The sequence below is a fragment of the Adiantum capillus-veneris genome, chromosome 1 (genome assembly GCF_014529385.1).
Source record: "Adiantum capillus-veneris isolate H3 chromosome 1, ASM1452938v2, whole genome shotgun sequence".
NCBI lineage: Eukaryota > Viridiplantae > Streptophyta > Polypodiopsida > Polypodiales > Pteridaceae > Adiantum > Adiantum capillus-veneris.
In genome coordinates this window covers 18341341-18413429 of record NC_140931.1, presented here as the reverse complement: position 1 = coordinate 18413429, position 72089 = coordinate 18341341, and the positions used below count along the sequence as shown (strand labels likewise).

Here is a 72089-nt window from a genome sequence, read left to right as displayed (position 1 = left end):
ATGCTAAGAGTTGTGTGGTATGTCAGCAATTTGGTTAGCCTCATTCTAAGGATAGAATGACTAATCATCCTATTTTACCATTGGAACCTTTTCAAAAGTGGGGTATGGATTTTGTGGGACCTGTGAAACCTACTACTAGTAGAGGGTGCAAGTATATCTTGGTTGCCACTAATTATTGTACTAAGTGGGTGGAAGATGTAGCTTTGAGAGACAATAAGGCTCAGAGTGTAGCTAAGTTCCTTTATCATAACATCACGACCAGGTTTGGATGTCCTATTGAGTTGGTGAGTGATAGGGGGACACACTTTTTGAATGAAGTTATTTCTTAGCTCACAAAACTCACATGATTATGCATAAAATTATACAGCCTATCATCCTCATGCAAATGGACAACCTGAGAGTACTAACAAGACACTCATTAAAATTTTGAAGAAGATTGTTCAGGAGAATAAGAAGGACTAGCATGAGAAGTTGGATTTAGCTTTGTGGTCTTTCAGAACATCTTTTAAGGTGACAACAGGTATGACTCCTTTCAGATTGGTATATGGTCTTGAAGTTGCGGTTCCTATGGAGTTTCTGGTCCCTAGTCTCAGGGTCAGTGATGAGAAGATGACTCCTAAATTATCAATTTAGCATAGGAGTAAGTAAATGATGGAATTGGAGGAAGAGAGGTTGGTGAAATCTTACATCACGGAGGTAATTCAGAGAAGAAGGAAAGCTTGGGTGGGTATGAATGTGAAGTTTAAAGTTTTTCACGTTAGATATTGGGTAATGCTTTACAATTCCAGGTTGGGTCCTCATCCTGGTAAGTTGAATTTGAGATACAAAGGACCTTATCAGATTGTTCAAGATTTGGGTCAAGGTACATTTATTGTGGCTGATGTATTTGGAAGTAAAGTGGACAAGCATGTGAATGGTTTCAGGTTAAAAACATTTAAGGGGAAGCCACCTCATCTAGATTGGCTTACATCTACTGTTGTAGATAGTGCTTTTTGTGAAGTTTTTGGGTTCTTGCATAATCCGATGGATCAGGTGATTGTTGAGACTTTTTTAGAAATTACTAGGTTTCCATTGGGGGTAATGTCTGGGTTACAGGAAGTCAAAATTCTCCATAGGTGTTTGGCATATGATCTCAAAGCTTTTGAATCTTATGTCAGTTTTTTGAAACTTATAGTTCACAGGTTGTGGGTTGGATTTTACTGGCTCGGACTTTGCTGGATCGAAAATTGTTGCATCGGATATCTTTTCATCAGATATTTTAAATGTGTGGATTTGAAATGTGGCCTTGAGATGCGTGCATATTATTATCCACTAAGCGCTATTATGAAAGTGAGAGAAGGGTCACTCACCTCACTTACTTGGAAGCACATGTATGTTTGTGTGAATAATTGTGTGTCAACCTGTCCTACATGTATATCCCATAGGCCTTCAAAATCTCTAATTCGCCCTCCGCACCTTCCACCATGCCAAAATCCAAGACAGTTCCAACCATGAAGCCTCCACCTGATGATGATCAAGAGGAATCCTCCAAGCTGCGACTGAGAAGAAGGGGAGTCACTATGCGGGTCGACATCTCAGACCCTGAGGATGAGGCCGAGCTGTTGCCTAGGGAAGATGCGGCTCCATTGTCTTCAAGAAAAATGCTTCAGATCTTGATGGAACCCTTTACAAATTTCAAGGTGGAGATAGATTGCCAGGCTAACAGGAATGTGGAATGGTTGAAGACTATCCGGTTGTATGATTTTGCTATCTTGCCTTGGGATAATGGAAGGCCAACATATATGCAACACAGATGGAATTATTGAGAAAAACAAGAGGAGTAATTTTAGAGAAGCTCATTTTATGCCCATTGTTTGTCCTGAGGTAATTGTTGCAGTATTTCAATTGCCTTTTACTTCTGTTACTGTAGTGCCTAAATGCTCAGATGATGCTTTGAAGAAAGAGTTTGGTCCGAGAGAAGGAGGGAGGCAGTATGACATGCTTAAGAATGTTGACTACATTAGAAGGGGGCAGCTTAAATTGTTTTTGGAAAGACTATGTTTTTTGGCAAAGTATGTTTACATGTCCAAGGATAATTTTGCACCTTTATGCTTTGCTGAAAATGGAGGAAAAGTGAGTTGGCCACTTGGGTCTATGACAAGATTCATGCTGAGATTTTCATTCTTGACAAGAGGAAGACTAAGTCTAACAGCAGATTGTCTGCATTATTTTCTTTTGCCTTGAAGGTGGATGCAGGTGAGGTTCTTGTTCCTAAAATTACTCCGATCATTGAGTCAAATCAGGTGCATGATTAGGGGAAAAAATCTGAGCAATCAAATGTGTTTACAGGCAATTCATAGAAATTGAAGACTTTCTAGGATTTGGTGTGAGCTGGTTACTCTGAACATGAAGCTAAGCAGGTATTGGTCAGTCGTGAGTATAGGCCAATCTTGGGAGATTTGCCAATGTTCACACAGAAGTTAGTTGTGGATGCATAGACCCCTGTTAAGCTGATTGGGAAAACTTTCACTATGCTGAAGAAAAGGAAGTTGGATGCTACTATTAATGATGTAGCTAAATCCTTAGATCTTTTTGGAGTTGGGCCAAGCACGTCAAGTAAACGTGAAGCTAGTATTTATGATGCATCTATAGCTGTGAAAATGCTACAAGTTTTGCAAGGCTTTGTTAGTCTCACCAGTAGCATCAAATGGAGGTGCAACTACAAAGTGTAGCTAATTCAAGAGTATCTAAAGTTTTGTTGTAGGAGCAGTCATACTTAGCAAATGCTTTGAAACTAGAATTGGAGGAGGTGAAAGTGAAGCATCAAAAATAATTGTAGAACCAATTATTGTTGCATCAGAATGAAGTAGCAAAGTTAAAGATGTTCGAGGAGTGGACCAGGGATTTAGAAGCGAGGGTAAATTCAGAATTGGATCAGATAGTTGCTAGAAATCCAAATTTGCAGGTTGAAAATGCAATGTTGCAGCAGAGATTGAAACCTTTGGAGGAGTTGGAAAAATAGTGTTAGCCCATGAGGAAATAAGTGTCAATGGAGTTCAAATTTGAATGTTGCAAGATAGAAACTGGTAGAAGGAATGCAAGATATATGGAAGGCTATGAGAGAGAGATTGACTTTTGTAGTCAAACATCCCTATGAAGTTGTAAAAACTGATTTTGTGAGTGCTTATGAAGTTGATTTGCCTACAGGAAGTAGAGCAATTGAAGAAAGAAAGAGAGCTTTAATTAAATCAGCTGCAAGAACACAGAGTAAAGGAATTCCAAAGGCATGAAGCACATTTACCTAAGTCAGTTCTGAGCAGGGAGAATTGGTTGATGCATCTATCCAGACTTTAGAGATAGATACTCAAGTTCAAAAAGTTAAATGTTGCTGAGGATTTAGTGGAGATTTCACCTGAGCAGGTGTTTGAAGTTGTTGAGGACGTTGAAGTACAGAATATGACTGATGTTTTGGATGCTAATGCTATGTTGGAGTCAGTATAAAAAATATGTTGAACCCAGATTCTATAGTCTAGGGTGGTACAATATCAATTTATTTTTGTCTATCTCTTTTTTATCAAGAAATATGTGGATCCGAGTCGGATTTCTCAAAAATCCACCACCAAGACGTGCCATGTGTTGACAGGCACACTAGTATGTCAGTTATTTGGTCAGTCGGATATAATATGCTGGTCAGTTGGATATCCTTCTGTCAGATTGTAGTGGGTCGGATTATGGTCACTCAAATTATGATAAATTGGATATTTATAGTTTGTTTGTATTCCAAGAATTTGGTTGTTGTAAGCACATTCTGGTGGAGCAGTTTATAAGCTCACCCTACACTTTGTATGGTTCTGACTGTGATTTATGCATCTGTAGTTATCTTCTTGATCGGAATACTAGTTTTGAGTTCTGTTTTAGTGACTTTCTTGCTCTGTCTGATCTCTTCTGTATGTTTCCTTGCTGAGTCTGATTGTAGTCTTGAACTTTGTGAGGCTATGGAGTAGTTGTGCAGCTTACTTTTCTCTGTGTTGAAGAACCACTACAGATTGTAAGAGGATAAGAGTTGAATATCTCTACTCCAAATGGGGTTATTGTGAAATTTGATAAGCCGGTTCTTGATGACCTTACGAAAGGAATCCACGAGTTGAATCTAAATCTAAAAGCTGTAAGATTTGAAGAAAGAATAGTGGCACCTAAAAGTGCTACACCAAGCTCACTGCAAAAACAACCTCAATAGATGACAATAGAATTTGTTTCTAAAAAGAAATGGCATTTGGTGTGATTGTCATCATCTATAAAAGAATTATAAAGACTATCAAAGTCCTACAAGAAGATTTTGATATTTGGAAAGGATAAGATGATTCACTCAAGTCAAACAAGGTTACCTCTTCCAAAAAAAAATTGTAAAGAAGGCATGAAAAGGATTATGGAGGAGAAGTTAGCCTTGACAACAATCACTTCAATGAGGAATATAGAATTAAAAAATATTTTTGGTCCTTCACCATGGAGAGAAAAAAACAAAAAAGGCTACACATAAGACTTTGTGAAAAGTGAAAAACTCTTTCAAAAAATAACAAGGTGGGAAGATCCAATTGATTATCACTCTAGATATGTTTATATTACAAAATCTCAGACACAAGAAGTAGTTGTGGAAGAAAAGAGAGAAAGGGAAGATGATACTCTTGGCACATCAAAGAGGGTAACAAGAGCTAGTAAAAGGAAAGATAAAAAAACAAAAGATCTCCAAAGATTGTTTTGGAAGAAGCTCTAAAGGATAAGAAATCGGGAAAACCTAAAGGTCCTACATACAAGTTAAAGTCGGATATTGTGATGACAACAAATTTGTAGATGATTTTTTAGGAGAGAATTCTCAATAGCAAGGTGGAGCTTACTCAAGGGGAACTCTTGGGTAAAGAAAAGCCTGAATTTCTCCACCACTCCATGTTTTCATGACTTAGCTTTTATACAATCTTTTGCATGCCTACACCCCCATGATCTTGATTTTTTGAGCTAGTAGTATGTATGGGTTGAGTGGATTTTCTTGAGTACATACCTACAAAATTACCTCCCTTCATCCCTGCATTTCCTCCAATGCCACACATTCTTTGAAAGGGCAGGGGAACTACTGCATGCTCATTACCACTATATAAACCCTTTGGTCCCTATTTTAGGAGTCCCCTTGACCATGCATGCATATATTAGGGACATGCCTCCCCAAACCTACCTTATGCCTAACATTACTCCCCGCCTTGGAGAAGAGTTTTCATCCTCAAAACCAAAAGTGGTGATATCTTCTCAAAAACACTAATTTTTTCCACAATGTACCTCCCTTGGGTCCAATTTTCCTCTTGATTGATACACGTTTTAGTAGGATATTCAATGAAACCAAGAAGAACATCTTGATCATCTACATTGTTATCCCTTTGTAAGTGTTTTTGTAACGGCTTATATCCAAAACCAAATGAATACAATAGTGTGTAGACTCAATTTATAACTTGCTTCAGTATTTTAAATGACTTACCACAACTAAGAGGTGACTAAATGAAAAACCAATTTTCAAACCTTTTGAAGGTGCTAAAACATGTAAGAACGCCTCTTCTCAACTTTCCATGAAAGTGACATGCCGATATATCTCATCATCACAGATTAAGTCCTTGATTTGTTGTCATTCCTCATCAGTAGCCAACCCAATCATAAATGGTGATTGAGGTTGAAAACCTGACATAAACATTAAACTTAGTCATTGGCAGCATTTTAAGCAAGCTTCAAAATAGAGAGAATAACATTGCCAATTTGATTTCTTCTTGCTAATGTACAAGCTTGGCATATTTTCTAGTACTAGATTAATACTTACAAGATGCCCATCCATCTCTCAATGATTGGTAGTATTGATATTGCGTTGTGTTCCCAACCATTTATAGATAGCCTTCCAGAAATGATTGATAAACATGGGTTCACTATTACTCAAAAGATTGTGGGGAATCCATATAATCTTTACAGATTGTAAGCAACCAACCGTGTTAGAGAGTGGACTTGATTGGAATAAACTTAAAAGGTTAGGTAATCTATCTACAAGCAGCCGTACCAAGCCATCACCTTGTATGGTGGTTGGTAGACTAATAATAAATCCCATAGATGTACTACCCTTGTGGTGCAAAAAACTTCATAAGCTATCAAATTCATGAATTTTCATGCTATTGCAAATATGCATTTGCTAAACACTAGGGCCCATAACATCTAGTGTGCATGCATTTAGCAAAAAAAAAATCCAAGCCTGCATTCTGATGACTAATGATTTGTATTTTCCAATGCTTATGGTGAATGTTATGTTCATAGCATACATGAAAAATGAGGGAATAAATTTTATGTGGATATCTCTACAAGAAGTAACTAAATACTTCATACTCCAATTATTTGATCGCCTTGCAAAAACATTTGGACCATAATAGAATGCCGCAAAGAAATCACATCTAGGAACAAACAATGCAACATTTTCATTAACATGTCATAGTCTTGCTATGCATAATATGTATGCAAAATTACAACCTAAAAAACATTGAAACAACTATCTTTTAATGTTGTTTAACAATACTTATAACATTAACAATTTTTATCCGACAATTTCTAGCCACTGAAATTATTCCTGATATTGTGTGCTCAAAATGGTCTAATAAACGGATTTGACCAACATCTAGGGACTCTATCGTGACACACAATTGAAAAAACACGCACCAATGTCAATCCCAAAGACTCATAGTCTCCACATGTGGAATATGTCTCATATACTGGATATCAAGAAATATGACATCCATCAAGTACAAGATGTACTTGTGGAGGTAACTAGAAACACTCAGCGACAAGAGTGATAAATCTTGCTCCACATTGGCTAAATTGAACTCCATGAGTTCTTAGACCACATTACACACCTTGTGAATAACAACGTGCCAAACAAAACCCTACCTTTTGTCATACAAGAATGGAAATTCCCTAGCCCTGTGTGCTTTGTCATTGATCCAAATTCAATGAACGTTACATTGACATGGGTAGGAGCCTTGCTTCCCATCATTTCCTACAAAGCGCATTGCTTGGCAAGGCATGAGATCTTTCCAAATGAAAAGTTAAGGACACCTACAAAGCAGTAAAAACTTTAAGTTTTTCAACCTTGCCATCCATCCTTGTAATGTAATAGCAATTGGCAACTTCAAATGGATAGACCATCCACGTCTTTCTCTTTGCATGGTGTTGAGTCTTAAATGCCCTTCGAAAGCCTATTTGGCTCAATATTTTGAGCTCTATATCTGGCTCATAGCTATGGCATCTGACATATCTTACATGGAAGCCAACTCATAGTCACGACTCCCAGCCGTGGATTTTAAGAGATCTTGTATGCCCCTTAGATTGGTTCATGCTATCACCCCTTGGAAGCCAACCCATAGTCCCGACTCCTGGCCGTGGATTCTAAGAGGCCTTGTATGCCCCTTGGATTGGTTCATGCCAGCACCCCCCTTGGACGACTGGTTGTACACACTGGAAAAGCCCTTCCAAGCTCATATGCTAATAGAATATCTCAAACATTGGAAGCTATTATGCCATAGTCCAAAAATAGGAATCATTGCTTCAGATAGTGACATTTCAAGAATAAAACAATGTTGAAAGTACGTGATCAAATATGTTTGACTCGCCATAAAAATTCACATGCTATGCATGACATTTTCCATTCACGAGAAAACAGTTATGGGCCAAGTTGTGATAGCCATACTATATGCAAGCTTGGGAGAGTTGAAATAATAATCAATCTTGTTAACTTTTACATCACAGTGGAAACATAAAAGTACTTTCAATTAATGTATGTCATAATTGCATGGACAAAGTGTACCTTAAATTGCCCCATGCTGAGAGCAAAGGCAAAATCTTGCTTCACATAAGCAACTTTTGCTTGCCTTGATGGTGCTATGGAGAGTTCGCTTTGGAAAATCCCCTTTGCTAGCTTTTGCTTGTTAACTTGCATGTGCAACGAGGAGTCCAAATTGTTTTGGGCATCTTCCTTGCAAAAGTCAAAGAGAAAGCTTGTTTGCCATACCCTCTGGCAATTTTAGTAGGGTGTGGAAATATGGCCACAAGAGTTGACTCCCTTGAAGGAGAGTTTTTGATACAGCGTCATCTTGATTTGCATTGGCGGCCATCCATCATCTTGTAGAAGTTGACTCCCGTGAAGGAGAGTTTTCGATTATGGATGGCCATGCATGATTTTGCAGGCCATGCACATGTCCATAACCGCATGGTGGGGCAAAGCCATTTTGTGTGTGTGTGTGTGTGTGTGTGTGTGTGTGTGTGTGTGTGGGGGGGGGGGGGGGGGGGGGGGGGGTATGTAGCTTCATCCCCAAAAAAAACAAAAAAATGTGAACATTGTTTTGGAGCTATGAGTAGAATTGGTCAATGCACGAAGATGAAAAAGAGGTTGCATAGAGTGCCATGGTTCTCGGTTGTGTCGGATCCTTACTACCAAAGCTTTGACCATGGAAGGGTGCATGCACCATGCAACTCTCCACAACCTCCCACCTCTCAAAATCTTGGGATCTTTGATACCAATGAAAGGGCAGGAAGATGAAGAAGAGCCTTTGCATAGAATTACATGGCTCTCGATTGTGTCGATCCCCACTAGCAAAGATTTGACCAGGGAAGGGTGCATGCACCATGAAAAACTCCATGCAACTCTCCACAACCTCCCAACTATCGGAACCTTGGGATCTCTAATACCAATGAAAGGCCAGGGAAACTACCGCATGCTCATCTCCATTCATCCTTACCCCTATATAGACCCTTGCTCCCTATTTTAAAAATCCCCTTGACCATGCATGCATAGATTAGGTCTTGTCCCCCAATCCTAACTTAGGCTTCACATTCTCTCTCTCTCTCTCTCTCTCTCTCTCTCTCTCTCTCTCTCTCTCTCTCTCTCTCTCTCTCTCTCTCTCTCTCTCTCTCTCTCTCTCTCTCTCTCTCCCCCCCCCAAAAGATGGGTGAAAGCATTATTCTTTCTTAGGTTGTATGGAGTGTTTTAGTTTACATAAGTGTCCTAGCTCTCAGTTTACCTAGGTGGTGAGGATTTTTTGCAGCCCCCTCAATTGCAAGCCTACCAATCCTTCACGCTCATGAATGTAAGGGTCCTATACGCAAGCCAGCTTGATAGCTCGAAGGTTTTGATGGAACTTGCCAAAATCCGATGACAAGTATGCTAAAGTCTACATACCTAGGATCTATAAATGATGCCTTTTTCCCATGTTTAAGAGGCACATCCTCCATTCATAAAATCTTAGATATGGTAGACGAAGTGATCTCTAATGCTAGTCTTCTAAAAGTTTTAATTGGATATTAGTCTCTCGCTTTCCACACTACACTCACCCATTCTTCTTGTTTTCTAATTGCTACCACACAGTTTTGATATACAATTAGGGTTCCTTTATTAATTTCTTCCAAAGTCTCATCCATGCAACTGTTCAAACATCACCCAAACACAATTCTTTCTCAAATAAGGTCTAATGAAGATATCCCTATCTTTTAACAAAATGAATGATATCTAGTGTTATAAGCTTGATACAACCCATAGACTTTCCATGTGTCCCTCCTCTTGATACTTCCCTCAAGCAAGATGTAACACCAGATGCGTCAACAAGGGTATTCGATGTGATCTCATGAGGTGGGGTCTAAGATGCGATTAAGAGGGGTCTACTCAAGTGGGGTCGAGTCGTCAGTTCCTCTAACTCTCCCTACAAGATGAACGAAGTGGCATGTAGGTAACATGCCAGTGTGTCAAAGATGTGACTCTTGTATCTTTGTAGCAACCACCACTTATGTCACTGAAGTGGTAAAACCTCATGTCCGCACAAAGTAATGCACATGGCACTTCCTAATATTCTTCTAGCTAAGGGTGGATTCATACAAGGCGACGAACAATAAAAACACAAAATCATGCAACTTGTTTGGCACCTAGTGATTGGAATGATCCTACGGATCCTTTCCTTCAAAAATACAAAGTTCCGTCCGCCGCCATAGGATAGGAGGAATTGAAACTAGACATGTCGCATCCAAAGTTAGCCAGTTGGCTGAAAGAAGATATTCCTTGCATAATGCAGTGTAATTTTAGTTCTGGCTTCGAAATTAAATTTCCAATGTAGCTCAAGGCTCAAAGATTGAACCTCAAAGTTTACTAGCCTATGTGAATCCTCGTGCATCCAAAGGTCTTCTGCCATGTGCTTTGCGTTTGTCTCTCTCCCTGCATACAGTCTGACTTTTCTTCTTGCTTTCTAATTAGCCTCATTCTATCTTTGCAAGCCTTTCTTGCTCCTTCTATCCTTGCGAGTCACTTACTAGTCTCAGCCATCCAGCAAACTTGTGTCCTTAATTTAGCTAAATAGGATGGATTCCTTCTATAAAACAATGAGGGTTTTCTTCAAACGATATCTAATTTTCTCAACCAGGTGGAGAAAGCGTGTGTAGATGTGTTTGATACAAAATCCATCAACTTGGTCGCAAGGGGAAAGTGAAACCAACAGCAAGAGTCAAGACCCAAGTGAAGAAAGTCCCTCTTTCAAGTTTTGGAGCAACCCAAAGCTCAGAACTTTAGCTATGTTCCATATTTGTTCCATATTAATGATGGAGTATACAACTACAAAAGGTCTTAACAAGAAGTTTGGCGTCACATTGATTATGGTGGCGTCTAGGTTAGGTCTCATAGCAGGCCACCCATCACACGGGCATGTTCAAATCAAACAATGGTGGAGGGGAAAAACAAAGGGCGTGTCAATTGTGGACCGTCGGATCTGGCGTTGCGAAGGGGACCTGAATTTACAAATTTGCCAAATCCGCCCATATTTACTATATCACATACTCAAATCCCCAATATTTCAACGAACGCATGCGAGCATAGTGGTTAGTTCACATGGCTCGCAACGAGGAGGTCGTGGGGTGCAGACTGCACTTTTCACCCCGAATTTACAAATGTGCGGACGGCCCCAATTCCCCTAGCCATAGATCCCATTTGAAGTTGCCCATGTGAGATGGTGTTTATGAAAATGATTTCTCAGGTCACGAAGGATCTTTGTGCTCCATTCATGGCTGCACAGGCAAGTTTATCCCTCCTTAAAATGCAAAAAGGCTCAACAACATGTGAGGCTCCTCACCTCAATCCTCTTGGACTCAAGAAATTATCGTGGTGTGCTTCTTTGCTTTTTCCTAATAGATATGTAGATGCAATGGATGCAAGAGAGGGATTTTTGTTGTCACATATTCTTACTGGGTACATATTTGGGTCCACTTTGCTTCCATTAATTAATTAGTTTGTGAGATTCCTTTTCGCAGCTACGTCAAAGTGAAGCCTGGCCTATTTGCCCGTGTTCCTGCGGTGCAGTCATCCTTAACCTGGCTGCTCCCCCCATTGACCTTCGCCCTTTGTCTTCCTCTGCGCAAGCCCGCTCCCACCATCCCCTCCCACCTAGCTCAACACACAGCGAATTTGTGCAAGAGAGAGACAGAAAGCACCACAAGATGATGTGTCTGTCACTCATCCTCACATAGCTTGCTCTCCATTTCTCTTTCTCGGCATGCTGTCATCGCACAGGTGTCGACACAAACATTCACAACCCCCCGCCCAACATCTCCTTGCCTTCCAATTTCATCCTCGCCTCTGCTTCCCCCTAAGTCCCTTGCATGCAGGTCTCATCGCTCGATTGCGACACACGCCGCGTCCACCTGTGGCACAATTGCACGAGACAATATTGCCCGCCTGTGCGATACCTGGAAAAAATAAATCGCTGCCTGTGAAGGAGCTGCTGACACGCGGCCTCTCTCCTTTCCTTTTACTTTAGTTTTTGGAGGGTATCTCATGAGATACCCTCTACTTTGACCTGCTTGCAAAATTAGACGGAGTAATGCGTAGATCGCAGCTTATTCCTAACCCATGTTACTCATTTTATGCTTAATGCTAAGTCTCAACTGCAAGATGGCAAGCAGACGTAAACACCTTGGAGCGATGTGTGGACAGCCTATATGGAGCTTAGAGTTCAGAAACACAAAACCAACAAGTGCTAAAAATTACAACTTTGTTAGCCAACCTTCTTGAATGGTTGAATTATAATTGTTAAAAGGTGGATGACCAAACCAGCTTAACACTGCTACCCTTTTCTTTCGTCCTCAAAACACATCAAAAACATGCCCTCAAGTATGTTGCTGTAATCTTGCGAGCAGGTCAATTTATGGGGAATCTAGGAAGATGCTGGCAGTTTTTTGAGGAGAAAAACGGTGGAGATGATACGCGTCAGAGAGAGAGAGAGAGAGAGAGCCGTCAGCCTGCCCATCCTCGGGCGTCCCAACTGGCAGCAGGTCCGTGCCTCGCTGCGACCGTTGCGAGCGCTAATGAGGAGATGAGTAGGAGAATAAGACAGTGGCGCAGCTCGGAGCACTCTGAGGGCTGCAAGTCTCTCTCTCTCTCTCTCTCTCTCTCTCTCTCTCTCTCTCTCTCTCTCTCTCTCTCTCTCTTTTGAGCATAACTTCTTCATCCGAACTCCGATTTGGGTGATCTATAGCCTCAATCGAAGAGCACGAAGTCCTCTACGCATTGATGTAAAGACAGAAATTTTCAGAGTTATGGAAGGCGTTTCTGTAGCAGCATTTCCGAAGTGAACAGGTTCAACAAAATTGATTCTCATCTCCTATTTTACATACAATGTCTTCCGGCACTCGCAAGGGTTCTTCTTCTTCAACAAGGTCCACAACCATTGTGGAAAATGATCCAAAATCTCCTAAGTGTGGAGATAGCAACACAACCACCCAACCAACGACATCGGAAACCATGATCATGGCGTACTTGGTATCATTGCAAGAGACCGTAAACAAACAAGGCGAAGACTTACGAGCACTTGCAATGGAGAATGGCATACTAAGGGTACTTGTGTTGAGAATGAGAATCTCAAGAGGACACTTGAGATGCAAACAACACGTTTGATGCAACTTGAAGAGGAAGTCAAGGAATGTAAACGCTCTCTTGTGGACTTGAATGCTTTGAAGGAGCGGATGAGCAAAGTAGAGCATGACCATGTATTGAAAGAGGAGAAATTTGACACTATGAGCCGGGATGTATGCGACATGAAAAATGTATATGCACAAACAAGTCTTGGGCTGATGTATGTGGTAGCAATGTGGTTTCTAATTCCTCACTCATGCAAGCTATGGTTCAAACAAAGAATGTTGAGAATGTGGATGTGGAGGAGTTGAAGGAACGGGAGCGACGTTCCAAGAACATTGTTACTCGTGGAATTCCCGAAGAGAAGTTAGAGACACCTCCTTCTCTTGCTATTGTTATTGAAGATTTCTTCAAAACCCACTTTGGCATGTCCGGAGTTATGGTCTATGGAGCACATAGAGTGGGAAAGCAAGGAGCTCCTCACTCGGGAGAACGGCCAATTGTATGCACCATGCAGGATGAGACCAAGCGAAAGATTATCCTTGATAATAGTTGGATCTATTTGAGGGATACAAAATGTTTTGTATGTGAAGATCGCACTATTAAGCAACAACATATGCGTCGCAAGGCATATGAGGAAAAGAATAATAAAAACAAGGAGATCTCTCATGAAGAAAATATGCCCAAGGAGGAGGCAAGTCTCTCAAGGAAATAGGGATGCGTGACCTATGAGACTGAGTTACAATTGAAAATATGCTTTTGGAATTGTAATGGATACCCATGGAATGCGGGGGTTGGCATTGATGAACTAACAAGCAAAGCCGATGTTGTACTTCTTGTTGAAACTTGGGAGCATGATACACAAAGGATTAACGGCTTGGAGGATTACAATGTACATTCATTGATGTGGTCAAAGAATCTCAAGCAATGAAGAGGACAAGGAGGGTTAGCATGTATGGTTAAGAAAGGATTGGAAGATTTTGTATCAATTGTGAAAGATGACAAGTACAAACGTTATGTATGGCTGAAAATTATGACACCAAAAAGAGCACCCATTTTTGTAGCCGGTTGCTACATTCCTCATCATGGTTCTCCCTTTTATGCTTGCATGGATAGAGATCAAACATTTTCTGATTTGGAAGAGGACATTGCTTATTTCAAAGGTGAAGGTGATGTTATTGTATTTGGGGAAATGAATGCTCGCACAAAAACATTGCAACATGATACTCAACAATTTGATATGCCATACATTTCAAGGGAGTTGGAGGAAGTTCACTTGTATGATCGTACTTCAATGGATGAGAAAGAGCCGGAGATGATCAAGCCGGAGATGATCAAATGGACGGGAGATTTTACCCATGAGTGGATGTGTGATATGTTCAACCTTGCACTTCAACATGGTATGCCTTATGATTGGAGTACTAATTGGGTTAAGCCTTTGCATAAAGGAGGGGATGTAAAGAATGTAAGCAACTACCGGACTATAATGATTGGGTCTCTTATGGCAAAGTTGTTTGGGTGCATAATGGAGATGAAATTGAGTGATTGGGCTGAAGAGAATGACAAGTGTGCAAAGGGACAAGCGGGTTTTCGTCGATGCCATAGCACCATTGATCATCTTGTTACTCTTCGTGTTCTCATGGAGGAAAGTCGGTTGAAAGGCAAGCGATTGTATTGTTGTTTTGTGGACTTTAACAAAGCCTTTGATATGATTCCACGTAACAATTTGTGGAGAAGGATGGAAGAACTCCAAGTGCCAAGTGAGTTTATGCTTGCGGTTTCTCGAATCTATGAGAAGGTGATTTGTCAATTGCGCATGGAAAGAGAAATTTCAGAAATTTTTGTAAGCACTATTGGGGTTAAACAAGGATGTCCATTGTCACCAAATCTCTTTGGTCTATGCATCGATCAATTGGAACAAATGGTATTTGACTTTATGCAAGAAGAAGGCATTGAAGAGGTCACTATTTGCAATGCGGTAATCATGCTTTTGTTGTATGCGGATGATGTAGTGCTTCTAGCACACACTTTAGAAGATGCACAAAAGCTTATGGTTGTCCTTGAGAACTTTTGCTTGCATAGTGGGCTGATTGTAAATGAATCCAAAACAAAGGTTATGCTTGTGAAAACCAACCATAAGGAGAAGCCATGCATTGTGTACAACAATGAGACACTTGAAGTTGTTGAGAGCTTTAAGTACCTTGGCCTTGAGGTTCCATCCAATCACAAGTGGCATGAATGTGCTATGCGTCGTTTGGAAGCGGGAAAGAGAGCATATTATGCATTTGAGAACATGTGTAATGCGGGAAACATCAAGTGTTGGGTTCTCAAGAAGTATCTTTTTGATACATTGGTGACACCGGTTCTTCTTTATGGAGTTGAAGTGTGGGGCGGGAGCATCTCAAAGTCTACTTGGAAAGAGTTTGAGAATGTCCAAAAGCGTTTTCTTACAAACTTTCTCCAAGTTAAGACACAAACACCATATATGCTCCTACTTCTTGAGTCGGGATCTCTTCCAATTGAGGTTATGGGCATGGAAAGGGTTGTGGAGTACATGATAAAGATGCATCAAAACCCCTCACATCGACTTCCTACAATTGCATGGGAAGCAAGCAAAAAAGTTCAAAAGACGCATAAAAGCAAGATCTTGATCACGGGATGGATGCAAGACATAAAGAAGTGGTTTGGGAGATGGGATGCATTACACTTGCTACATGATGCTTCAATTGACTCTCAAGTGAATGAAGCTTTTCTACAACGCCAATGTATTACGGCTTGGGAGAAATCCGGTGGGTCACGCTTCATACATTACACCACCTATATTTCCCCCAACTACAAAACCATGTTCTTCGCTGAGAGAGGAAACCGTACTCACACTTACATGCTTGAGCCTATTCCCTTGTCCGCGATACGCACTATCGCAGCGATTCGGCTTAGCTCCCATTTCCTTCGATGCGAGATAGGGCGTTGGGGCAATGGAGAAGAGTCAAATCGATTGTGCACATTATGCTCACTGCAAGTTCGAGAGTTTGAGTACCACACACTACTAGAGTGCTCAGCTTTTGATCACATCCGAACTTGCTTCTCTCACATTTTCAGCCATAACTTAGACCTACACACTTTCCTCTCCCAGCCAAAGTGTGGGCTCTCCATTGTGACTCTCATCACTACAATTTTGGAGCATCGAGAGTCACTCATCAGCCATACACATACTACATCACATGTAACTTTGGTCCCATAGGTCATATTTGACCTCCAAAGACGATAATAAAATCTATCTATCTATCTATCTCTCTCTCTCTCTCTCTCTCTCTCTCTCTCTCTCTCTCTCTCTCTCTCTCTCTCTCTCTCTCTCTCTCTCTCTCTCTCTCTCTCTCTCTCTCTCTCTCTCTCTCTCTGTGTGTGTGTGTGTGTGTGTGTGTTTCGCTTGCATGGGAGGATCTCGCCAAGCTGCATAGTTTTCTCCCTCTGCGTACGTGTTTGATGGTCATGGCGCTGTTGCGTGGGAGGGTGGCAGTATGCAGACACTGCAAAGAGGGGCGCCTGTAGGGGGGGAGATGGGCCGCACGGAACAGAGGACCTCATGCGTGACCGCAGAGCTTGGCGAGGCATGGCTGCCACCGTTTTGTTGTGTCCAGCGCAATGGAGCAGATCCGCAAAATGTTCTGCAAACGCTGGAGGACGTCCATGCTAGGCTGGGCTGGACAGTAAGGGGTCTCTGCACAACCAGCGGAGCGTGTGGAAAGCGCAACAAGCTCCAGTTTTGCTTGTCGCAAAAATCTCGGCAGCGAATCTCGAACACTAATAAATTAATTTACGCATCCTAGACCCAACCCAGTATATCAATAAGATTGTGAGGGTTCTTATTGTGTGATCTTTAACGTCTTTTTTCTTTTTTTTTTTGATATACTTACAATTGTGAGTTGAGAGAAATTATATTGACTCAACAATAATACAATTGCCCTCAAGCATTACATGTGCCTTTTTTTGGGTTTTGGTGGGTGGGGGGGGGGGGGGGGGGGGGGGGGGGGGTTCCAACAGATGCTTGTACACAAACATAGAGGACACAAAACTAGCAGAGCAGAGCCTACCCTCTCAAGTGTTCTAAGCAACTCAATGCATGAGTCCATTCTTCATCCCGCTGATCTTCTTCTTGCTCCAACACCATGGTTGAGTTCAGTGCTCATGCGCACGATATCATCAAAATGAGCCACAACCAGTTTGGCCCTAAAAACTCGGAGGTTTTTAGATTTCCAGAACTGGTTTAGGTAAAATCTAGTAATTTGGGTGCACACCAAGATGGCATGGCTTTAGAATCTCCACCCTCCCAAGATCACGTCATTAGTAAAGAAGATGATCTTCCAAGTCTTCCGTACCCATTTGCAAAACCTTGGCGGCCAGCCCCCATGAAGTAGGGCACTTGAAGAATAGATGAAGGGGGTCTTTAGAGGCTGACCTACAGCCAGAGCAGGTGTCAAAACTGAGCCCTCTAGTGTGCACCTTCATCCCAGTAGACAAGGCTCCCAAAGCACCTTCTAGATGAATACCTTCATGTATTGCGGACATTTAGTCTCCCAAATGGCCTTAGTACTCTATCCAATTCCTTTTCCAGATTCTGGTGATTGGGACGAACCAATCCACTTGTATGTTAGCACATTATAGATATTTGGGCCTTGGGAAGCAAGAACGCTCTATTTTGGCCAATGCTAGGCTCTCCAATTGATTTCTGATCCATTGACACGTGGAGGTGAGGTTGTAGCACTTCCAAGAGTCTACCACTCATAAGTCTTCCGTACATACCCAAGTTATGTTGCAACATTACGAGCTCCACATCCATCTAGCAAAAGCTTTTGTCATCCCAAAGATGAGATAGTTTAGAGATACCTTTGTTGTTCACCAAGCATGCAACTTCCCTCCAAAAGGGGTCTAAGGAACCCTTTCCAAGTTTGGGGAGCCAGGGGGACCAAATGAGAGAGGAATCCCTCAAGTATCTGAAATTCTCGCCCCATTCTAGGGTTGAAGCTGCTTTGCTGCACTTTCGTACTAGGTCCCCTCGGCCCTATGCAGCCTCCAAGATTCAAGAGTGTCCAAGAGGGCGCCAAGATCTTGTCATGCACTGTGGCATTCTTCCAAGTGCCCCCTTTCGAGGCAAGCTTTGCTTCATTAATCATATCCTAGGCCATAATAGCCCATTCCTCCTTTTGGTCCGTTAAAGAGATCACCAGTTTGGCACACAAAGCTTCTGCATGTACCATAGGGTCAATAATTCCAATCCCACCTTGATTAGTCTTTGATCTCGCTGCCCATTCCCATCTCCCCCATTGGCAAGGGGTTGAGGTTTTTGTGTTGCTTTTTAACAGAAACCGTTTGATAGGCTTCAAAAATTCTTTCCAATTGGATTTGCTCAATTTTAGCAATGACAAAACTACGGGATCATGAAATCATTGATTAATGTGACTCTGTTAGGGGAGGAGCACAAGCTTCCACCTTCTCATTTTGCTATTTATTTTGGTCAACAACCAATCAAATTTTTGCTTATCCGTGATGCCCAGCCCAAGTGGAGCGTCCAAGTGCCTAAACATAGTGCCCTTACCTATAACTTCCCCTAACTACTCCGGGGGGTCGAATTAGTCGCTTTCTAAGAGAGAAATCAATCTTGATTTCTCGATATTGCACATTGAGCCGGAAGTAGAAGCAAACAACTGAACAATCTCGAGGGCTCTTCTTAGCATTTTTGAGTTAGCTTTAAGAAAGAGCAAAGAGTCATCTGTAAACAGCTTAGCAAGCAGTTGTTTCAATCATGGAAGTGAAAGACCTTGAATTTCTCCTTTCCTCGCATTGTCCTCGAGTGCCAATCACCAAAGGGTGAGAGCCGATTGCAAAAAGAAGCGGGGCAAGGGGGCAACCTTGCTTGATCGAGCGCTTGACTTCAACTATGTTGCTCTTGAAGAGTAGCTTATAGTAACTTCCTTCCTCGAGCATGCAAACAATCACACACATTTTGGGTCCAAAGCCCAAAGCCTTCATGACAGCCTCAATGTAAGACCACGTGATTCTGTCATAGGCCTTATCTAGGTCAAGTTGGAGGATACATTCTTGCTTGGTGTAAAAAGCATACTCAATGCCAACCATGGCAACGAGGATGTTGTCATAAATCAACCACCCTTTGATGAATCCGTGTTGGTAGGGGGTGATGATTTTGTTCAAGGTTGAAGTCGGTCTTAGCGCAATCACCTTAGCAATGATCTTGTGGAGATAGGCCGCCAGTGCTTTAGTAGCGAGCAACAAACCAACTTGGGTACAGGTTTGATCAATCCTCTTTTAAGGTTGGCATCCAATTGCCCCTGTTAGCAAGCTTTGCTATCGGGATTTTGGGATCCTCCCAGAATTTTTTGAAAATTTTGGCAGTGAGTCCATCCCACCCAGGGGACTTTTCCATCCCCATTGCTTGCAAGGCAATCCAACATTCATCTATAGAGATAGGTCTCTCTAATGCTTTTGCTTCATTAGGGACTATATCACATTTGACTGTACCAAGAAGATGGGGACTCTGGCCTTCTCGACCCCTTGAGTGGAGACTTTTGGCTAACCAATAATTTTACCGTGCTGGTCATTGGCCATAACATTTTGGTAACATACTTCGATTCCCGTCTCGTCGGTGATTGATGTGAAAGAGTCCCCTCTTTTTTTAACTTTGAGAGCTCTAAAGAAATGAGCCTGGTTGGCAGGTTCGGCTTGGAGGGCAAGCTCTCTGGCCAGCAAACAGGTCTTATTGATCTCTTCAGCTCGCAAATTAGCGAGACACGTTTTGACCTTCATCCATCTTTTGCGCTCTTCCTTCTTGCTTTCTTTTGGAGAGCTCCTCTACTTCTTCCTTCAACTCCCTGTTTGCAATCTCTCGAGCCTTTTTCACTTTGGGCCCAGCACGTTTATTGTCAATTGGATTCTACGCACCAAGGAGGGCTAGGCTCAAGGGTCAGCTGCTTCCACGTCCACCTTAGCTTGCCAAGAGCCGTCTTTGCTAGGGATCTGAAAAGAGGGTCCTTTAAGAGATAAACCATGTAGAATCGTTTCTTCTTCTTCCCCTTCAGGGAGCAAGCGTCATTACCAACTCTGGCTAGGTGAAACTTCAGGGGAAAGTGATCTGACATGCTCTTGGAGGTATCGCACATAGGAGCATAGAGGTGGGAGTCAATCCGCCTGATGAGAGATGTAGCTTTGTCCTGACAGGATGTCGTATTGGCGTACTTAAGTCTTGTGTATGTCAAACCAAGAGAGATACTCCAAGGACCTGCATTCCACAAATCAAGTAGTGTCCATTTCTCACAAAAAGCTTGCCATTTGGATTTTTCAGAGCCAGCCAGTATACTAGCCGACCCCATCTTATCATTTCGAGCTTTCACCATGTTGAAATCACCCATGATACATTAGTCTCCTTCGAGAGGCTGCTCTATGAGATCCACCCAGAGTTTGGCTCTCCCCTTGGCATCACAGGGAGCATATATGTTGATAATGGTGAAGAATTGGCCTGCCCACTTGACCCTTACCCCAAGGACTCTCCCCGAGGTATGGTTAAAGACGACCTGAGGCTCCAATTCCCTGTCAAAAATGAAGAGCACCCCACTATGCCCCAAGAGTGCCATCGTTGTAATACACCAACTTATTCCCTATTGCCTACTTCCTATGACAAGAAGCATCAAGATGGTGCTCCTGAATTAACCAAAAATTTGCAGTTGCTTTATTGACCTCCTCCCAAAAGAGAGTTCTTTTCTTTGCAGATTTTATACCCTTCACATATTAAGACTGAATCTGTAAGTTATCCAATTATGGGGAAAGTGGGAAAAACTCCTCCACCTTTTGCGAACCATACTTAGCTGCCTCTCTTTCGCTTCCCTCGTCCGTTCACAGTCAGTCAAGAAGAGGATAGATATGAGGTAAGAAACCCCTTTGGATCCCTGTCCATAAGCACTTCGAAGATAGTATCCAAATTGATGGGGGATTCTTGAACATCTGGAGGGTTCTCCTTGCAGTGGAAGTTTCTCCGCACCAATGTTTTTACTCTCTTTCATTTTATCACAGAGATTTGCTACCAACCCTCGTCCCCATCGGCTTGGGGACCGGGGGCAAGGCATTTTTTTGGCAAGGCCTCATGGGAGATTTGACCACAAGGAATGTAGCAAATTGCATATTTTGTGTAGTTTGGTTGTTGTTACCCTTAGGACTCAGCTCAGTAGTCAAATTTTCTTGCATAATGTCCTTATTAGTGCCCGTCTTGTCGGTCTTGAGCACTTCATTATCCTTGCTGCTACCACCTTCCCCTTGCTTTGCAGCTTCAACTTCCATGTTGGATATTGACATTTCATTGAGTGAGGAACCTGGTTCCTGTTCAGCTCTATCTTCTTTAGCTTCCCTAGTACCATTCATATGGCAATCCCTAGCAAAGTGGTTGAACCCAGTGCACTTAAAGCATGCTCCAAAAAATGTACCAAAATCTAAGAGGGATCACTTTCAGTCCTGCACCTACATTAATTACCATGCTCTCTGGAGGGGGTTTACGTACATCCCAGCCAATGCACACTCTATTCGCCGCAGTCCCCACCTTCTTATGCGCTGGTATGAACAGGGGAATACCTAGGGTGCCTACAAGGTCTCTGAGGTTATCGCACTACCACATTGGTAAGTTGAAAAAATTGACCCACATGGGGCACAAATTCTTGAAGGCCTTAGGGGATTCAAAAGTTGGGCTCCATGGTAGGATGCATATAGTTAGGGAGCGGTTGAGGTACAGCGTGCTTTTTGCTAAGATCTTGCCAGTTATATCTGGGTTGTTGACCTAACAGTGAAAAACCCTTTGGTTAAATATTAAATGTAGTCAATCATTCCGTCGTGGTTTAGGATCATCGGACTAGAGATCCATCTGATCACCTCTATCTGTGATGGTATTTTGCCCATAAAGCCGAATACCAACGAAGAATTGGCCATCACAACCAATTGCTTTTTTATCAGCACTGACGGAATCGACATTGAGCACGCATTTTCCACTTCAACCACATGTAATAGACTTTCCTTCAAGGCCTGGAAATTCGTCTCTCAATTGACGGGATGTGGTGAGACTCGTGTCGCCTAGCCCCTTCAGCAGACCTCTCAAGTTGGCAATCCTGCTGAGTCTTTTCGCTTTTGTGTTCACCGCCATTGGGACCGGACGACTGAGCCTCCAGTTGATGGTCTTTGGATGTTCCTCACCCTCCAACTATTGCCTCCTCATACGAGGCCTTAGGCAAGTTCTCCATGATAGTTAACCGCTACTACTGTTTAGTCCTTATAGCATTTTCCCTATGTGCAAACGGAAGCCAAGTAAAGTGGTGGGTAAAATAAGTAACACTCAAGACGTTGATGGGGGCTTTTCACAAGCCAAGCTCCCATACCCCTCTTCTCTCGTCCCCACCCCATGAAAACCCCCTCTTAGGGAGGGAGTGATAAAAGGCATTGGAAAAAAGTAAGAAAAAAATAAAGTATGATTATGTAAATATATGAGAAAGGTAAAATAGGCCACCTCATGCCTGCGGGGCAGCCTATCCCCACCTTGCCTCCTTTTTCTTCACTGTTGCCCCGCCGTGTGTCCCTTTTTCTCTCCTCCACTCAAAAGGTCAACCCCTCTCTCTTCCCCTTGTCCTTTCTCCTTTCTCTCTCCCCTCAAGCTACCCCACCTCTCACCAATAATGCATTCTAACTCACCAATAATGCACCCTAACTCACATGCAACTTACCCTATCTTCCAAAATAGTATACCCCACCCCCCCTTTCTCTCTCCTATCATATCCCATGACCCAAATACCCCCCTCTCTCTCTAAAGGGCGCCATGTCTCTTGTCTTGTAGCTAAATAACCTCCCCCACACTCACACACACTCAGTTTCATTGAAAAAGGTGCCCACAGACCCATCCCCACCCGGTGGTTACCTAATTTTTCTTGTGTTCACACACATCTGCACACAGATTCACCTCTGAACACACTCCCCTCTCTCCCCTCTTGGAATTACTTTATTCTCCATGTCACCTCTCACTTTTTTTTCATCAACCCATCTCTCTCTCATGAGACTGTTGTTCTAGCACATATACACACAGCCAGACAAGTGGGGCCCACAGTCACATGGCCTATGTAGATAATGATTTCTTCATTTCTAAATTCTAGAATTTCTCCCCCCTCCTCCCCTATATAAAGAAGGGTCACCATCACACTAAACACACACACGACATCACCAAAGAATACACTATGCACTGTGTGTGCCTAGTGCACACACACACGCCCACACCATCACCATCACCGCAATCACCATGCTCGTCTTGAGCATGACCTCTACACCCTTGGGCTATGGAAGATGAAGGGCAGCTAAATGAAGGATGATGGCCATAACCCTCGTGCGAGTCTTCACCATCAGCTCCCACCTATCCGCCATGTGCTCTACCACTCTCTCCCTTCTCATTCCCCTACCCTAAGATCCCCATTTCATCGCCTTATTCTCTAAATAAAGCTTGAGGTTTTGTGAGTATGTTTTCTTGCAATGTTTTGCCCATGTAAGGTGTGCGGAATCGCCACCTAGTCTTGTGTTTGGAGTGAGCTTGTGTATGTGTGAAGGGTGTGCGGATTCGCCATCCTTCTATGGTGCCTAAGTACTAAGCCGCTATACCCCCTCCCTCTCTCTCTCTCTCTCTCTCTCTCTCTCTCTCTCTCTCTCTCTCTCTCTCTCTCTCTCTATCTATCTCTCTCTCTATCTATCTATCTCATTTCCCTTCCTCTTCATCATTACTCCCAAGCATCCATCTCTCTTGGATGAAAACTTTGTTATGGTGGTGTGTTGTTTGCGTCCTAGCCGCTGAAGCTAGGTGGTGCCCCCTATTTGCTTTACCATGACAGGCTCGAGGCGCTCCATTCGATCCCCGGTGTTTTAGAGGCCGTCGGGGGTTCGGGGTTCGCTTTGCTCCCATCAACGTGTATCTACTATAACATAATATGGCGGAAGGGAAGCCCTTTACACTTGTCGCAATCTGCGACCTGAAGACTAAAGTCCAAAACTAAAAAAAGCCCCTTTGCACACAATAAAGAGGGAGAGGGGGGGGGGGGGGGGGGGGGGGGGGGGAGGGGGAGGCCGCCAAAGGCGGCCGGCCGTAGTAGTAATAATTAACGTTGAAGATATATCTAAGGACTTCTACTACTACTGGCAACACTTTTAGAAAATCCTTTTATTAACAAGATTCCCTTCCCCCGTCTCAGTTTCATACCCTAAAGCCTAACTCTTCCAGCCATCACCGCCGCCATCCCCATCACCAATGCTCCTCCGCATGCACCCTTCCATCTACTTGCGATTAACTATCAACGTTCCTTCAAATGCAGGTCTCAATAACTGGCCTTCAACCAGCCTTGAAGCAGAGCAAGCTGGAGGCATTCAATCAGTGCTGTTAATTTGCAATAGGCAAGCAGGAGGCATTCAAGCAATGCTATGGACTTGTAGCGCAGGCAATAATTAGCTACAATGCAGGCCGTCGTAGAGAGAGAGAGAGAGAGAGAGAGAGAGAGAGAGAGAGAGAATCCATGATGCAGGCCTTCGTGGGGAGAGAGAGAGAGAGAGAGAGAGAGAGAGAGAGAGAGAGAGAGAGAGAGAAACAAGTAGTGATGTAGGCCTTCGTGGAGAGAGAGAGAGAGAGAGAGAGAGAGAGAGAGAAAGAAAGAGAGACGAGTAGTGATGCAGGCCTTTGTAGAGATCGATGGAGACAGAGAAAGAGAGAGCGTGCGCAAAGGAAGGAGTTGAACAAGGCATGCCCTCCACGTCTCCCCTACGTCTCTCTTCCCTTAGAATAAGTTTTCAAATGGTCTACAATTGAGTACCCCGTACGTACTCGCGTTGGAGATGCTAAGAAAAAATGCACACAATATGCAAAAGGAGCCAGAGGAAGCCTTGAATCCTACCCCCAATTTGGCACTAAGGCAGATACAAATACTTGCCGCTTAGCCAATAGCAAGGGCCAGCTACGCGGTGCAATCTAGACCAGCAAGCGCGCATAGAACTATTAACTCCTTCTCGCAATAGAGTCTCAGAAGCTCTAGCTCACCATCGCCCCCCTCACAGATCGCATATACCCTAGCTCACCATTTTCTCAGCACGTTCTCATGAGTGCTCCTTGCTTATATTCTTGAACGTGGATCTTTCACGTCTTATATACTTTTCTTAAGGGTGAGGCGGTGGGAATCATGTGCATAATTGTGAAGGACACACAAAAGCACCCGAACTCCCCCAAGGGTTGAATAACAACCCATGATTGCCTCTACACTAAAGGTGTTGAGCAATCCAAGTGAGGCCACTTTTCCTTTAAAACAAGGTGAGGACTCACGATGGCATGTTGAAGGTAAGGGGGAAGGAAAGATTTATCAAAAGTAGCTTTTAATCAGTGTTGCAGTTGTATTATTTTAATATAAAATTATATTGTCCATATACACACATAATTACAAACTAACGGTTCCAGAATGGCTTACTGGTCGATCTGACCCCCACCATTGTCTTCAACGACGGATTATGCTATAAACACCCTACCTAATGTCTTGTTATTTAAGGACTTCTTTTTTAACGCCTTCATAAAAAAAGGTAGGTTTAATAAAGTACATAAATATGTGTGTGTGTGTGTGTGTGTGTGTGTGTGTGTGTGTGTATATTTATGTATGTATGTATATGTGTATATTTGTATGTATGTATAGAATTTACTAGAATTATGTAAGGTGAAGCTTCACTTTAGCATTCTAAAAGAATAGAATGCAAGAGAAGTCAAGCCATGTGAGGATGCAAAATGAAAGGTGAAATAAAAAGATCCATTTGATATTATAAAATTTAAATAACATTTAAGGTAAGTCTCAATCAAGCCTTTTTTTTATTTTCTTCTAGTCGGTACCCGCTACTCGCAAATGGCTTATATATTATGAAAGGACCCCAATAATAAGGTAAATGGTGCACATTGTACATCAGTATTTTGAAACAAAATAAAACAAAAAGAAATTAAAATAAAAAGACACATTAAAATTCAAAACAAATGAATATTTTAATGCTTTCAAATAAGCATAGAAAATGATTAACCAATTTAGTGAAGTGAATTTTTTTGAAATCCTAAAATGAGAGAATCGTTTATCAATACCTCAGTGTTTGAGAACGGTGTGTCTGAGCTTAGGCTTAAGCCGATTGAAAATCGAGATTAGCCATTTGCAAAGGATGGTAAAAGAGGAAAAATCCGACAAAATATACTAGTAAATAGTTCAAATATTTTGCAAATTTGAAAATTTCTAATAGTATTTCCAGTTTGTATTTGTATAAGGAGGAAACTTGCCGCTTAGACAAAAAGACTTTCTTGAAGATTGCATCATAAGATCAAACTCCTATGGATATTTTGTTTAATGTTTTGATCTCTAAAGTCATTTTCAAGCATGCGGACAAAGTAAAATGCTGCCTTAGAGAATAGCTTTCTATTCCAAAGTTTTAGCTTTCTATTCACAAGACTTTTGAATCCCTTAGGGACACTTGTCCTTCAAAGAAGGTGTAAGGAAACAATTGAAGGGACAACAAAGTTATTTACAAAGGCCCTTGCCATGTGGTGCTCATCCAACGAAAGAATCAAACGGCCTCGGTGTTGCAACAAGTCATAGGGTTCATTGTGCAACAACCTTGCACAATGAACCCTATGGCCTTCGACAGGCCAAAAACCCATCCTCTAATAACGTCCTCTTTAGTGGCTTGATTATTCTATTTCTTATAAGTTGCCCACACATCACTCAAAGGTATTGACTTCTTCTAACCATCCTACAACCAAGACTTAGCGTCAAGCATAAATTAAGTAACATGAGTTGGGAATAAGCAATGTTCTCCTTGCAACCTTCATAGTCAGGCAAGCACGACAATCAGATTCTTTCTCTTGCATCTATTGCATCTACATTATCTATTGGGAAAAAGCAAAGATCCACAGTTCAATTGCTTAGTGGGACACTTGTTTGGTACATACGTAGCACACGTGACGATCTCAAGCCAAAACGCATGTGGCAAAGCTTGGATTATGAACATAATATTGTGGCATCTACATAAGTGATCTATTTGTTCTCTTTATAATGCCATTTTTCTAAAGGGCTATATGGCACTGTATGTTGGTGTTTTGTCCCACCACCAGCCAAAAATGCATTTCTCTTTAGACATATACTTCTTCCAATCAAAATGGAGTGTGTTCACACTACAACCAAATATATTTTAACCCATGAAAAAAATTCGCATCTGAAATAGCCTTTGAATAAAAAATTACGTATGTTGAACCGTCCACACATTTCTTGTATGCATTGAGCTTATATAGCTGACAAAACAAAGTACTAGATGCCACATTAGTATTACCAAAAATGATATCATGTACGATATATTAGTTAGGCATGAACTTGACTACAAGACAACAATAAATAAATGTAGATATAAACAAAAGATCCTTCTTGATCCTAGGTACATACAAGGCATCCAAAAGTGTGAAAGAACTTCCACCTGTAGTAGTAAGCACAATCTTCCAAATTCGTTGAATTAGATAAGCGGCATTGTTAGCACACATGATAGTATTCTCATTAAGGACAACCTCAAGAAGAAGTAAACATACCTTGATGAGACGTGATGTGCTTAGTTGTACCATTGTCAAAGTACCACACATGATCCACGTATTAGCTGTCAAAGTATCATTGCCTTAAGAGAAGTAAACAAAGACATTATGTGCTTAGTTGCACCACTATGAAAGTACCACACATGATGCATTTAAAGAAGCACTTGCAATGGTTGCACTTGCCTCCTTCTTTCGAGCCATTTTAGGCGTAATCTTACTGCATTGCTTAATGAGATCATTTGCCTTACAATGATTACATTTCAAACTCATTTTGCCTTTATCACTAGAATATTCAGACTTATTGTTGTTTGAAGAAGCAACAACGGTGGCGATAGGTGTGCTACCTGTAGAAGCATTGGAACTAGCAACAATGGCACTCTTCTTTTGATGTGTAGCCAGAAATTCATGTTCAACAGCATGTTGCTTAGCCCTATTTTTTGGGATTGGGCCTCTTGTTGCAATCTAGAGATAAGACCATAAAACTTTATATCAACTTCACCCTCTATCAAAAGCCTAAAGGTGGAGAATGTCTATAAGAATCTAGAAAAGCATCAAGAACTATTTGCACAAGAGTACTAGTAGGTTGGCACGCCGTTTTTGTTGGAGTAATCTCACCAATTGTAATTATCTGGTCATTGATCTCTTTGACTCAATAAGAAATATATCCTCCTCATGCATAATTGTGGACACTAGCTCCTTACATAGGTAAGCATTTTTTTGTGAAAATCATAATAGCATACAAATAATCTAGCCTATCTCATGCTTGGTTTGTTGTGTGTGCTAAGCAAATATATGGAGCAATGGAATGCTTAATACAAAGTGGAATCAATGCATCAACCTCCACGTCCTTAGTATTCCAACATGCCTACTCAAATGTAGGTTAAATAACTCTAGCAATAGAAGTGCTAGAACTTACGCCATCTCTATCCAATTGTTCCTCAATAGATAGCATCCACCATAGCGTGCAAGCCATGCCACACAGAGTGCAGTGAAGCTTCAATGCAACTTGCCGCATTTCCCATATCGTTCCTCTTTCCCCTCATGCACTACACCCCCATGATGCAAAGCCTATTTGTGTGTTGTTGCCGTTGCGGTTGCAGCTGCTTGTTGCTCACATGTTCCATCTTCTCGTGCACAACTGCCAAGAAGTGCCGACCTCCCACGGCAACGACCTTGAGACCTTACCGGAAAACATCATTATTGTTGGTCGTAGCTGGTGATTGCATTTTGATGCAAGAATTTCACGTATTGAAGAAAAATTGCAAAATGCCAACTAGTGCTATATAAAACAACTCACATTATGCTCTTAAGTGCCTTGTTTTTGTAGATTGACTGTCAAAAAACTTGCACAAAAAGAAAAAAAATTCCTATACGGTACCTCTAGTAGTGGAAACAAAGGTGGAAATGATCCAAATCGAATTCTAACAACCCCATTGGAAATACACTTGTAGGAATGCACAAAGAGCTGAAGATGAAAGAGAATCTCAAGAGCACACAACCTGAGATGTTGTATTACTAAGTGTGCCAATACAAAGATAAGACGGCCTAGAATGATGGACATGTATACAAGCCGGGGGGGCAAAACTCCTAAAGAGGGAAGAAAGTGGTCTGGTGGTCCTAAGTGATGTCCACACACATCACTCCCATAATATGGTACTTTCCAAAAGGAAATAGTGGCTTCTACCAGGATTTACCTATGGTGCTGCCAAAGACGGTCCTCTATGGCTGCTTCAAGCGAGTATCGTTTTTACTATCTCACTTTTATGGCACGTTTGAAGAAGCCTACAAAAATAATACAATCTAGTTTGTAACTTCTTGAGGTGAAAAACATAAATGCAGGTAAGGACACCACATCCTGTGTTTGGGTGAGGATTCTTTTGTAAGAAGTGAAGATTGTAAATGGCAAAGAGTTAGCAATAGAATTACCGCACTTTTTTCTTCCCTTGTTAGCATGGTGTATTTTCACCCTCAAAATTGTTATGGTTAGGGTGTACTATTATTTACACAACCTTTGTTTTTATGGAAATGGCATATGGTTTTAGGATTTGTTAGGGTTTGGCCCACCGCATTGGCCTCATCTGGTGGATGGGTATGATGCTTGGCACTCTGCTGAGTCGTTGGGTGCTACATGTAGGGACTTTGGGATTGTGTCATGGCTTCATGTGTTGATGGCCTAGTCTTCGAAGGTCGGGCCAGTTATTGCATAGGGTGGAGTTTTTTCGGCATACTACTCTGTGACTCGGGTGATGGGGACTGTGGGCCTCGCCCCTCTGCGATTTTATTCGGATGTTGTGGTTTCTTTTGGTTCGGATTTTTCTCCTTCGGCATGTCTGTGGCGCTCTTCATTGGAGGAAGGTTCACCATGTGACAGGTGGGGCTCCTTCTGTGGCATCCTTTGTTGAGTCCATTTATTGCTTGGATGGGAATGTTTTGTGGGGTGGCTCCCATGTTAGCAAGATCTATCTATGATTGGTATGGTTGTGATGTGGTAGTAGGGGTATCCTATGTGATGGTCTATTGTTGTAGTGGGCTCTCATGGCACTTGTTGTGCATGAGGTTTTCATGTAAATTTCTTGAAATTTTAATTTACTTTTAACTCACCAATTGGTGAGTACTGCCAACAATATATATATATATGAGGGCTAAAGAGATTTTTGGCATTACTATCAACATTACTACTTGCTTTTGTACCTTATTGGAAGGTTTGATTTCCTAGACTTGATCCCTAGTAATCTCCATGCTTTTGCAAGATCCCCCTCTTCCTATTCCTACACTTGCATAGATGACGCAACCCTACGTTCTCATGAAGCCCCCCTTCGTGCACATTATGAAGGCCATAGATGACAAGGTTCTCAATTTCAAAAGGCGGACTTTGATGAGCTTGTGCACACTAGAGAGCAAGGAAGCCCTGCACTTGATGGGTTGATCTCAGTGACTTAGTGGGCACTTGCAAAAGCGAATAATTTTTTTTCTAAACATGGGAAACATCTCGTGGTAGCGGAAGGCGCCACAAAAATAATACATAAACACTAGAGGAGTGAGGAGAATGTGTTGTGAGTGGAGCACATATAGACATTATATTTAGTCAATCAAACGTTAGTCTACAATGGATGGTGTGGTTCCAACCAAGTATGATTCCCAGCTAGCCACTAGGATAGCGTCCTAAAAACCTTCCAATGTGAATTAAAGAAATGTAGCCATGCCATACGCACAATGATGCCAAAGTCCACAAATCACCATAGATAGGCTAGTAGAATACATAGATGAAGATGATATCCACTCAATAATCCGTCAAGAAGTACAAGCAACTACCAACACAAAGCACCCTACGAGATCAATTGTAGAGCCCTTAGTTTGGCATAGCACACTCCAATCAAGACAACCAGGAAACACATCAAACATAATTTCCTCAGCAATAAATAACGTGAAGAGAAACTCAAAAATCAAGTATCACAAGAAGTTTTGGACAAATTCTCACAATAATTCCCACATTGCGCCTTACCTCAACATCATGAGCTTATGTGAGGGAGGCACCACATACTTAGCTAGGTACGATTGGGGACTAGAGGCAGTGCCCATGTGCCTTGTAGAATGCCCTCATGTTTTCACATTCCACGGAGCCTTTAGCTCTCTCATAGGCAAGCTCACACACACATTTTCCACAAGAATCCTTAATTCTACAATTGACACAAGAAGAGACAAAAAGGGGCCTACACAACAACACCTTATTGAACCCATTGTCTCCTTCTTCAAAACAACCAAAAGTACTGATTTTTGGGCCAAGAGAGTGTGTCCCTAGCTTGAACCCATGGAAGTATGAGTGATCGAGAAAAATTTTACAAGCAAGTGCAAAATATTACTTTGTTCATGTAAACCATCATAGTTTCACTTTGCATGGCCTCTAGATACATTTTTCATCCCCTCGCATAACAATTTGCAATATAGAGAGCAATTGCAAATGTCAAAGTTTCTAGACAAGATAAGTCCTTGAGCACACACCCCATGCATGGCTTGCATGCTTTAAATTATCCTCACTTTCTTCTACATGTTCTTACTCGAGCTAGCATTTGATTCAGAACCACGGCATGCGTAAACACTAGATGTGAATGCAAAATCTTTGCATATACATGCTAGCACCACAAGTAGGTACCTCTTCCATCTCATGTAAGTTAGAAGCATCTTGCATAGCATTCACATCCTCAACATGTGAAAAAGCGATAAATGATATATGCATATTGTTACATGTCATGATATGCAAAGTGTGCTTATAAAAAGAGGTTCTACGTTGAAAATGGAACTGAATCAAAGAAGACAATGCACAAAGATTGGGTCCAATCCGCCCCCATGCACGATTGAGCTCCTCCACATACATGTATTTACTTGTATTATTTACACTTAAAATGGTGAGGTCAAAGGGAGAGGTACACTCCACTTCAAATTAAAAGGTAACTACTTTAGAGTTTACATGGTTTAAGAGAGGCTTTTTATGAACCAAGAGCTAAATGAACTTTCTATTTTTTAAAGAAGTGGAGGGTATATGAAGTAAATGAGTCCTCGTAATCCCTACTCATTCGTCAATACAGATGCTTTAAATCATAATTCTCACAACAAAACCTTTAAGGTGGAAAAAAATAAAATGAAAAATGAAAGCATATCCATAGTTTTTAACGCAATATTTCTCAATTGTGCTAGTTTAGTCAATGTTTTGTACAATGGCGTAGGTGTTGCAACCTACGCCATACTATCTCAGTATATAATGATTGTGCTCCCTCAATCAGCACTCTACACTATAGAATGACAATATTGGGGAACGTAAAACTACAAACGTATGTTGCCTTGGTCAACACTATACGTGTTGCCTTGATCAGTGCTCAAAACAAGAATTTACCATACACTACCTCACTCGACAATCTGAGCAATAAGAAGAAGTAAGTTATGGATATCGATGTGCAAGAAATGATAGCTCAAATCCATTGAGCTCGTACGCTGAATAGTTTTTATACTTTATCAAATATCTAAAATATTGTTGGCCAACATGGTACCCCAATTAATTTTTAATACAAAATCGCTATATAAGATTAGGAGCACTTCTCGCTCGCTCTCCCCAAAGTGGCAATAAAATGGACCCAAAATTAGCACACATGCATAAGGGGGTGCGGCTTGTGAGCGGGAGGGGGAGATGGCAGGCGCAGTCAACCTTAGGAACCTTACATCCAAGATTTACAAAAGGTTTGGAGAACTTTTGACCATGTTAAATTTTAGAAGGTTCTTTCATCGCACAATAATGTTATAAGAAAACTATAATACAGATAAGTGCTCATCCTTGATGGTCAATTGTGCAATTCCTAAGATGTTAACTTGTGGTTTTAGCGGATTCAAATTGGCCAATGCTTCCAAATGAAAGGCAAATTGAGATCCCTTTTACATCCAAAGTTAGAAAAAAGAGCTTATCCAAAAGTGATTATAATTGTCTAGAGAAACTCACTTCAAGAAAACCATAATAGACAAGCATAACTCTAGCTTGTGGTGCAGCCAATGTATTCTTGCATGCAACAAATATCATTTTGCAAAATGAATCAACAATAATAATTATCATTTCTTGATGCAACGAAACAAGACAAAACATGTAATAAAACCATGGATAACCACTATTGAAGCCCATAAGGAATTCATAAAAGACAAAGGCATGAGAAATCTCTACGGCTGCACGCATTGCATGCCGACCTACAATGAAGCAGACACAAAGCGGCATGCATGATGTGCCGTATAAAGCCAATAAAATTGTTCACAAGTAAAAAGTATGGAGAGAAGACCCTCGTGATTGAAAAGTATAATAAATGCTGACATGTCTATAATTAGGGGCTGGGTTAAAAAGGTCACGAATACATTGTTCAATCTTCACAAAATCAAAACCCATGAGACAATGTTAAGAGCATAGACAACACAAGAAGTAATTCCTTGTCATAAGTACCATGCTTTCATTTGGGTTGGGGTGTCTGATTTTTAGATCCAAAGCATTTCCAAGATTTGTCAAGCTGATGTTGCTTCATCATGATAAGCATATACCTCTGGTTGGTTTAATAAACAAGATGATACTTAATGCTTCCTCATCCTTGGCTTGTAACCTCTACAGCTATGTTGTGTATATGGGCATGCCCCACAGAGAGAGAGAGAGAGAGAGAGAGAGAGAGAGAGAGAGAGAGAGAGCTCTTCATATCTTTTGAATGCTAAATACTGCTTGATATCTTGACGCAGCACAAACAAGTCAACGACAAAAGGATGCACACTTTTTGACACGTCGAGTAAGATAACCACTACAATCAAGGCATCTTCTGTCAAGTCAGATTCAGAAATAGCATATGCTTGACTATAAAAGGATACCATGTTACAAGAAAGGGGCGCACATTCCACCCATTGCAGCCCCTATTAAATGAAGCATGGTAATACAAACATTATAAGCTGAAACTGTCAGTAAAAAGAAGATGTCAAACTTCTAACTTCCTTAACTACATCATCAAAATCCTCTTTAAACTTCAACTTGTCTTCTTCCTTGACTTCACCCTTTTGTGGCTCAGTCAAAATCAAGACACAACAAGTAGGGCGCCTTGTAACACTAGCACTAGCAAGGTCCTGCAATCCATCATAGGAAACTTTCTGTCAGCATCAAATACGTGCTTTTCACACGTAGCAGCATTAAGCAGCAGGAGGTTCAGTAAAGAAGAGAGCACAATAACCTCTTTTGAAGGGACATAGATATAAGGAACATCTGATTCTTCGCAAAGAACTGGAACATGTGTAATCACGTCAATTGGAGAAATATCACCAGCAATCACACAAAGCCTGCACAAGAAACCAGCCTTACAAAATTTCAGAACATAAAAATAGCAACATAAGAAAGCTGAAGCACAAGGCTAAGGGGGATGCATCCTGTGAGTCTCCGTACAAGCATAAGGGTAGGCATCTGCTTCATAGCAATATCTCAAATAGATCAAAGGAGGTTAAAGAGGGAGCTAGCAGATGGTGAAAGGTGAGGAGATCTGCATCAATCAGCCGCAGCCCACAAAATGGGCTTGGAAGCCTACGAACCAGCATCGAACTGCAACCCAAACTTCAAAGAAAACACGAGGCACAGCCAAAGGTGAAGTGTGAAGAGGCAACAAGGAAGGAGACCTAAAGACATCTCCCAAAGGTAGGGGAAACAAGGCTTTTCTGTCGGAGCACACTCAAAAGGAAGACTCATACAAGGCCAGTCCACTTGCTCAAGGTGGCTGCTGAAGAACTATTACAAGGAGTCTCTCAACTAAGAAAGAGAAGAGGTGAACCAGGTAATGATGCTGAAAGAGAAGCTGCAATAGGTAGAGGCCGCAAGAAAACGAAACATTAGAAAGCCTGCTGCCGTCCGTAATCGTGCAGCTCACAATGGGATACTCAATGGTTGACACATGCACCCCAAAACAACACAAGACAAATTGAGAGAACAGAAAACTAAAAAGAGGAAAGACCTGCATCAATCAGCACCTCCAACCAGCGAAGAGAATACGAGGCACAGCCAGGGGAGACACCAGCTCAGCTCCGTACGAAGTCTAGGTCTGCAGAAGACCTATGAAATTGATGTCATAGAAAAAAGCAGCAATCTTCTGGTATTAAGTGCGTGGAGCCTACTTCAAATAAAGGAGCCTTCGCAGCCCTTCACGACCTTCTGCACCCAGTAAACTTTATCTATCTTTGGACTCAGAAACAGGGAGGTTGCTCCACATACACCTCATCCTCCAAATCACCATTGAGAAAATCCATCCACATGGGCCATCTGCGTGGTCATCCAGCTTTCAGCTTCGCTTCCTCCGCAGTATGTCGAAGTGGCAGCATAACGGTAAAATCGGATGATGGACAAATCTGCAACCAACGAAGACACCTCCCTCGGAGAATGGGAAGCCAACAAGACTGGAGTGTGTCGCCATCGAAACTCCTCATAAAGTAAACCATAAACCAAAGAATAAGAAGCCTAGGTCTTCAACTCTGAAATCGTCAAAGTAGGAGATGGTGAATTGCTGAAAGATCCTTGTCAGTCAAATGTTGATCCTTAAAACACTCAAAAATATCAATCTGAAATGAAGAAACTGGCATTGCCAATGTCGTTCTTTGAGGCATTCTAATCAAGGCATCCGCTACAACATTCTGCAATCCTTGAACATATTCAAATACTCGTATGGAAATTCGATAAGAATTCTATCCATCTTCTTAGCCGAAGGTTCATCACTAGCTAAGTGAAGATAAACTTCAAAGAATAACGATCGATCTTGACAACGGAATCTGCACCACTTCCACGTGCCATAAGCGATAACTAGATGTAAAGACACTTTGGATGACTATTTCCAAAGGTTTTGGCATACCTATATGCAATGTCCTCATTTCGGAGGATTGCTTTTAAGGACCAGATTGAGCGGTTAAGCTGTGGATTTCCAAAAGAGATTTGACAATTTTGTCTGCAAAAGAAGTCTAACACTATTCAAAGACTTATGGGACATGCCAAGGAACGTTTTGGTATGCATGCTGGTTCATTGACCTATCCTACGGACAAGCCAGTGTCCACCTCAATGGGGCAAGAGACTTCCACAGAAAAGAAAGAACCAAAGCAACCATGTCACATGCACATTTAACCCTATGTGTACGTGGACAAGCTACTTCACGACAAGGGTTCAGTTACCTTAGCTTAGGAAGTGTTGTAAGGTGCAACGGAATGATTGTTAGCACTTTGCTCAAGATGAGTGCTCCGAACTATTCTTATGGAAGGGAGAGCCTTCCGTTCTTAATGGAAAGTGCTATCATCACATCAAAGTGAATGGACAATGTGCGTGCAAGTGTATGAGACTGAGAGATAGAGAGAGAAGAAAGATACGACACCAGAGAAGTTGTAAAACCCTCCTCCGAAGGCCTCACTTTCGTCGACGAGAGTGGTCTACTTATGATTGCACAAAGTGGTACAATGCCGATGCAATGGACTGATGCAACTTGGGACTATGCCGATGACGACGACGGTGATGACGACGACGACTTTAGCGCTGAAATCTGTGATCTTCTATCTGCTGAATTCCGGAACTGTTTCGGTGGCTGAAAATGATTGTTTTGGCTGCGTTTTTATGGGCTGAAAATTGGGGTTCTTCTGCATCCAACTAGTGCTGAATCTGATGTCGTCCCAGAAGGCTGAAAACGTTGTTCCTCTGCTGAAGAAAACGCAGATCCTGAGGTTGATCGCTAGGGCTGAAAATGCCAAAAACGCTGGCTGCCTCCTAGGGTTAGTGAAAACGCTGGTTGCTGGGACTTGATGGGGATCCTTGGAATGGCTGGAAACGCCAGGCTGTGGAGGTAATGATGAGGCTACAGAAAACGCTAGCTTGAAGGGGTTGGCGACGAGGGAAACACAAACGCTGGGGGTGCTGATGGGGGTTCCTGCTGAGAAGGTGCAGGAAGCTCTTGCTGCCTCTTCTACCATTGAGTGCTAACTTGGGTTTGCTTATATACAAACTTAGCAAAATTGCCCTACCTACTTTTGTTGGGAAGTCACTTAAAAATAGTAAGTGAAAAATATCAAAAATAGGGAAAATAGGCTAAATGCACTAGAAAATTTCCTTAGCTGATTCTAATGGATTCTAATGGGAATATTGATGATCATGCTGTGTGCAAACAGAGGATATGCATCTATGCTAAGTGACTGGGCATCCACGGTCTACGAATAGAATCACAAAAGTGCCAGATCACTTCTAATCTAGACTAACTGGATTGACTGAACCCTGATCATGCTGTAGCTTGTCCACGGACACATAGGGTTGAATGTGTCACGTAACATCCCCTCCTTTTCAAAGTGAGGTGTTGGTACCGAACTATATGGCGTCGAGGGAGATCGCCAATAGCATCCGGAATCCTGGAAGGGAGTCTTCGCCGGCCCACTCTGATGTGTGGGTCGTGCGGTACTTGAACTTCATAAAGGTCTGCAACGCTTGCTTCTTTGGGCCGCGCCGAAAGCGACACAAAGTCTTCTGTGGCTCCTTCGATGTTTCAACTTCGTCGAGTGTCATGCTTCTTTCTTCTTCAAGAATCTCCATGGCTGAAAATTCCTGAAACCATTTCCAACACAAAACCATGAACATACCTATTCTATATAAAGTGAGTGGAAAAAATCTTATCTTCGCTAAAGACTGTGCATGCAATGTAGATGAACATAGAGACGGAGTGACAACCCGTTCATCAAACACATGCAAAAAATGAGATCGAATCGTGTCATTCTCATCTAAATCAATCAACTGTGGCAATTCACAACGGAAATGCCCATGCTTAGTGCTCATACTTCCATGTGCTCGTTCGGAAACTATGTCATGCCAAGGAAGAGACATGGAATGTGACTTCCTTACATACATACTTTTCAGCTTTTCATGAAAAATCCGCATACATTCGTGCTCATCAATGAGAGAAACGTGCTCAACATGCAATATGTCATGTCTAGAAAAAGGGATCACATAAAGATGCTGACTAAAATACAGGAAACGATCACGAATGAAACACTCGAACAATGCATGCGTATCAATCATGCGAACACATAATACTTCCCGTGAGGGTTCTTTGGACCTAGGCTCAAGAGCGAAGATCGATCCTTCGTGATTGATCGAATCGTCCTGTGGGGGATTCTTTGGATGTCATAATAATCAATATCTAATTCTCCTAAATGATTTTCTCATATTAAACTGATCATTTAATGTGGGGAAGTGCCAAGGGAGAAAAAGCTAGAATATTGGTTAAGTTAGCAGACCGACCACAGTAGGGATCCAAAGGAGGGAAAATAGGGATCCAAAGGGGGGGCCATCTGCAAAAGAGCCATGTGAAACAATGGGCCAAAAAGACCCTAAGGTTCAGCCCATTAAGACTTCCAAAATGCTAAGGTTCCAAAATTCAAAGGTTGTGTCCAAAGGTCAACCCTAGGGAAAATTGGATGCTTAGTGTGTGCCCAAAAAGTCTTTCTACATCCCTACATGGGAGGGGGCGAGCCCCAAAGCTAGGGGATGAGAGAGAAAGCCACACACACACACACAGGCTCCCTTTACACAAAGGGAATGAGGGACACATGTCAGCTCCCTAGGCCAGATGCCCACAAGGTGTGCCCAATTCCTATTGGAAGACCCTTGAAGTGGACCAATGAGAATTAAGCTAGAGTAAATCTAGTTTAATTAATTTAAAAACATTTAATAAAAGAAACCAATGAGAATTAAGTCTCTTAGAAGACTATTGGGCAGTCTCCCAAGGGGTCCAATGAGCATTCAGGAGCCCCATGGCTTGCCTGATTCCTATTGGCCAGGAGGCAAAGGGGTCCAATGAGAGTTTAGTTTAATTATTTAATTACCTAAAGCTCTCACAAAAGGGGAAAGGGGGACACATGTCTAAAGGCTATCACTTATGCTGCTTAATTCCTATTGGCTTGACCTGGGGAGGTCCAATGAGGCAAAGGCCAGACTTATTTAGCAGCTAGGGCTCGCCCAAGAGAGGGGGGGGGCTGATTTTTGCTTGGCATTGACACACACACTCTCACACTTGACCATGTGTGAAGGGAAAATACTCTATCTCCTCCCAAGCTTTAATGGAGAGCTCATCACCTACTCCAAGCTTGTGAGATAGAAGCCTACATCAACACTCTCTTGGCATGTGGATGCAAATCCAACCAAGAGCCAAGCTTCAATGCATGCTCATCTTCTCTACCAAGCTAATTACTAAGCTAAGCTATGCTAATATGAGTGATTATGTGAGGAGATGTACTTCTTTCTCGTAAGATACTTCTTTTTCCTCTCAATCTACTCTCATACCCTGCTAGCTCTCACCATCTTCGAAGGTGTGTGAGGTCTTGGGTCTGAGAACGGGGATAATTCAAGTTGTGTTTGATTAAGTGTTTTGCTTGGTGTATGAAGCTTCCATCTTCATTGCACTAGCTAGTCTTGAAGGAACACAAAGAATTGTATTGTACAATGTCTCTCTTGATGGGAGAAACCATAATACAAAGCCTTTTGGAGGGGGGACCGGCTCCATGCAAATCCGGTCCTCAACTGTTGTCAATAGCTTAATTGCTCTCTCTTTTGAAAGTATTGTCGATGCTATCTAACTAGGTGTTATGCTTTTTGTTGCTCTCTCCACCCAAGCACTCTTGTAATTCTCATTAGGAATCTATTCTAATGAAATGCCCACTATGTTCATGCTAATTTCCGCTACACATAAGATTTTAGGCCATTAAATGTTACATTGGTATCAGAGCTCAAGGTTTCTCTTTTCTTGCTCAAGAAGGGAGGTCCTCAAGCTAGCTACAAATGGTTGGTATTATTAATTGCCTGTGAGTAAGTAGAATAGGGATTTTTCAGCCTTGCAGTGCGCCTGCCTTTGTGCAGTTAACGGGGCATCACCGTCGAGAGCTATGGTCTTAATAGTGGAGTCCTACGGGGCTTGCCTACGGCTTAACCACTATTGAGCTATTAGAAGCTTGACAGGAGCCGGTGCTGTTTTGGTGTCGAAAGACCCTCTCTTCTATTCCTTGCAATTAATGGTATTCGAGCCGCGGGTACAGTAGCTTGAGTGCTTTTTCTAAAGGGGTAAAGAGGAGTAGCAACTAGGGCTTGAAGTGCCAAAGTACACCTAAAAAGTTTACACCTAAAAGTTGTTAGAATGGCTGACAATAGTAAAGAGAGTGAAATTAATGTTGATAACTTTGATTTTGCTCATGAGCAAGCTACTAATGATGCTTCAATGCTTGTTAACTATCTTGTTTCTAGGCTTCAACAAGCCATGGGCAATCCATCTCTCCAAAGTGAAGTGCAACGGCAGCTCCGTGCTCACGGGATTCTCCAAGCTCATCACCATGACGAGAGAACACCTAGGAAGCCTCCTTGTGAGACTACCAAAAGAGGTCTCTCTCCGATTCGGGAAGAAGAAGAGAATCCATATGAAGGGCTCAAGAACTTACTTCTTGATGATGCATCTCCTTCCCAAAGGAGAACTCAAGAGCCTCCACCGAAGGAACGAGAAAGAAGCGAGTCTCCCGCCACCTCGGCGGAGATGGCTCCACGAAGACGGCGGGCTAAACGCTCTCCATCACCACCAAAGCGGAGAAGACCATCACACTCTTCTCCACGCCATAATTCAAAGAGGGATGATAAAAAACAAGAGAAGGAAAAAGGCGAGAAAGAGGACACCCTCTTCTCCATCTTCTTCATCCTCTTCCTCTTATGAAAGCTATGGTGAAGACGACAAAGATCAAGACAAGAAAAAGGCGAGAAAGAGGTCACCCTCTTCTCCACCTTCTTCAAATTCTTCATCTTCTGAAGAAAGTGATGGTGCAACTTTTGAACCATCAAAAAGAAGAGGCCATAGGAAATCCTATGCCGCATGGAAGAGGTCGTCCAAGCTGAAGAAATTCAAAGAGGGAGGGAAGAGCATCTCTTTCCTTACCTATGATGGCACCTTCGGTGCTACAGACAAAGTTTTGGCCTTTATCCAGCAATTCGATGCGGCGTTTGGAGATGAGGGCTTCACGGAGTCCTCTAAGCTACGCCATGTAGCTATGCACTTTCAAAAGTCCGCCAGACAATGGTGGTCTAGCCTACGAGCCAACGGTGAAGCTCCACGAACATGGAAGGCTTTAAGAGCTTCCATTATGAAGCAGTTTTTGGCCACCGATGCCAAAGACAAAGTACTCACCGAATGGCGAAGCTTAAAGCTCTCTCCCAATGAATCCATCCACAAATATGTAGACAAGTTTTGGGACCTACAACTCAAAGCCACTGTCTTCAAAAAGTTGGATTTTGGAGAGCAAAAGCAACAATTTTGTGCGGGCTTAACCGAAGAAATGGCGGAGTATGTCAACTCCCAAAGGCCACGTACCATATCGGCGGTAATACACCATACTATGGTGGCCTCGCGAATCAATTTCCAAACGGGGGGTAAAAGAAATAATAAGCCCCCGGAAAACAAGGGTTCCAATGAGCCTAAGGGGAAGGACAATGTCCAAAAGTCTCCTAAGGGCAATTCCAACAAAGCTAAAATTCAAAGAAATAATAAGCCCCCGGAAAACAAGGGTTCCAATGAGCCTAAGGGGAAGGACAATGTCCAAAAGTCTCCTAAGGGCAATTCCAACAAAGCTAAAGAGAAGGGAGTTTACAAAGGAAAGAATAAACTCTCTCCTGAAGAGCTTGAGCGTTATCGTAAAGATAACCGGTGTTTCAAGTGCGGCGAACAAGGGCATGCGTACCGCGCTTGTCCCCAAAAGAACAACCGCCAAGATCCTCCTAGAGCTTCTTTGGTTGAAATCCAAGAGGAGGAGATTCATCAAACTCACCACAAAGGATCTCCTCTATGCCATGCTTGGGGAAAGGTAAGAGAACATGATGCTTTTATTCTCTTTGACCCTGGTTCTACTCACAATTTCATATCTATGGAGTTAGCCACCAAGCTAGGCATACAATCCTACGAGATGGGAGATATCCTACCCGCAGACAGTGCCTTCAAGGGGCAAGAAGCTTCAGTCACTCCCTTAATCGGGAAATTGAGGCTTCATGTCCAAGGCTATGTGGACAAAGAGGACTTCTTTATCTCTCCTCTCAAGCATGAGGATGTAATCCTAGGGGCACCATGGTTTGACCGCCTGGCTGCCCATGTTAAATTTCCTGAAAGGAGAATCTCCTTTAAGTTCAGGGAAAAAGACATGTATATAGATGCTAGGGAGATGGGTAACACCATCCCCATTGTACATACACCAGCTTTCAACAAGTCAATAAAGAGCTCTATTTCCGTGTACATGATTTTTGTTAAAGATTCTCAAAATGAACCTAATGCTTTAGCAAAAGAAAATAAAAGCAACCAAAAGGAATTAGAGTTATCCAATTTTCTCAAGGGGTTTCAAGATGTCTTTATTGACGACATCCCTTGTGAGCTACCTCCTAAACGAGGTAATGACGACCATGCAATTGAACTTCTTCCAGGAAGTTCACCGCCTAACAAACCTCCTTATAGAGTTTCTCAAGCTCAACAAGAGGAGATTATGCGGCAAGTGCATGAGTTAATTGAGAAGGGCATGGTTAGGCCTAGCTCATCTCCATTTTGCTCACCTGTGCTATTAGTGCAAAAGAAAGACGGCACATATCGTATGTGTGTCGACTATAGAGCACTAAATAGGATCACTATCAAGAATAGGTTTCCCGTTCCACGGGTAGAAGACCTATTTGATAAGCTACAAGGATCGACCTACTTCAGTAGGATTGACCTAAAAAGTGGCTATCATCAAATAAGGATAGTTGATCAAGACATTGTAAAGACCGCATTTCGTACTACATTTGGTCTTTACGAATACATTGTCATGCCTTTTGGCTTGACTAATGCACCAGCCACATTTAACCGCTTGATGGAGAAGCTGTTCAGGCCTCATCGAACCTTCACTGGAGTGTTCTTTGATGATATTATCATCTACTCTAATTCATTGGAGGAACACAAGCAACACCTCCAGGTAATATTTCAAGTTTTAAGAGAGAATAAACTTTATGTTAATCGAAAAAAAGTGAATTTTTCTTGCAAGAGATTCAATATTTAGGTCACATTATCTCTCAAGATGGAATCCAAATGGATCCATCTAAGTTAGAGGTAATAAAAGGATGGCCTAAACCAAGGAATCTTCATGAACTAAGAAGCTTTATAGGTATGTGTGCATACTATAGACGCTTCATAGAAAAGTTCTCACAAATTGCGGGACCATTACATGACCTAACAAAGAAAAATGTTAGGTATACGTGGTCTGCTAAGGAGAACAATGCTTTCGAAAAGCTTAAAGAAAAGCTTATCTCTCAACCTGTGCTTACACTACCGGATCTCTCAAAACCATTTGAGGTCCAATGTGATGCTTGTGGTGATTGCCTTGGGGCTGTTCTTGCTCCAAGAAGGGCACGCCATAGGCTATGAGAGTCGAAGGCTCGATCCTGTTGAGCAAGCTCTAGGCATATACGAAAAAGAACTCCTTGCAGTTCTACATGCCTTAGACTCATGGAAGCACTATTTATTGGGGACTCCTTTCATTCTGCGAACGGATCACCAAAGTCTTAAGTACTTCATGACGCAGACCAAGCTCTCCGACAAACAAATGAGGTGGGCAAATTTCCTTTCGCAATTTCATTTTCATATTGCTCACATTGCTGGCAAGCATAATCAAGTAGCCGATGCACTCTCAAGACGCCCGAGAGTGAATGCGGTTTCCATAGCAACTCACAATGATCTATCTTCAATGATAGATGAGTATGCTATTGATCCCGATTTTAGAGATGTGATTTCAGCCCTTGCATTAGGGAAGAAAGAAGAACCATTTACTTTACAAGATGGTTATCTTCTCTATGGCAATAGACTATGCGTTACTAACTCACTACGTGAGAAAGTAATGTATGAATCTCATGCTCCCCCATATGCGGGGCATAGAGGGATTCAGTCTACCCTAAAGGGAATTGAAACATATTTCTATTGGCCTACAATGAAAGTGAACATACACGAGTATGTTTCCAAATGTGTGGTATGTCAAAAGACAAAATTTGATAGAGGGAAGCAACTTGGATTGCTTCAACCCTTGCCAATCCCTAATTCACCGTGGGAGAGCATATCCATGGATTTTATCTTTGGATTGCCTAAGTCTATCCATGGGAATACGGGAATATGGACGATAGTAGACAGGTTCAGTAAACAAGCTCATTTTATACCTGTCAAAAAGACTATCAAAGCCCATCAAATGGCAACCCTCTTCATTTCACAAATTTTCAAGTACCATGGCTTGCCAATGTCCATAGTGTCGGATAGAGATCCTAGAATGACCAGTAATTTCTGGAAGGGTCTCTTTGAGAATTTAGGAACAAGGCTAAACTTCTCTTCGGCCTATCATCCACAAACGATGGCCAAAGTGAAATAGCTAACCTAACCATTCTCGATCTACTAAAAGCCTATGTAACGGAAGTAGATCAAAGATCCCAATGGGAGAAGTACTTACCCTTAGTAGAGTATGCTTACAATAACACTGTACATACTTCTACAGGAAAAGCACCTTTCGAGGTAATTGAGGGAAGATCAAAAAGTCCCTTGCTACTTAAGGTACATGGGAAGATCTTCGCTGCAGATGAGTATAGCCGAGACCTACAAGAATCTTTCCAAAAGATTAAGGATGCTATCTCTATCTCACAGCAAAGGCAAAAGACTGCTGCTGACAAGCACAGAAAGCCCAAGCCTTTAAAGAAAACGATTGGGTCTTGTTAAAGTTTCCCAAGGCTCGATTAAGGCACACGACGGGCAAGAATCGTACGGGCCACCAAAAGTACTATGCTAAACTAGCAAAAAGGTATTATGGTCCCTTCCAGATTCTTAAACCAATCAATGAGATGGCCTATCAACTTAAGTTGCCCAATCATTGGCTCATACACAATGCTTTTCATGTGAGCCTCTTAAAGCCTTACAAAGGAGAGCCACCTCAAGAACCAACTATTGAAGACCCACCGGAGATCGAGGACCACGAGGAGGTGCTGCAGCCCGAGTCCATTCTCCGACATGAAGACAAGGTATTAAGAGGCGGTAAGACTATCCGACGATATCTTATTAAGTTTAAGAATTATCCTTTTGAAGATGCTAGATGGATGCAAGGCATACAATTAAAGGATAACCTAAACCTTGTCAATGCTTACAATACTTCCCAAGAGTAAGCAAATGTACAAAATGTTAAAAATGAACAAAAATTTTTTGTCTTATAAGACTCTTTTTCTTTATTTGTGCACAAAAATGAAGTAGTATGCATGCTTAGATCAAGTTTGCGGGGACGACGTCTCCCAAACACCAAAGTAGAGCTTGTCCCTCTACTATGGAAGACTGATAGGACTAATGTGCAGACATGCTTGCGGCAGCCTCAGGCTCTCAAGCGCCAAATGGACTAGTCATCCATTATGGAATGATGTCGTAGGGTAACATAGGGATCCTCTACCCGCTAAGAAAAGGACTCATGCATATGCTTTATCTTCTCTACACCATAGTCGAGGACGACTATGATTTCAAGAGAGAGGTAATGTCATAATAATCAATATCTAATTCTCCTAAATGATTTTCTCATATTAAACTGATCATTTAATGTAGGGAAGTGCCAAGGGAGAAAAAGCTAGAATATTGGTTAAGTTAGCAGACCGGCCACAGTAGGGATCCAAAGGAGGGAAAATAGGGATCCAAAGGGGGGGCCATCTGCAAAAGAGCCATGTGAAACAATGGGCCAAAAAGACCCTAAGGTTCAGCCCATTAAGACTTCCAAAATGCTAAGGTGCCAAAATTCAAAGGTTGTGTCCAAAGGTCAACCCTAGGGAAAATTGGATGCTTAGTGTGTGCCCAAAAAGTCTTTCTACATCCCTACATGGGAGGGGGCGAGCCCCAAAGCTAGGGGATGAGAGAGAAAGCCACACACACACACACAGGCTCCCTTTACACAAAGGGAATGAGGGACACATGTCAGCTCCCTAGGCCAGATGCCCACAAGGTGTGCCCAATTCCTATTGGAAGACCCTTGAAGTGGACCAATGAGAATTAAGCTAGAGTAAATCTAGTTTAATTAATTTAAAAACATTTAATAAAAGAAACCAATGAGAATTAAGTCTCTTAGAAGACTATTGGGCAGTCTCCCAAGGGGTCCAATGAGCATTCAGGAGCCCCATGGCTTGCCTGATTCCTATTGGCCAGGAGGCAAAGGGGTCCAATGAGAGTTTAGTTTAATTATTTAATTACCTAAAGCTCTCACAAAAGGGGAAAGGGGGACACATGTCTAAAGGCTATCACTTATGCTGCTTAATTCCTATTGGCTTGACCTGGGGAGGTCCAATGAGGCAAAGGCCAGACTTATTTAGCAGCTAGGGCTCGCCCAAGAGAGGGGGGGGCTGATTTTTGCTTGGCATTGACACACACACTCTCACACTTGACCATGTGTGAAGGGAAAATACTCTATCTCCTCCCAAGCTTTAATGGAGAGCTCATCACCTACTCCAAGCTTGTGAGATAGAAGCCTACATCAACACTCTCTTGGCATGTGGATGCAAATCCAACCAAGAGCCAAGCTTCAATGCATGCTCATCTTCTCTACCAAGCTAATTACTAAGCTAAGCTATGCTAATATGAGTGATTATGTGAGGAGATGTACTTCTTTCTCGTAAGATACTTCTTTTTCCTCTCAATCTACTCTCATACCCTGCTAGCTCTCACCATCTTCGAAGGTGTGTGAGGTCTTGGGTCTGAGAACGGGGATAATTCAAGTTGTGTTTGATTAAGTGTTTTGCTTGGTGTATGAAGCTTCCATCTTCATTGCACTAGCTAGTCTTGAAGGAACACAAAGAATTGTATTGTACAATGTCTCTCTTGATGGGAGAAACCATAATACAAAGCCTTTTGGAGGGGGGACCGGCTCCATGCAAATCCGGTCCTCAACTGTTGTCAATAGCTTAATTGCTCTCTCTTTTGAAAGTATTGTCGATGCTATCTAACTAGGTGTTATGCTTTTTGTTGCTCTCTCCACCCAAGCACTCTTGTAATTCTCATTAGGAATCTATTCTAATGAAATGCCCACTATGTTCATGCTAATTTCCGCTACACATAAGATTTTAGGCCATTAAATGTTACATTGGACCTCGACTCGAAAGCCAAGATCGGTTCTTCGTGGTTGATCGAATCTGCAACGAGGTTAGCTTCGCTAGAAAAAGCATCCACTAACACATCATCCTTGTGAACAATCACATCATCTTCATGCAATTCATCATGGTTGTGAGAAATCACATCTTGATCATGCAAATCATCATGCTTGTGAGAAATCACATCTTGATCATGCAAATCATCATGCTTATCATTATCATCCAAATCATCATGCTTAGCAATATCATTCAAATCATCATGCTTATCTTTGTCATCCAAATCATCATGCTTGTCATTCAAATCATCATGCAAATCATTGTGCTTATCACTGTCAATCAAAACATCTTGCAAGTCATTGTCAATCAATTCATCATCATGCTTCACACAATCATGCAAATCCTGTGTGTCATGCTTTGGAGAAGAAGAGACTGAGAGAGTCTCCGTCTCCTGAATCTCTTGCATCTGTGTCGGCACGGGATACAAGAGTCGCAAGAACTCTTGCATGTGTCGGTCGCACCGTTCTTGTCTTGCCTTTCTTTCGGCTTCTCTTTCTGCTTTTTCTTCTGCGTGTCTGCGTTTCATTTCTGCCATTCTTTCTGCATCTCTTGCTTCACGTTCTAAATTTTGTTTCAGAAACAATTGCTCCAAAGCCTCCATAGGAGTTAGTGCAATCCTTGGAGTATACGGGGAAGGATCAGAAAAACCTCATGGTGGGAAAAATTATTCTTCGTCTCTCTCATGCTCATCACCTCCAAGCGAAGTATCCATTCCGCTTCGAGTGATAATCATTCTGAAGTCGTGGGTTCTTGTGGATTCGTGTGGTCTTGGGTTCTTAAGTTCACGAGGAACTTGGGTTCTTGGGGGTCTTGGTTCTTGAGGTTCTTGAGGCTTTTCTTTCGCTTGCAATCTATGTTTGAGAAGGATCTTCTCTTCACCCGAGTTCTACTCCTTTCCGCGGGCGCACCCCTAGGCGGCCTTGCGCTCACACCAAGGTTGCTTTTTCCCACCTCACGTCGATTGGCCGGTCGCTAAGTGCACGGTCCGCTCTCAATGAGTGAAAAGAGGCATGAGGGGAGGTTGGACAAGCCCTTCTTTCTTGGGATTCCCGTCACTCTTCAAAACACGATTAGGAATCGACACGCCCAAGCGAACTTGGGTTCGTGCGATCTCAACAAGCAAAAAAAATTATGTGGTTCTTTCTTTCCTTGAGTGATACAGAACACTGTCAAAGCTTTGATACCAATGTGCAGCAGAATGATTGTTTGCGCTTTCCTCAAGATGAGTGCTCCGAACTGTGCTCAAGGTTCCTTTTATTCTTATGGAAGGAAGAGCCTTCCGTTCTTAATGGAAAGTGCTATGATCACATCAAAGTGAATGGACAATGTGCGTGCAAGTGTATGAGACTGAGAGATAGAGAGAGAAGAGAGATACGACACCAGAGAAGTTGTAAAACCCTCCTCCGAAGGCCTCACTTTCGTCGACGAGAGTGGTCTACTTATGATTGCACAAAGTGGTACAATGCCGATGCAATGGACTGATGCAACTTGGGACTATGCCGATGACGACGACGGTGATGACGACGACGACTTTAGGGCTGAAATCTGTGATCTTCTATCTGCTGAATTCCGGAACTGTTTCGGTGGCTGAAAATGATTGTTTTGGCTGCGTTTTTATGGGCTGAAAATTGGGGTTCTTTTGCATCCAACTAGTGTTGAATCTGATGTCGTCCCAGAAGGCTGAAAACGTTGTTCCTCTGCTGAAGAAAACGCAGATCCTGAGGTTGATCGCTAGGGCTGAAAATGCCAAAAACGCTGGCTGCCTCCTAGGGTTAGTGAAAACGCTGGTTGCTGGGACTTGATGGGGATCCTTGGAATGGCTGGAAACGCCAGGCTGTGGAGGTAATGATGAGGCTACAGAAAACGCTAGCTTGAAGGGGTTGGAGACGAGGGAAACACAAACGCTGGGGGTGCTGATGGGGGTTCCTGCTGAAAAGGTGCGGGAAGCTCCTGCTGCCTCTTCTGCCATTGAGTGCTAACTTGGGTTTGCTTATATACAAACTTAGCAAAATTGCCCTACCTACCTTTATTGGGAAGTCACTTAAAAATAATAAGTGAAAAATGTCAAAAATAGGGAAAATAGGCTAAATGCACTGGAAAATTCCCCTAATTGATTTTAATGGATTCTGATGGGAATATTGATGATCATGCTGTGTGCAACCAGAGGATATGCATCTATGCTAAGTGACTGGGCATGCACGGTACGAATAGACTCACAAAAGTGCCAGATCACTTCTAATCTAGACTGACTGGACTGATTGAACCCTGATCATGCTGTAGCTTGTCCACGGACACATAAGGTTGGATGTGTCACGGGACAAGTGTACTGGCACTTTTGTGAGTCTATTCGCAGACCGTGCATGTCCAAGCACTTAGAGTAGATGCATATCCTCTGGTTGCACACAGCATGATCATCAACATTACCATCAAGAACATTTCACAGTGCAAAAAACCTATTTTCCCTATTTTAGCCAGTTTTCACTTATTATTAATAAGTGACTTTGTTGGAAAACTGGGTAGGGCAAATTGACTTAGGCAATATATAAGAAAAGCTAGCGCTAGCAGTTTCTGGCAGAAGAGGCAGTAGAGACCACAAGTCTGACAGTGCACCTTCTCAACAAGCCCCCCCGGCCAAACACTTAGCGTTTTCACAGTGCAAAAAACCTATTTTCCCTATTTTAGCCAGTTTTCACTTATTATTAATAAGTGACTTTGTTGGAAAACTGGGTAGGGCAAATTGACTTAGGCAATATATAAGAAAAGCTAGCGCTAGCAGTTTCTGGCAGAAGAGGCAGTAGAGACCACAAGTCTGACAGTGCACCTTCTCAACAAGCCCCCCCGGCCAAACACTTAGCGTTTTCATCCCTCAAGAACAGCTCGGTGTTTTTAGCATTTGTAGATCAGTCCATCGTTTGCAGATTCACAACAATTTGTCTAGCGTTTTTGCCACAACAGCCCTAGCATTTTTGCAATTTGCAGATCCCTTAGCGTTTTGCAGATTCTCCGCGACAAAACACCCGTATGCATCAGCGTTTTGCATTTTCAGCAGTTAGCATCCCCCAAACCTTGCAGATCTCGCCTGTCCGCAACAGATCCTCGCCGCACGGTCAAATCAGCCAGCGTTTGCAGATTCAGCCTGCTATTCGCAGATTTTTAGCATCTACGTTTTCAACGCGTTGTCGTCGCGTCGTCATCATCGCCGTCACCACCGACATAGAGTCAGAACTCAGCAGATACAAGATTTGCAGATTTTAGCCCTTATCGTTTTCAGTTTTCAGCCCGTCTCATCGTCGTCCTCATCGTCGTCGACATCGTCGGCAAGTCCATTGCATTGTAGAGATTTGTGCAATCAATAGTAGACCGCTCTCACCATAGAGAGTGGGGCCTTCGAAGCAGGGTTGGACAACATTCTAGTGTCGTATTCTTCTCTCTATCTCTCAGTCTCGCAGCACCTTCATTCACAGTGTTTATCCACTTTGTTTGTGATCACTTGCACTCTCTCACTAAAGGAACGGAAGGCTCTCCCTTTCGTAAGTAAAAAGAACCCTTGAGCACAGTTCGGAGCACTCATCTTGAGCAAAGTTCAACATTCACTTCCGCTACACCTTACATTGGTATCAGAGCTTTGGCAGTGTTTTGTATCACTCAAGGAAAGAACCACAAAAAAAGTCCACTTGGGCGTGTCGATTCCTAATCGTGTTTTTGAAGAGTGACACAAACCCAAGAAAGAAGGGCTTGTCTAGCCTCCCCTTGTTTCTCTTTTCACTCATTGAGAGCGGACCGTGCACTTAGCGGCCGGCCAATCGACATGAGGTGGGAAAAAGCAACCTTGGTGTGAGTGCAAGGCTGCCAAGGGGTGCGCCCGCGGGAAAGAGAAGAGCTCGGGTAAGAGAAGATCCTTCTCTAACACAAATTGCAAGCGAAAGAAGAACCTCAAGAACCCAAGTTCCTCGTGAACTTAAGAACCCAAGACTTCAATGTATGGTCATCACCCGAAGCGGAATGGATACTTCGCATGGAGGTGATGAGCATGGAAGTGGCGAAGAAGAATTTTCCCCACCATGAGGTTTTTACGACCCTCCCCCCTCCCCATCTACACCAAGGATTGCACCAAATCCTATGGAGGCTTTGGTCAAGACGATGACGGACATGATGTTACAACAAGAAGCGCAATGCGCTGCCTTGGAGCACGAGCGCGAAGAAAGAAAGGCAATCTTTGATCGCGAGAGCAAAGAAAGAAAAGCAGAAAGAGAAGCAGAATTAGATCGCGAACGCGAAGAAAGAAAAGCAGAAAGAAAGGACAACTTTGGAGCATAAGCGCGAGCAAGCGCGCTTGGCGGCCGAGGAGAAAAGGGCAACCTTGGAGCGTGAGCGCAAGCAAGCACACTTGGCAGCCGAAGAGCAAAGGACAGCCTTGAAGTGTGAGCGCGAGCAAGCGCGCTTGGCGACCGAAGAGAAAAGGGCAACCTTGGAGCGTGAGCGCAAGCAAGCGCACTTGGCAGCCGAAGAGCAAAGGACAGCCTTGAAGCGTGAGCGCGAGCAAGCGCGCTTGGCGACCAAAGAGAAAAGGGCAACCTTGGAGCGTGAGCGCAAGCAAGCGAACTTGGCAGCCGAAGAGCAAAGGACAGCCTTGAAGCGTGAGCGCGAGCAAGCGCGCTTGGCGACTGAAGAGAAAAGGACAACCTTGGAGCGTGATCATGAGCAAGCGTGCTTGGCGGCCGAAGAAAGAAGGGCAACTATTGAGCTGGAGCGTGAGCAAGCACGCGAAGCACAACGAGTAGCAGCCGAAGACAGACGAGCAGCCTTGGAGTTAAGAGCGTGAGGCACAGAGAGACCAACGCATGCAAGAGTTGGTCCTACAGGTACTCACCTCGAAACCCGAGCTGGCCAAAGATGTTGGTGGTTCATCAAGTAGTAGAGACTCGAACTCCAACAACCCTGTCACAGAGAAGATCAAGTTCACTAACTATGACGGTAATATGGATGCTAGTGTTATTCATTCTTGGTTGCATCAATTTAATGCTTATTTTGCGACAACTAAGAAGACAGAGAATAGCAAGGTTTTAATAGCAACCATGTACCTTGCCGATGATGCCATTAATTGGTACCATTCATGGCAAGGGGCACAGTTGGTCGCGCACCTAGAGGCAGCCCATGAAGACGCACCCCTTTCCTTCAATTGGGCCGACTTCCAAGACAAGCTCAAGGCGCGGTTGATGCCACCTCAGTAACTAGCACAAATGAAAGACGATTGACGCAGTCTCAAGCAAAATGGTTTGCCAGTTATGTCTTTCTCTAACCGAGTTTTGCAGCTAAGCACCCAATTACACAAATTGGATGATGAGCGCAAGGAGGCTTTCATTTTCGGGTTGGACAAATATATCAAGTTTGATGTAGAAGTCTTCGACCCCGTAGATCTCAACAAGGCGGTAGCGATTGCTCTCGTGTAGGAGATGAAGCACAACAAGGGAAAGCTGAAGGAGAACAAGACTTCGCAAAGTACCTGTCACCAGGAGGTGTATTTTTCCTGTTGCCTTTCGTAAATAAGTACTAGATATTTTTATTTATTTATATTTTTTACTTGTTATCCCCGGAACCCTTGAAAAGGTGCAAGTGGACATTGCATGGCCAGTGTAAAACGGTTGCGGCCGAATAGGTTTCTCACAACGGGAGTCTGGGTCGGTCAGTCTAAGACTGGTCGGACCAATTAGCATTGAATTCTGATGAGTATGGAAGCCTGTGTGCACCAAATGAAGTCTGAGCCACTCGAAAAGTCACTAATAACTTTATAAGTCAGTGGGAACTAGAGAATTAACTCAAGAGGGGCAAATTGGACACATGGCGGCTCCAGGCAATTTTGCCACTTCCAGCATGAAGAGGGGACGCCCAATTTGAGAGAGGAGGCTGATTTTAGAACACAAGTGACCTACAGTGTGTGTGTGAGTAGTGGATGCAGGTCTACAGCTTTAATGGAACGCTTGCCTTCTCTGTCTCATATAGCGCGATGACTTGCTCTCGTGCATCTCTCTCTCCCCTTTGGCACATATGGTAATGCCCCACTAGTTGGGCTACTCGGATGAACATGTACAGTTATGGGGGTTTATGCGCGTTTGCCAAGCCAAGAGCCTTCTGAACAAGAACCGGATTAGCTAATTGCTAATCCCCCACAGGTACGCACAGTTCCATCGCGAAAGACTGCAAGTTCGGAGAGTTTTCTCACGTGAAAACTCGTCCAATTCACAGGGGAACTGTCCCATTGCGTGCGGGAGCCCTTGGGACACGCGTAGGCGTGTTCACTCCGTTAAAAATGATTCGAAACAGCGAATTACAGCCTGCTGTGTTTTTCTGCAGGTTTAGGGTTTTGCACCTAAACTGCAAGGGAACCCCGAGGGAGCCTCGTGAGAGCCTTGGGATGCATGTACAAGCTTTTGGGCACCCGACAGTGAAAAACAGGGAATTGCAGCCCGCTGAATTTCTGTGACAGCTCACCAGAAAGCTTCCAGATCGAGGGAATCCGTCCTAGACAGGTGCTTTTGACCTGCAGGGGTTTTTGCACCGTTATGCTGCCAAAATCAGGTCGAAAACCTGCGTTTTCAGCCATCGCCAGGTTTGGACAGCTTTGTGAAAGCTTGTGCTAAGTGGTCAGATCATCTACCTCAATTTGAATAAAGAAATACCGAAAGAGGCACCAGTCTTTGGGGCCTACAGGGTGTCGGTCTCGTGTGCGCAGTGACATTCTAGTCGCTGGACACAACTGTGTTCTCTTCCCTTCTCAGTGCTTTGTGTAAAGTTAACAGGTAATTGAAATAGTACCGCCCTCTCCGTTGTACACGCCGGTTTTATGGTTCCATTGCCGGGATAGTCACTTTTTCTTCAAAAAGTGCAGCGTGAATTGTTGTGGGTGAAAGCAACACAGAGCTTGTCGTTATGGCAGAGAAGAGAGATCAAGTACCTGAAGAGGGATCTTCCTCACATGGCACGGAGAAAGTTCCTTCAACTCTTCAAGAAGAGGACAGGTTGTTTAGAACTCAACTGCGTTGCTGCATGGACATGTTTCAACAATTGGCTAACAACCCAAGGACATAGTTACCCGGAACGCGGAACGGGAACGACAACGGGATCCCCGCGGAATGGGGGAACGGGTAGGGGTCCGAAACAGGAACGGCGCGGAACGGGAGGTATAAAAAACACCAAAATAGTGCATTTTTTAGCTCCTTGTGTTTAAATACAAGGAGTATTAGAGTGCTTTGACTCTAATTCTCACAAAAAACTCGTTTTGAAGACCATTCAACCTTGCTATGACTAGATGATGAGAGAGAGAGAGAGAGAGGGAGAGAGATTTGAGAGAGTGGGAGGGAGAGAAAGAGAGCTTGAAGGCTTGAAGGCTTGAAGCCTTGAGCCTTGAGAGAGTGAGTCTTGAGAGGCAGAGATCTTGAGAGTGTGAGAGGGAGAGAGCTTGAGCCTTGAGGATTAGCTTGTGGAGAGAAAGGGGGAGGGGGGTGCATTTTATGAGTCCTTGAGGCCTTGCACACTTCAAAAAGAAGCCCAAACATTTACTTCAATTTTTTCAATTTTTGCCAAATTTGTTTGTAGCCGTTGGTCATTCCAGGGGCATTCCGGAACGTTCGGGGGGCGTTTCGGAACGTTCCGGAACGGCCGTTCTGGTTTGCACTGGCCACCGGGAACGTCAGACGTTCCGAGACGTTTCGGAACATTCGGGAAGGGAACTGCCCCCCGGAACGCCGGAACGGGGGCTAGGGAGCGTTCCCCGGTAACTCTGCCCAAGGATGCAGGAGTTCTTACAGGCTCCGACAAAGGGTTTTCAGCCTCCTACACAGGGCATGACTGAGCCGTTGCAGGAAAAGGAGATTTCCAATGCACAGAGGACTCATGATGCTCGAGGGAAAGCCCCTGTGGTTGAGCAACTAGCGGTGTCCAATGATCCAAAGCAACTTGCTTTAGCTAGACAAGAACCATTTGTGAATGGTCAAGGGAGTAATGAACACGCTATGCGTCAGACCCTTCCATTACCTAATACTTATCCTGGTTATTTTGGAGGTGGTTCAGTGTTTCAAGCTATGGCTGGACCTTCCACAGGTTATATGCCAGGGAATGTGTTCGGGACAATGCAAACAGGCATGGGTAACCCTATGTACGCGAACATTGGTGTCCAACCAGGTTTTCAGGGTGCCTACAGCCAGTTTCAAGTGCCTCGAACACAATTTGGTATGGCTGGTTTTTCGCAGCCATACGTACAAAATGCAGATATGACAGGTAAAACAGTTGATGCGAGTGCTGGAATGAACAATCATGGAGCACCACTATTACAGGCACCTGTTTATGATAATGTGGCTCCTTTGAGTCAACTGAAGGATTACAAGGAAGGTGGGCAAGGAGTGAAGTTTGAAACTTTCAAAGGATCTGAGGATCAATTGAAGGCGCCTTCCGTAAATAAGTACTAGAAATTTTTACTTATTTTTATTTTTACTTGTTTTCCCCGGAACCCTTGAAAAGGTGCAAGTGGACATTGCATGGCCAGTGTAAAACGGCTGCGGCCGAATAGGTTTCTCACAGCGGGAGTCTGGGTCGGTCAGTCTGGGACTCGTCGGGCCAGTTAGCACTGAAGTCTGATGAGTATGGAAGCCTGTGTGCGCCAAATGAAGTCTGGGCCACTCGGAAAGTCACTTATAACTTTATAAGTCAGTGGGAACTAGAGAATTAACTCAAAAGGGGCAAACTGGACACATGGCGGCTCCAAGCAGTTTTGCCACTTCCAGCATAAAGAGGGGGCGCCCAATTTGAGAGAGGAGGCTGATTTTTTAACACAAGTGACCTACAGTGTGTGTGTGAGTAGTGGGTGCAGGTCTACAACTTTAATGGAAAGCTTGCCTTCTCCTCTGTCTCATGTAGCGCGATGACTTGCTCTCGTGCATCTCTCTCTCCCCTTTGGCTCATACAGTAATGCCCCACTAGTTGGGCTACTCAGATGAACATGTACAGTTTTGGGGGTTTATGCGCATTTGCCAAGGCAAGAGCCTTCTGAACAGGAACCGGATTAGCTAATTGCTAATCCAATTAGCTAATCCCCCACAGGTATGCACAGTTCCATCGCGAAAGATTGCGAGTTCGGAGAGTTTTCTCGCGTGAAAACTCGTCCAATTCACAAGGGAACTGTCCCATTGCGTGCAGGAGCCCTTGAGACACGCGTAGGCGTGTTCACTCCGCTAAAAACGATCCGAAACAGCGAATTACAGCCTACTGTGTTTTTCTGCAAGTTTAGGGTTTCGCACCTAAACTACAAGGGAATCTCAGGGGAGCCTCGTGAGAGCTTGGGATGCGTGTACAGGCTTTTGGGCACCCGACAGTGAAAAACAGAGAATTACAGCTCGCTGAATTTTTGTGACAGCTCACCAGAAAGCTTCCAGATAGCGAGGGAATCCGTCCTAGACAGGTGCTTTTGACCTACAAGGGTTTTTGCGCCGTTATACTGCCAAAATCAGGTCGAAAACCTGCGTTTTCAGCCCTCACCAGGTTTGGACAGCTTTGTGAAAGCTTGTGCTAAGTGGTCGGATCGTCTACCTTAATTTGAATAAAGAAATACCGAAAGGGGCGCCAATCTTTGGGGCCTACAGGATGTCGGTCTCGTGTACGCAGTGACATTCTAGTCACTGGACGCAACTGTGTTCTCTTCCCTTCTCAGTGCTTTGTGTAAAGTTAACAGGTAATTAAAATAGTACCACCCTCTCCGTTGTACAGGCCGGTTTTAGTACCTCTCAGACTTCTCAGAACAGTAAGAACAGTAAGAATGGTAGCTCTTGTAACCAATCTTCCTCTAGTACTCTCAAAAAAGAACTCTCCAAATGAACCTAAGGGTAAAGTAAACACGATTGCTAAACCTAAGCTCACTCCACATGAAAAGGTAGCACAAAGAATTTTAGGAGGATACATCACGTAGGAGGAACAAAGCATTTATTCTAAGGAAGGTCGATGTTATCATTGTCACATCAAGGGTAATGAGAACACGAGTGTGACCCAAGTTTCTCATGATCCTCCCATTGATGAGTCTCTCATTGAGTGTTATGGTCATGTGAAGGGTCAACATTTCGTCATATTGTTTGACCCAAGCAGTATGCATGATGTGATTAGTGATTCTCTTGTCAAAAGAGCCAGCTTGGAGGTTAGCAAGATATCTCCTTTCGAGGTGTCGGGCTTCGCTCTTGGTAAGGACTCTCTCATCACGCAAGAGTGCCTTGATGTTTTGTTCATTGTTCAACAAGCGCCCTTCTGTAGAAAATTTGTAGTCTCTCCTCTTTCAGGATGTGATATGCTTTTAGGCATTCGGTGGTTTCGTGAGCACAACCCTCTCATTGATTGGGCGGAAAATACTTTCACTTTCAATGCCAAAAGTGACTCTCCCATTGTCATTCATGGGGAGCAAGTTGTTCATTCTTCATCTCTCATTTCTAATGTGCAGGCGAAGATTGAAAAGAATCGGGAGAAGGAGACTCTCTCAGTCTTGTGTTCTCCAAAGCACGACACACATGATTTGCATGATAAAGATGTAATTATTCACAAACATGATGATTTGCAAGATAAAGATGTCATTGTTCACAAGAATGATGGTTTAGTTGATACTTTGTCTAGAAGCTAACCTCATTGCAAATTCAATCAATCACGAAGAACCGATCTTGGCTCTTGAGTCGAGGTCCCAAGAACCCCGACATGAAGTATTATGATTAGTCAACACGCATTGTTCGAGTGTTTCATTTGTGATGATTTCCTGTATTTTAGTCACCGTCCTTATGTGATCCCTTTTCATAGGCATGACATATGGTACGATGAACACGATTCACGCATGAATGAGCACGGATGTATGCAGATTACTCATGAAAAGATGAATGTTTGCACCAAGGAATTCACATTCTATATTTCTTTGGCATGACACAGTATCCGAAAGAGCACAAGAAGAATTGAGGATCAAGCATCGGCATTGCCATTGTGATTTGCCACAATTGATAGGTTTACATCAAAAAGACAAGTTTTGATTCCATTGTTTGCGTGTGTTTGATGAACGGTTTGGGATTCCATCTGTATGTTCATCTACATTGCATGCAGAGTCTTTAAAAAAGACGACTTTTTCCAATCACATTACATGGAATGGGTATGTTCATGTTTTTGTGTTAAAAGTGGTTTCTGTCACGATTGTGACTATGTTGTGGTATTATATCTACTCCTAGTTGCAGATATGCGAAGAACCATGCCAAGGAGGACCCCTGCGCTTGGATATTCACGACCCTTCGCTCAAGAGACGTGCCTCTTCGCCAAAAGCCACACTCCTTCGACGACTGGTCACACCCCTTCGCTCTAAGGATGCGACTCTTCGCCCAATCGTTGCAGCTCTTCGCCTAAAGGATGCGTCTTTACATCTAAAGTCATGTCTCTTCACCAAGAGACGTGTCTTTTCATTTGTGTCTCCTCCTCTCCTATATTAAGGTGCCTATTGTACTCAGTTTCATTGTGTCATTCAATCAATCAACACACAGTCTTCTGAGTCTTGTTTCTAAGTTCAATTCAAGTTTCTTAAGTCTTAATCATGAGTTTAAGTACTTAATTAAGAATTAGTACCTAGAATCCTTACAGTGGTATCAAAGCAATTTTTTTCCCCGAGACTTGCAAGTTTTGAGCCTCACCCTTGCCGCTAGCCTCTTCATCCTCTTCCCGGTGTTTCATGGAAGAGATAAAGAGAGAATGCACAAGAGAGAGAGAGAGAGACTCATTAAACCAACACATTGGGCAAGGAATCAGATACGAAGTGGGCTTGGGATCGTTATATACCCTCAAACGAGCCTATGTAGAAGCCATAGTCACATGATCAATTTCCAATGAGCATAGTTGTCTCTAGTCAATTATCTTGAGGTTGAGGTGGCACGAGAACAACTTTTGAGATCATGAAAAGGTTGAAGTGTTGATCCATATGGAAATAGCCTTCTTCAAGTTCTCTCCATGCTCGTGCCCCACGTGATTGCGCTCTCCAATTCCAAAGCGCCGCCGAGCTCGACTCCTCTTCTCATTTGCGCGCAACTCCCACGATTACGAGCCAACTTGCTCTGATATCATGTCAAAGTAGACGATGCACGAGCATAGAGATGAAGACAGAATGCACGAGAGGGGGGGAGGGGGAAGAGAGAGAGAGAGAGAGAGAGAGAGAGAGAGAGAGATTTCTTGAACCAACACATTGGGCAAGGAATTAATCGATTACGAAGTGGGCTTGGGATCGTTATATACCCTCAAATGAATTGTCCGATCCAATTCTCATGTCAAAAAAGTAAAAAATGCCTAAAAATTTCAATATCCCGGCCTCATAATACGGAGGTCAACCTTCCGTGATAGCCATGAATAGTAAGAGAAAGGGAATCAATGAGTAGCGTAGTTTTGCTAGTTTCTTTGACAGCAAGCTCGGGCTTGATTTCTCATCCCACTAGATCATAGTCAACTCCCAAACTCTTGACAAAGTCAGAGGAAATAAAAATCCATGTTGCTATGGGTTGGCAATGCACATCCTAATACTACATATGCCTTGGCCCTTTGTGTGATATGAAAGATTCAAGACCCAAAAGAAAAAAAACATAAATCCACACGCATCCACAGAAGTCTAAGTCTGCACATGCATCCAAGAAAGCGGCCACAAATCACATGCATAGACACACACACACACACCACTCATAGAAACACCCGCATTCAAAAGCACGGCACATATACCACGACTCTCTCTCTCTCTCTCTCTCTCTCTCTCTCTCTCTCTCTCTCTCTCTCTCTCTCTCTCTCTCTCTCTCTCTCTCTCTCTCTCTCAGTCACAAGGGACACGTCTGGGGACGAAGGACAGGGTTCAAATGGATTTTTACTGTAAAAAACAGGGCGGGACGGCAAGTGGGGACGGTAAGCCCAAAAGTGGGCGTCCCCTGTGAACTCTCTCTCTCTCTCTCTCTCTCTCTCTCTCTCTCTCTCTCTCTCTCTCTCTCTCAACCAAAGAACAAAAGGAACCAAGCACGTGACTCGGGGGGGGGGGGGGGGGGGGGGGGGGGGGCACCATCATGGCTGCAGCGGGACGAGTAGGCACCTGCACAGGCTTCCATAGCAACGGGTTCATTCGACTCTCTCTCTCTCTCTCTCTCTCTCTCTCTCTCTCTCTCTCTCTCTCTCTCTCTCTCTCTCTACACACACACACGCACTCTCACCACGGCATGTAAAAGAAAGAAATTTACCCTTTCTTCCCCCGTCTGACAAACTTTACAACCTCCTTCACCCCCCTCTTGAGCTGCTTCATTTCCGAAGCTGAAAGATACACATACGAGGAAAAATAATTAGGATAGCCAATGCTCCCTGTGCGGGTGTGTGAAGGAGATGGTTACCTCGCCTAATGACCTTTAGCGTTCGCTTGCATAGCTTCTTTCCTGCGAGAGGCTTCGCAATGGGCGAAATGGCCAACGCTCTACGCCTCTCCTTTCTTACCTCGGCCTCGCCATCACTGACCATCGTCGCTGCCTGCAGTTGCACGAGACTTTAGCGAAACCTGGCTCCAGGGTTTTGGAGCCACCAGGGACACGGGGTTTTGGGCTTTTCTAATTTCATTTTCACTTTTGAGTGCCCAACCACTTTAGGACGATTACACACTGCCTAAACCTGGCTGCCCAAGACATGGCGTCAAATTATAGAGCTTTTACCTGCACAGAGTTACACACTGCCATAACACCAAACAGGAGGCTCCGCCAAATTGAAAGCTTGAGCGCCAATCTTTGTCAAGCAAATCGGAGTAATTGGAGTTACGTGGTTGAACGACGCTCTGCCATATTTGGGCAGGCTGCTTATGGTGTCGTCCAAATCTCTCTCAGTTTTGGATGTGCGTTGGCTTCTAGCTCGTCTATGGCGTCACGCTCAAAATGGTAGTGTGTAACAAGCAAATGCGCTCGACTCAACCTATAAAGCAATTATTGGCTTAAAGTATTAGAAGTAGCGGCCGCAAGTTCATTGTGTAACCGGCCTTAGTTTGTTTCAGCCGCGGTGGGAGGCAACATTGTGCAAGTTGTGACATGCCTCTTGAGTTTCTCTACATTTTCGCACCAGGGACATCAACCTTGAAGCCATCGTGTAGAGCTAGAGGGCAAAAGCTCGTTTCTTCGAAAGGGGGAGGCCTACGGAAAGGGGGAATGGGAACACACCCGGAAACACAACACAAATGCCTCTATAGCCCAGGGTACTAACAACGCCACCGTCCACTAGAAATCACAATCAGAACCACTTATTTCTGCAAGCACATCATCGTTTGCATGCATACCAGTGCACACATGCTTCACACAATCAACCGACAGCATACCATCACAATTTTTCCTGTTTCTAGCAATTCCACAATGTACACCTCTCTCTCTTTCTCTCTCACACACATAAGTGGCCCAGGTGGGTACACACTGCACACGCAACTGGCATCGAACACTTGAGCAGATCAAAGACGAGAAAGGGGGAAGAAACGGGACAAAATTCAATTATGATTTGCTCCAGTTATGACCAAAACACCGCTTACAATCACCATAAGACCTGCTACCATCGGTTTTGTCAGCACGAACTTGATGAGTGCACAAAAACCTAGGCAGCCCTCGGCTTCACCTCCATCGGGCTCTCCTTGTTGAGAGCTTGAGCAAAAAACCTTTATCTTGTTGGAGCCTTCGCTGCCTCAAAAGACCCCAAATTACAAAAAACGGCCCCCTATATGGGCATGGACAACCACCCCTATTTTTGTCAACCTTTTCTTATTTTAGCTTTTCTTCTTGCATGTGAAGCAACTCTTGGCTATCCTCGGTAGGCTTCCCTCCAAGTCATCTCATGAACTCCCCTTCAGGAGCCCCAACGGCGGCGGCGGTGGTCTCCCCATGTGCCTTCAAAAGTATTTGCCCCTTAGGGCATGTGATCGACCTCTATTGAGCATGCCACATCACCAACCTATAGCGCTTCAAGACGCCGTCATTTGACACAGGCCATGATTGATGAATCCCACAAGAGTGTAGATGGTGGTGACAATGTCTTTAGAGAGATGCCTCACATTGGTCTTCTATGGAGACTATAGGTTGAGGCTTTCCAAAGTTACCACCAGCGGCAGATGCCACATGAAGGCACTAGTGGAGCAGTTCCATATTGTACGACTATGCAAAGCGGTGAGAACCCATTGTCCACACCTATGAATAGGACAAGTTAAGCTCATTTTGGGGCACTTAGTACTTTGAGCACTCTTAGCTCTCTTAACTCTTGGAGTCTAAACCATAAGAACTTTAAAGCTCTTAGATCACTCAGATGCTTCATGATCATTTGCACTTTGTATCATTATGAACGAGAACCATTCCTAGGCTATTAGAGTCTTCAATTTAGTGTATTTCCGAACCTTGTATCTGAATTTGAATCTTAATCGTTTATATCCAATTGTATTATGAACTACATTTGTAATCTGAAAAACATTTTGAGTTGTCTCATTCAATCTCTCATAATCTCAAATTGTCTGTTCGTTTGAGTCCAGTCATTTGTATGAATTTTGGTGCATGTCTCTATCATTTGTATCTGAGTAATATTTTGTAATTTGAATAACAGTTTGAGTTGTCTCATTCAATCTCTCGTAATCTCAAAATTTTATTTATTTGAGTCCAGTCATTTGTATGAACTTTGGTGCCTGTCTCTATCATTTGCAGTCTGCTCTTTGTCTAATTCTATAGCATCTGCTCATTTGGTATCTAAAGGTCTGGCCATTTGGTACCTAAAAATTCGAAGTTGTGATTAGTCACTTTGAGCCTCTCTAGATTAGCCTCTAAAGGTCTGGCCATCTGGTATCTGTAGATTTGAATTCATGATCAATTACTCTTACCCTCTCTAGAATAGCTGTCAAGCTCCCAGTCATTCCAAAAAGGCTTAGTGAGGCAGACTTCTTACCACATCAATTAACACTAGAAGAAAGTCTCAATCATATATATAGGTTTTTCTTAAAATACCAAGTAGATACCCACTCCCCACTGCCATACCTAATGTCCACTTATAAGGCCCACAAAAATGCCTTTAGATGGATTACCAATGGGGCAAGATGTTGCTTTTACAACATTTCTCTACTACTAGGATGCATACTAAAAACATGCATACCTAGTATTAAACACCAAGCACACCTACTCCACACCCCTCCACCGTCAAGCACTATTATGTTCTTTCTTTCTCAAAAGGGCGAGTCTTGGAGATAAATACTTGGATGATTGACAACAGGGTGGTACAATACAATGGAGGTACTTTTAAACAAACCAATGGGATATCTATAGGACTAGCCTGCTTATGTATATGGTACAATCTCTACCTAAATGCCTTGGAATACACATATATCAAAAAGCTCATGCAAGACCCTCACCTAAGACCCAAGCTCACCTCACTTCAACTTCCGTTTAGGTACTTTGCTGATATCCTATGCACCAATAATGATGACCGTTACTTTTTTCTCCAACGACATCTCATATACCACTCATACCTTACCATTGATGATATTGCAACATGCTTCAATTAAGGCATTGGTATACAAACCATCTTCCTCGTCATGAAGCTCCTAATCCAAAATGGAGTGCTTAGTAGATCAAGGGTTATTGAGGAGAAACAGCTCTTCATACACATCTTCCATTATATACATAGAAGCGGCAACTAACCAATCAGATGGGCAAAATAAAGTTATCATATCCCAAACTAAATCCAATCCTCTTCTCTAACTCTTCCCCATCTAATGCTCGTACACACATCAAACAATGATTTTTGCAAAAATCATTTTGAAAGGTAATGTTTATAGAGGCTTGTGAAACGTATCTTAGAATCTATCAACCTAGACACCAATTATCGCATACCCAAACAATCCTTGCCATGTTGGCACTAGGTCTCGAAGGGGGCCTAGTGCCCCCATGGAGTATCCCACCTAGTGTGGGAAGGATGGAGGTTTGTTTCACACACCATAGTCCAATATAGAGCTCACCATGGGAAACCACCCCTACTTTGTAAAAATATATACTATGTATAGCTGAGGACACACTTGTCGGACAATACTCATATCAACCTCAAAGCACCGACATGGCCTCCACATAGGTGATGAGCATACAAACACGCCTATTGGTTGCCCTAGGTGGACCTCAATAACAAGTGCTTTGCAATTTTGACACCTTCAATCCATAAATTAAAAGACTAACGTATGTTTTTTCTTCACGATGGATGCACGTAATAGTTCCAACGCTTACTTAGGAAGACATAATATCATACTATCTATATTCCTCATGTAATTCACAGCAAAATTAAGTATTAAAAAGAGAGTTTTCCATCAAGACGATTCTTAAGAGGAGAACCATAGGTAGTGCAAGACTAGTTTCATAGCATCCTTTACACATTAAAACACCAAGTCATGCAACATAACTTAAGGAGAACATTAACCATATTTGCTTGGAGCTAGTCCTCCCTCCAAAAGGACTTTTGTATTATAACTCTCCCAATGAGAGCTCTATTTATAATACAAGCTTGTGCTCTTGCGGAGCTTCCTTGACTCGATGAAGACGGTGAGCTTCATGATTCACACATGGTGTAACCCTCCTTCCGGCCAAGCCCTAAACATCCCAAGGGGGAGAAATAATTGCGAGGATGGAGGTAGATGAGGAGGAAGGGAAACATTTTGCAAGCAAAGAAGTATTATTTTCTTAGATGTTTACTCCATGAGCAAGCTCTTAGCACAACTAGAATAGTAGAGAAGAAGAAGAAGAAGAGCTTTCATGAATCTACTTGCTTGGATTGTATCCATAGTCAAGTGCTTGAGCATGGAAACCATCACTTGAGCGAGAGAGAGAGAGAGAGAGAGAGAGAGAGAGAGAGAGAGAGAGAGAGGAAGGACTAGCTTGGACACAAAGAGGCACGTGAGAGTCTGAGAGAGAATGCAAGAAATCTCACAAGCCCCCTTCTTATCCCCTTCATCCACTTGCCAAAGATCCCCAAATGGAATATTGGTTACATGTTCAATGATTAGTCGACTTAAATTGCAACTTTGTGCATGCTTTGACAATTATCCCTCCTTCCTAATCTTGAAAAATTTTGCCCTCCCCTTCCTCCTAGACTTGACTTTGGATAGAGTACACACACACACACACACACACACACACACACACACATGTACATGTACAACTGCTTGGTTTTGTCCGGGCACGTCAAATGGCTAGGAATCTCCATTCCTCTCGTGGGAGACTCTCCTTAGAAATGGTTTTTGGCTTTGGGCCTCTAATCCTCTTAAAATTCCCCTCTTAGGGTAGAGTACACACACACAGACATAGGTATATGTACAACTGCTTGGTTTTGTCCGGGCATGTCAAATGGCTAGTAATCTCCACTCCTCTCGTGGGAGACTCTCCTTAGAAATGGGTTTTGGCTTTGGGCCTCTAATCCTCATAAAATTCCCCTCTTAGGGGAGTGTGAATTTTTTTGGGAAGCTTACTAGGTAATAAATCCCCTCTCCCACTCTCTGCAAAATACCACACTCTATGCACGACCAATCTCACACACACACACACACACACCACACACCCCCACCCCCCCTCTCTCCCCTTGGGTTAATGTGGCGGCTGTCGTTGGAGCATCCTCTCATGATAACACAGTAGGCAGCGTTTCGTTGTGATTATTACTCCTCAAATCTTGTACCAGAATTGATATTTATAAACTAGTGGAGGGTTCCACCCCTCACTTAGCCTTGGCGCTTGTTTTTTTTATGTGTGTGAGAGCATAAATAGTGAGCTTTTATAAGTACGTGAACTAGTACATACTGGGTTGCAATGGAGACGGTGGAACACAAGGACATGTCTCAGGTTGGTTAAAAAGCTATGGTTTTTTATTTTGCAATACTCTGCAATAGAATGCTTATCGCTTAGTTGGTTAATGACGGTTACATTCATCTACTGGTTGGATTAGCAGTTCGTCTGCGTCCTTTCTCTCACATGGGTTCGCGTCACTGTTTACTGTCTCACTTGAGGATTCTTGTTCACGTATTGGGTTACTAATTATAGTATGGCAGATTCCATATAGGATTTGATTTTGCCTAGCCAATTTGGCTACCTTGAAAACTATCAATGGTTTATTTTGGTTATAAAAGCTGTGGATTTGGAGAGATTGCTCCGGAGAGTATGACACTTGGATCATAAGGGGTTGTGGCCTTCTGATAAAGAATCATATGTATAGCATTACCTTATAATTTTTGTCCTAAAAAATAGGGCTAAATAGAAACCAATAAGTATAACTACTCTAAAGAGCTTCTAAAAGAACAACAACAATAGAGAATTGGATTACATAAACACTTCGGACAGTTGTTTTAAGTTTTCAAAAATTGTAAGTTGGACATGGATAACAACTGATATAGTCCATTGACAGATGTAAAACATATCCAAGGCTAACGAATGTGTTGTCTTGTTTGGATGGATGCAGGTGAGGACTCTATCCTTTCTTGGAAATGTTTTGGCTTGAAGCAATTATCAGTCCATGACTTCATTGGCTCCTACTACTGGAACTACTTCTTTGATTAGTTACTGTCATTTTACATTAGAATGAGATATCATTCGTATAGCCATGTACAAAGATAATTCTGAGACTGCGTTGTTTTTGTACTAATCATTGTCACTTTTCTAAAGCAACTTTCCTTTTGAATGTAAAAGTTCATTTATGTTTTATTATATAAGTAAAACAACTACACACACACACACACACACACACACATGCCCAACTTCCCATAAAGCAAGTGTGAGCTACTTTGGACATGTGGCTTAGCCAAACGTGGAAGAGAACGAATAGAGTCAACTTTCTAAATAGGGAAGGGATGATCTAACCTTAGAATTTCAATTTTCCCTTGCATTAATTGGAAATCATAGACTTACCTTTAATTTAACTAGCTCATGTGCAAGACCTTTGCACTATCCTTTGGAGACCCAAGAAGTTGAACCGGCCTAGAGTCTACCTATGCTAATTTAGAACGGTCTCTAGTAAAATTAAACTTACCCTTAGACCTTGGAGCTTCACCTCCGGGGTGCAAAACCTTAGTTTAATCCTTTGAGGATTCTATGAGACTGGTTCGAAACTTACCAAATTTAAACTCTTTTTAGTAAGTTTTAATTTTACCATAAAGCTTTCCAGACTTCATACTTAAAGTCTAATGAGTAAATTTGATTACTTCAAATTTTATCATTCCTTGAGCTTTATCTTCAATCGAGATAATCAAATAGAAATTATCCTTGCTCTTTAAAAGGATTCTTTCCTTTAGTCCCAAGCCTTTGATCAAACTAAGTTTATAAGCACTTTAATTAAATTCACTTATTCTCTTTTATTTCCTGAGACTTAAGTGGCCAATTTAAGATGAAAATACTTTTAGAAGGTTGGAAATTAAATTCTTATGGCATTGCCTCTCCCTTGAAATCATGATCGTTCTTGACTATGAAGTAGAAAAAATACCCCAAACATGATTCGTTGTATGAATAACTTATGAACATTAAAAGGAAATCTTCGAGTCAATACAAGAAAAAAAAAGTATATAACATATTTGTTCATACATGGTTCTTACCTTTGACATGCATCATTGTAAGCATTTACAAGATTTACGATACTCTTTAATTGGTTGTCTTATATCCGCCTTGTATCTTCAAAAGGATAATTCTTAAAAATTAATAAGATATTGTCGGATAGTCTTACCACTTTGTAAAGCCTTGTCTTCATGTCATAGAATACTCTCGGGCTGGGATTTCTCCTTGACCTTCACTCTTTGGGTGGCTTGCCTTTATATGGTTTTAAAAGGCTCACATGAAAGGCGTTATGAATGAGCCAAGTGCCAGGTAATCTTAGCTTATAAGCCAATTTATTAATTGGGTTTACTTGAAAGGAGCCATTATATCTGTTTGCTAGCTTAAAATAATATGTTTGATGACCTATTGGGCGTCCTTGTTTCCCTTTGCGTGTTGTGTGGCTTAGACGTACTTTGGGAAACTTAAGAAACACCCAATCATTCTCTTTGAAGGTCAAGGATCTTCTATTCTTATCAATAACAACCTCTTTCTTCTGTTGTGTGATGGATATAGTGTCCTTATGTGCGCTCCTTGCCGCACTGTCGAAGCAAGGGACTTGTCGATACACCGTGTGCGAGCCACAAATGGCTCCAAGCACACAACAAGACTAATCTAGCAAGCTCAAGAGAGCAAAGGGTGTGTCACTCACCGCTCTACGCTCGTCTTCGTGGTGGATTCCTCGCCGCGATGAAGAAGAAGCTGCAATCGTGCTGCGCTCAACCGCTTCGCCGCCGTCGTGCCTTCGTAATGCTTGATCGCACACACACTCTCCCTCTCTCACTCTCTCTCACATACACACACACACACAAGGAGGTGAAGAAGAAGAAAATGAAGATGGAGATGGAGCAAGAGCACTCTTCTATTGCACAAATGAGAGAATAAGTGAATTTTAGGTTTAGTTGGCTTTTATATGAGCTGACCCCATTCACACTTGGGCGCCCATGCTTAGCCAACTAATCCCTTGAATGTCCCAGTTAGAGTGCGCCTCTCATCGGCGATCACTCTTACCCTTTTCCTATTGGTCCGACAAGCCCGGTACCTGACTTTACCAAATACATAATACACGTCCGTCGTAGGTGATGGGGTGTCTGTGAGCCGTGAGGGTTAACATGCCCCCCTTCCTGATGTAGATTCCGTCCTCGGAAGCTATTGAGTTGAAGCTCGTTCGTCGAGGTGGAAGAGCATTTGAGATGAATGTCCTTAGCCTTCTTCAGTCACTGTAAAATCAAACAACATTGGCACAGTAATTGCATTCTCATAAGTGATTAAAAAGCATATGCAGTTTTAGATAGACAAATTGATTGGTAAAAGAATTTCAAACAATTTGTCAGCAATGAACATTAAATTGCAATGTAATCAAATGCATAAACAAATGTAAAGGTAAAAAATTAAACAAGTCTGGGGTCGCTAATTTGACGGTCGAAAGGCACTAGAGATCGAATATTAATACCATGGGTAAGCTTCTTAATTTTCTGAGGTCAATTAAGTTGTTTAATCGCGAGAGCCAAGTATTCATGTTCGAGGGCTGACTAGAGGCTATATCTAGAAGACCTTGCAGTTAAGCTACCATAAAAGGAATTTCTCATGAAATCATCGCCTGACTGATTACTTTTTCTTTGACCCCCCAAAGTGTATTCACAGTGATTCAATTTGATGTGTGTGCTTATTTTGTATGCCTTGGGTTTTTTGCTTTTCAAGAAAAAGCGCACATATTGGGAACCTCTAGGGCTCTAGTACCATAGGCGATACATGTGAGTGAAGTACCCAATCAAGCTGAGATTTCTGTTCCAGCTTAAGATTTTACAATGTGGCACTTTGATTTTTTGTTTGTTCATTTTCATCATTTTAATTTTGTAACTTTGGGGGGTCATATAACACTGATACACCTCCCCAGGCTCATCACACTAGTAAACTCCCTTTATAATACTTAAGCTAAAGGTCAATAGGGTCAAGCCCACTAGAAAGCCCTAGTATATTTCACACAATGCTGCCTAAATCGGATTAAGAACCTAAGTAACCATTAATTATTAGGAAGGCATTCCCCATGGTATTAAGAGAAGATCTCTAACACCTAACTTGGTCAAACTAGCTTAGTCGGACTGCTTGATTTTTAAACCTAGACAAGTGATTATGACAAAAAATTACATTGAATTAAATGTTTGATACTAAGCAAATGCGGTGAATATTAGGCTACCAATCACAATTAAAGCAGACAATCATAGATGCAAAAAAGATAAGGGGCAATGCTAATGGACAAGAAACACCTGTTTGTGTCGATGGTCGCGCTTGATTTGAAGAGTGAGTCGAGATAAAGATTCCATGAAGGTCCAAATCCTATCAATAGCAACACGCTCCTGTACACACTAGGAAACAAAAGGAATACCTCCAGGAGGTACATTAGTGGGAAAAGGTACCAACACTTATTGAACACAACAAAAAACATAAGGAACCCTAACCTAATTATTTGCACTCCCCCTAGAGAGTCAAGGGAATAGGATATTGTAGAGGTTGGGGGGAAACCCTAAGGCTAAACCCCTATCCTCGTCGTCGAGATAAACAAAGTCATCATCCATGAGACCATATGTGCCATCTGTGTAGTCCTGTAAATTTTCTTCTTCATCATAGGTGCCCATGTTTACTAAGAAGGTCACTAGACGCCTATAGTCATCTAGACGTCTATAGTCATCTTGGTCAAAAGGGTAGGCTTGTGCAATGGGAGAAACGCTCTCTACTAAGTATGGATCAGACGTGGTCAAGAGACGTACCAGCCATTCTAACTCCTCAAAATTCCTCTCACATGCTAGCGTACCTATCAAATCCCATTCACATGCAAGCACTGGAAAGACCATGTGAAATATTTGTGAAAAGTAACGAGGGTACCTCTCACCCAAGGCAGGAGTGGATGAATCTAGCGTACTAGCCATATCTGTACACGCAAATAGATGATGGTTAGAGTGCAAATATTACAAGGTTCGTGTTCTTGTGCATAATTTGTTTTTATGATTTTGTGTTATGGCTCTTGCTCTTTTACTTTTTTATCTTGTTTTTGTGAGTATAAGGCTTTATATATACATTCCCTAAGATTGGAGATTAAGGGGTCAGGGGGAAAGGTTGAGAGGAAAGTGAGTGAGTGATGATTGTTAGCAAACACTCCCCCCTTCCTTGGGTAGATCATACCGTTTGAAATGAGCTCGTCACCCTTTGAAACCAATTGTTCCAGTTGGTAATAGGTGAGGATTTTTGCCAGTAGTTTTCTATTACCCTAGGTGCCTCGTCAAGTTGCAAGGGTGGTAAGGTACTCTCCCAGGATCGAACTTGAAGTGGTTCATCAGGTGATTCTTGAACACTGGGAGGTGTGGATTCTTTTGTAGCTTCATGGAGGTCCACTACTATAGATGGAGGCTGTGTAGAAGCTTTTACCTCTATGGATGTATTACATGAGGAGCTAGAAGCTTCATGGAACTCCCCCCTTCCTGAGCTAGGTGGAATAAATTGGTTTTGCCTTGGAGCCCAAACTAGCTTTGGACTAGGTGTGTAGCATTCTGTGATCTTTCCCTTCCCACAGTCTGCCATTGGCTTTAGCGTTACACTGTTTGACTCATATGGGTTTGTTGTCGATAGGGAAGGACACATTTTACGTTTAGGTACCCAAATTTGCTCATTTCCATCATAGTAGCCTTGGGCTTCTAATAGTCGTTTTGGAATCCATCGTGATTTGGTCTTGAATCTCCTAGAGCGCGCTCTTGGTTCTCCAGGGAAATTTTTTTCTTGAAATGGATGGGAGGGTTGAGGTAGTTGGCAGTAAGGCCTTGGGGACCCATTGATATGTACTCTTAGGTCGTGCAGGTTGAGTACTTGCAATATTACTGCTTGCTACAACTACAAGTGTTGAAGTGCTAGGTTCATGGGTAGCCGGCAAAGACGAGTTAACCACCTTGGCTTGTGAATGTTGGCTATCCTTCAACTTTGCTAGAGTTTGCAACGTAGGTGACTTTGCTTGAATGATAGGGGTAAGAGTCGGTGGTCGCGTCGTGACACTACCAGTATCCCAATCAATAGTGCATTTGGTTGCCAACATCCACGTGCGTCCCAGGTTTACGTTGCCTTCC

The 72089-nt window shown here is 42.8% G+C and overlaps 1 protein-coding gene across 1 annotated transcript; it reads right to left on the bottom strand.

Annotated features, from left to right (window-relative positions):
• Positions 1–33941: 33941 nt before the first annotated feature.
• LOC147464383 (Ribosomal protein L7Ae/L30e/S12e/Gadd45 family protein) lies at positions 33942–60959 on the bottom strand. The gene is made up of 4 exons (XM_086514539.1): positions 60760–60959; positions 60613–60682; positions 34331–34436; positions 33942–34226 (listed from the first exon to the last, which is right to left on the bottom strand). The coding sequence occupies exons 1-4, from the start codon at positions 60881–60883 to the stop codon at positions 34065–34067; spliced, it is 462 nt and encodes a 153-aa protein (XP_086370665.1). The 5' UTR covers positions 60884–60959; the 3' UTR covers positions 33942–34064.
• Positions 60960–72089: the final 11130 nt, after the last annotated feature.

Excerpts from the sequence above, each read along its gene's own strand:
- LOC147464383 (XM_086514539.1), bottom strand. The coding sequence starts at position 60,883 with ATGGTCAGTGATGGCGAGGCCGAGGTAAGAAAGGAGAGGCGTAGAGCG. Across the intron at positions 60,683-60,759 it reads GCTAAAGGTCATTAGGCGAG|CTTCGGAAATGAAGCAGCTC; the intron begins GTAACCATCTCC and ends TGTATCTTTCAG. Across the intron at positions 34,437-60,612 it reads GTCAGACGGGGGAAGAAAGG|GCTTTGTGTGATTGCTGGTG; the intron begins GTAAATTTCTTT and ends TTTCTTGTGCAG.